At 38.8% G+C, this 72089-nt stretch overlaps 1 long non-coding RNA gene across 3 annotated transcripts; it reads right to left on the reverse strand.

Annotated features, from left to right (window-relative positions):
• Positions 1 to 46660: 46660 nt before the first annotated feature.
• LOC137216919 (uncharacterized) lies at positions 46661 to 55056 on the reverse strand. Of its 3 annotated transcripts, XR_010939890.1 has the most exons (5): positions 54948 to 55056; positions 53920 to 54120; positions 53182 to 53417; positions 49866 to 49897; positions 46661 to 47109 (listed from the first exon to the last, which is right to left on the reverse strand). It is a non-coding gene; the product is annotated as an uncharacterized lncRNA (long non-coding RNA). The 3 variants fall into 3 exon arrangements; XR_010939889.1 differs by lacking the exon at positions 49866 to 49897 and having other exon boundaries at positions 46663 to 47109; XR_010939888.1 differs by lacking the exon at positions 46661 to 47109 and having other exon boundaries at positions 49726 to 49897.
• Positions 55057 to 72089: the final 17033 nt, after the last annotated feature.

Below are 72089 nucleotides of genomic sequence, written 5' to 3' on the forward strand. Positions count from 1 at the left end.
TTCATGGATATTCAGAGGAAAACATTCATGGATAGGAAAACTCAATGCTGTCAAGATGTCAGTTCTTCCCAACTTGGTCTATAGATTCAATGCAACCAAGATGTCCTTTTGTAGGTGAATGGATAAATAAATTGTGATACATCCAGACAATGGAACATTATTCAGCACTAAAAAGAAATGAGCTTTCAAGCCATTAAAACACATGGAGGAAACTTAACTGCATGTTACTAAGTGAAATAAGCCAATCTGAAAAGGTTACATACTGTATGATTCCAACTATATGACATTCTGGAAACGGCAAAACTATGGAGACAGAAGATCAGTGGTTGCCAGGCTTTGGGGTGGGAGAGGAATGATTAGGAGAAGCACAGAGAATTTCTAGGGCAGTGAAAATATTCTACATGATACCATAATGATGGATAGACGTCATTATAGATTTGTCCATACCCATAGAATGTATACCACCACGAGTGAAACATAATGAAAACAGTGTGCTTTGGGTGATTATGATGTGTCAATGTAGGTTCATCAGTGGTAAAAAATTTACCACTCTGGTGGGGGATGTTGATAATGGGGGAGGCTATTCATGTGTGGAGGGGGCAGAGGGTATATGGGAAATCTCGGTACCTTCACTTCAGTTTTGCTGTGAACTTAAAGCTGCTCCAAAAGTACTAATTTAAAAAGATTAAAAATTTTCAAGTCGTTATGCTTATTCACTCAGTGACAGTGCTGTGTTAGGCTTCACCCATCTCCTGGCTCTCCAAGAGCTGCCAACCAACTCTCCCCCAACCCCAGTCAAATTCTGGTGCATCATTCTCTCTTTCTTTCTCTGTCTCTGTCTGTCTCTGTCTGTGTCTCTCTGTGTGAACATGTTTTTGTAGTGGGAGCAGTTGTCTGCTGGCTATCAGGAATACCTTTCCTTTTTCTCTGTTGCTTAAGAACCTTGCACAGTCATAAACACCACCAAATCATCTGTAAATGCTGTCAATGCCCTTGCAGTCATGCCAAGGAAGGAGGCAGCAGAATGTTGAACTCATTTTGAAGGACCAAGTTATTTCTGATGTAACCAGTAAAATATTCCTCAAAATGTAATCCTCACTCATCTATAGTAGAATCACCTGGGGCTCTGTTTAAAATGGCAGAAGTGGGACTTCCCTGGTGGCGCAGAATCCACCTGCCAATGCAGGGGACACAGGTTCAAGCCCTGGTCCAGGAAGATCCCACATGCCGTGGAGCAACTAAGCCCATGAGCCACAACTACTGAACCCATGCACCACAACTACTGAGCCTGTGCTCTAGATCCCACGAGCCACAACTATTGAGCCCATGTGCCACAACTACTGAAGCCTGTGTGCCTAGATCCTGTGCCCTGTAACAAGAGAAGCCACTGCAATGAGAAACCCGTGCACCGCAAGGAAGAATAGGCCCTGCTCACAGCAACTAGAGGAAGCTCACGTGCAGCAACAAAGACCCAACACAGCCAAAAATAAATAAATAAGTAAATAGATAGATAAATAAATAAATAACAAAAACCAATAAAATAAAATAAAATGGCAGAAGTACCAGCTATGGCAGAAGTGGCAGAAGTACCAGCTATGGAGCACAGGAATCTACATTTTAACCAGATCCTCTGGAAATTCTAATGCACATGAACTTTTTAATTTAATTAATTAATTAATTTTTGGCTGGGTTGGGTTATCATTGCTGCGCATGGGCTTTCTCTAGTTGCAGCGAGTGGGGGTTACTCTTCATTGCAGTGTGTGGACTTCTCATTGTAGTGGCTTCTCCTGTTGCGGAGCATGGGCTCTAAGTGTATGGGCTTCAGTAGTTGTGGCACACGGGCTCAGTAGTTGTGGCTCTCGGGGTCTAGAGTGCAGGCTCAGTAGTTGTGGTGTATGGGCTCAGTTGCTCCGCGACAAGTGGGATCTTCCCGTATCAGGGCTCGAACCCGTGTACCCTGCATTGGCAGGCAGATTCTTAACCATCGCACCACTAGGGAAGTCCCACATGAACTTTTAAAAATTGCTAATCTCAAAGGTTAGTATGTTGCTCATATTCAATTCCCAACAGCATGTGTTGTCCTAAGAAATATATCTTTAGTATTTCAAACTTAATATGTGGTGATATTATTCCTTGAGCACTAATTATATGCTTTAGAAATGGATAATAAACTAATGTGTTGAGTCTTTTAGATAAACAATGAAAAGTAGGTAAGTTAATAGTCTTTTAAACAAACTTAATACAAAATGCATTGTATCTTCCTAGGGGCTGAATTGTGTCCCCCAAAATTCATATGTTGAGGCCCTCCCCTCAGTGTGATAGTATTTGGAGATAGGGCCACTGGGATGTAATTAGGATTAGGTAGGGTCATGAAGGTGGGACCCTCATGATGGGATTAGTGCCCTTATAAGAAGAGACACCAGAGAGTTTGTTCTCTTTCTTTCTCTGCCATGTGAGGACAAGCCAGCAAGCCAAGCAAGAAGACAGCCATCTACAAGCCAGTTAGAAGGCCCTTACCAGAACCTGAGCATGCTGACACCTTGATCTTGGATTTCCAGGCTCCAGAACTGTGAGAAAATAAATTTCTGTTGTTTAAGCTACTCAATCCACGTGTTTTTTTTTGTATTTTTTTTTGTGGTACACGGGCCTCTCACTGTTGTGGCCTCCCCCATTGCGGAGCACAGGCTCCGGATGCACAGGCTCAGCGGCCATGGCTCACGGGCCCAGCCGCTCCACGGCATGTGGGATCTTCCCGGACCGGGGCACGAACCCGTGTCCCCTGCATCGGCAGGCAGACTCTCAACCACTGCACCACCAGGGAAGCCCAATCCATGGTATTTTATTGTGACAACCTGAGCAGACTAAAACACCTCTTCAACAACAGGTTTGAGTTTCCTTGACTTCTGAGTCTCTCACTATGTTTTCCATTCCCTGAATTCCTTAACTTAAGGAGATTGTACCACACCACACACCCTAGATCATTTCCTGGTTGTCTGTGACTATTTACCATACTCTGAAGTTCTGTCCAAAAAACCCAGATTTATTATATTTTATTTCATCCATTCATCTTGTTATTCACTAATTTTTAAACAATTTATTGAAGACTTGCTATGGACTTGGCCCCATGTTAAGTGGTAGTAAACAGAGGTGAATCAAATTTATGTGCTTCCTGCCTTTATGGAGCTCTCAGTCTCATTGGGAGCTAGTAAATTAGTAAACAGACATGTAATCGTAAATCATGAAGTAGGAAAAAGGAAGCCAGGAAGGCCTCACTGAGACACTGATGTTTTAGCTGATTTCTGAAGGATGGGGATGAATCATCTATGCAAATAGCCAATGGGAAGCACAACAGCTGGAAGGACAAGTACATAAAAATTTCTGAAGGGAAAAAGACCTTAAACTGGAAGACAGTGTGGTGGAACACTGTCATGTGCTACCTAGATCCCCCTTCATTGAAGTACTTATTGTCCCAGCTGCTGGGAGTGCTAAGGGCAAACAACTTTCAGTAGTGTCTTCAGGTGCCATGCCACTAAGGTCACATCTTTTCCAAGATGGGCTACATCCAGTTATCAATGCATGTAGGGAGTATAAGCCTTGGCCATCTCATTTCAAAAGGGTACAACCCCGAAAGACCATTTCTAGCCCCAGGACTCCATGTAGGATCAGTCTAGTCCGTCACATGCAGCTCAGTTTCTTCACATGCCCACTCCCCTTTCTTCCTTTCCTTCCATAGGGGTTGGTCTCAAAGGAGCTCCATAATAAACAGCTTGCACACTAAACTTCATCTCAGAGTCTGCTTCCTGAGGAATTCAAACTACAATAACCACTGTGGCCAGACCAAAGTGACTTAAGGTGAATCAAGAACAAATTTAAGGGTCAGACGATGCCAAATTGGGGTACGTGTTTGATTTTATTCTTAGTGTACTGGAGAGTTTTGAAAGTTCTAAAATAAAGGCATACCAAAATGCCTCATTCCAATCATTAAAAAACATCAGAAAAACCTACATCAGGAGACATTTGACAAAATAACTGATTAATACTCTTCAAAAGTGTCAAGGTCATGAAAGTTAAGGAAAAAGTGAAGAACTTTTATAGATGGAGGAGATGAAGCAGAAACAATGACTAAATGCAATGTGATCCTGGAAATAGGATCCTGGAAGAGAAAAATGACAGTGGGGAAACCATTGAAGTTAGAATAAAGCATGTAATTTAGTTAATAGTATTGTACTGGAGTGAATTTCCTGGGTTTAGTAAGTGTACTATGGTTATATAAGATACTAATATTAGGGAAACTTGAATGAGGGGAATAAGGGAATACTCTTGTACTATTTCTGCAACTTTTCTATAAGCTGAAAATTAGTTTAAATTAAAAAAAATTAAAACAAATATTATTGATGCTGCTGTGTGGAGAATGGGCTGTAGAGCTAAAGTGAAAAAAGGTAGACGTATCATAATAGTACTGATGACTGCAGTGGATTTGACTCTAGCAGTTAGTGGAGGGGGATTTAAGGGGAAAAAAAGAAGTCAACCATATCAACCACACCTCACCTTTTCTACTGCAGACTTCTTGTCAGAAGAAGGCTTAAACTGGGAGAGAAATACAGTTTAATGTTAAATCAAGTTTGGAGTTTTGACTCAGACTAGACTAGACAATCTGATTTCTGAATGGAGGCTATCATATAAAGTATACTGAGGTCTGTTCAGTCATGGTCAAGAGGCTTGGGCTGCTGGAAGTTTTCATGCCTAGGAAGTATAGACAAGACCATTAAAGGAACTACATAAAATTTTTAATGGAATGTGTTATATATATAAAGGAGTATATGTAATGTACATATATACTTAAAAGATAATTACAAAATAAACTTGTGTTTACACAGTACCTATCTTAAGAGTTAACCTTGGTTCTTAAACCTTGGTGTCTATCAGAATTCTCTGGAGATCTAATAGAGAACATAGAGGCCCAAGCCCCTGGAAATAAGATAGAACTCAGGTTTTTTGTTTTGTTTTGTTTTGTTTTACCAAATTCCCCACGTGGTTCTGACAGAGATCAAAGTTTGAGAATTGCTGAACTGAAACATTACTTATACTTTTGAAAGTTTCTGTATACCTCTCCCCAGTCATACCCCATTCCTTCTTCCAGAATCAACTATTGTCTTCAATTTTGTTAATCATTCCCTTATTGTTCTTTATAGTTTTTCATTTATACCCATTTAGGTATCCCTAAAAAAATATTTTGCTTAGTTTTGCCTGTTTTCAAGCTTTATATGATTAGAAACACAGTATATGTTTTCTTTTCTGTAACTTGCTTTTTATTAGTCACATTACTTTCTTGAGATTCATCCATATTGATGCATATAGCTATCATACATTTGTGGCCATTGGTGGATAGTATTCCATTTTATGAAGTCACCATTAATTATCTACCTTCTTTGTGTTGAATATTTAAGTTGTCTTAAGTAACTACATATTGAGAACTTCCCTGGTTGCTTGGGAAATGTTAGGACCTGATGAAAGGTAACATCTCTGCCTTCCACTGCTCCCCTGCTGTCTTCTCCTCATCTGCAATTTTGGCTTCCTGCCCTCACTAAGGAGTAACAAGGAGCCACTTCCACTCAGGGATCAATGGAAGTTCAATGGAAAACCTGGACTATCACCCTTACCCAGAATAATGAGGTGATACTCTTTCACCCATTGGAATGGTATCAGAAAATAAATGTTTATTTTCATCTGAGAACTTCTCACTGATACTTGATTATGTATTTATCTGTTTTATCTGTCCCCAACACTAAAATGTAAGCTCTATGAAGGTAAGAACTCTATATTGTTCATTGCTGAATTTTTAGATCTTACAACTTGCCTGGCAGAAAGTAACCCTCAATCCATACTGAATGAATGAATGCATGAATGAATGAGATGGTATTATTTTTTATTGGGTGTTCATAAGTCATTCATTATGCATTAAATATTATTTAAAAGTTCTTTAGATGCAAACGTAAGTTTTGCAAGTTATAGAATTGGCTGGATTTGGTACAATACAAACAGGAAACAGCTTTATTCTACTTTATTCTTTATTCTACTGACCAGTGGCTCCTCTAAGGAAGGAATGGAGAAAAGAGAGCTTGGAGTTATTGTTGTTTGTGTTTCTCTTGACTGTTGAATGCCCTCTTATCTTGGTAGGCATCCAAACCCTAAGTCTTTCATGAGGTGCATTGCTGGAAGCTACTTCACTGTACCTTCCTTCAGATATGGGTAATAAGGTTTCTGACAGACTTCTCTTATAATACGCCCTCATCTCCTGCTTCCAGAGAACTCCCCACAATCTCTATTCTTGTGGGACCCTTTCACCCCAGCAGGAGCCTTTTTGGGTAGGGTCCTTTCAAAGATCCCCTTCATGATAAGGACTTGACCTTGCTCACTATAAGATGGTAGTGTGGCTTGATCTAGTGCTGACCCTTCTCTCCATGCCATGCCATCATGAGCTACTCTACCAGCATAATTACTCATGTGCATCCCAATCTCCAGGGGAGGCATGTATGGTGTATCAGTTATCTATTATTGCATGCAAACTTAGTAGATTAAAACAACTACCACTTTCATAGATGGAAACTAAACTTTTGGTGGTGAGATGCTGCAGCATATACAGAAGTTGAAATATAATGTACACATGAAACCTATATAAAGTTATAAAACAATGTTACCTCAATTAAATAAAAACACTTTATTTGCTCAAAATTATGTGGGTGAGCAATTTGGGATGGGCTCAGATGGGTGGTTTTTCTGCTGTTGTGGCCTGTGGTAACGCATACAGCTGCAGTCAGCCAGTGGCTTCACTGGGCTGGATGGTCTAAGATGACCTTACTCACATATATTTGGCAGTTGGTGTTGGGAGTTGGCTGGGCCACATATCTCCAAGTGATCATTCATCCTCCAGCAGACTATCCCAGCCTTCTTTACATGGTGAAGCATTCCAAGAAGGAAAGCTCCAAACACAGCACAGGTACTTTCTAAACCTCTGCTTGTGTCATGCTTGCTGATTTCCCATGACTGAAAACAAGTCACATGATCAAGCCCAGAGCTAATTTTGAAGGAGTCTACAAAAAGGCATGGGCTGGAGCCCATTACTGTAAGAACATGGAATTTACCTAAAATCAGTGGTGTTTGGAGCTGCAAGATGATTGTACACATCTCTTCACAACGTCAGTTGTGACGTCACATCAGTGATTTCAGGCTTGTAGCTTGAAATTGGCCATGATGGAAATATTTACACCACAGAAATCAGCAAGTGCTACAAATCAGGGCTTCCCCCACCCTCACTCCCTTTCTGGAGAACAGGTTGTTAAACATTTACTAGCACCCCACTGCCTAAAAAATTTGAGAAACAGCATTAGGCATGTTTTTAGGAAGCAGTCCCTCACCAAATACTTTTCTTGAGACTCCAGAATTGACTGGGCAAAAGAAAACCCCTATCCTTCCCCACAGGAGGAGGGGAAAATGCCACGTCTCTCTTCTTCTCTGTAAATTCCTTTCAAAGATCACACTAGCAACTATCTAGCCTTCTCATATATATTCTGGAGATTAGTGATAGGGTGGATAATTGAAGGACCAGTTGGTCTACATCTTAGCAAATCTTGAGGGGCTGTGCTTAGTGGCGGACTTGTCCTCTGTTTTGAACAAAATCATTCCATATCTTCTTATGCATCTTGTTACAGAAATTTTCCTGAGCTACATACATATATAAGATTTACATCTGTATAAATAATCCATACTGAAGGACATGCAGTCCTTTCAGCCTAGAGATCCTAAATCTTATCCTTGATACATGCCAGAGCATCAGAGAGTCATAAATCTACACGTTGGCACTACGTCATTGGCCTATACAGATGCATACATTATTAAAACAAAGAGTTTAGCATTCTATTTCCTCTCAGAACATGTTGAAGAATATTGCTTACTGCTTCACCTTGAGCCTCTTGCATGGTTATCCACAGGAAATGATGCCCCTGGTGCTCAATGCTACTTGCTTCTGCTGAGCGCTGGGAAGGTTTTATCTCACAAACACTGTAAGACTTGTAACAGATCATTTTTCAGTTTGTTCTGGTTATTAAAAAGCACAGAAATACTTTCCCTCCTCTAGCAGTTATTCAGGGAACAATTATTTGCATTTCCTATGTCAACTGATCCTCCAGACTTATGCTCTTTTCCTTTCCTACTTTTCCCCCCTTAACCTCAATTTCTTCCTTTATTTTATTTTTTAATCTTGTTTTATTGCCCATAGCTTTATAAATGGCAACGATTTTTTTTCTTGGAAAAAAGGATGTAAATAAATAAGTCATAAAAGAGCCTTTATTAAGTGTTATATTTACTAAGACTCTTCTCGGACGTGGTCCATGGATCATCAGCACGAGCATCACCTGGGAGCAGGTTAGAAATGCAGAATCTCAGGCCTCCCTCCAGATCTACTGAATTAGAATCTACATTTAACACGATCCCCAGGTGATTCATGTGCACATTAAAGTTTGAGAAGTGCTGTGCTAGTGCACTTCCTCTATTTGGTACCTTGGAATCCTCAAGATTAGACTGCAGCATCTTCACATCTCTGGGTGCATGTTTCATACCCATGAATTTCTGAATTTCTTCATTTTCAGGGTTCTCTATCCTCTAAGAGTAAGGATTCTGCCAAGTCCTTAGGACCACATTCTTAAGAGTCCCGAACAAAATGCTGAGAATGTTCTACAGTCTGTTGGGTAAATGGCACAAGTCGCTTTGCTACCAAGAGTGTGCTGCTCTGGCCATAAAACTTTTTTCTTAATACCTTTCAAGTAGACTGTCCCTCAAACCACAGACTTAATAACAGAGGACAAGAGAAATTACAAAGCACAGACACAGGGCAAATGATTAATTTTAAAATGGGAAGCAGTGAGGTTGAATGATGCTGTTCCGGATAAGAGAGACTTGTAAAATAGAAAGTTGGCACAGTAGGAATTTGATGAGAATCGACATTAAATTCACTCCTGAATCCCCACTCCATAAATTACAATTTCTATGTGATGTATCAGAATGATATGATGCTGTTTTTAAAGAAAAGTGGTGGAAAAAAAAAAGAAAAGTGGTGGAAATACTAATCCTATGACTTTCTTAAGATCCAACTTTGGGGGTTAGGAGACAAGAGTGAATCCCTTATCACCAATCACCACTGGTTTCATGATTTCTAAGGTCATTCTACCTTTAAAAATGCAGGCTCAACATCAATTTCAATGTTAGCTTTCTTTGAATCCCTACAGTCTCTGTTCTTGTCTTATGCCGGCACATTGCTTCTTCTCATCTTTGGAACCACATTAAATACCTGTAGAATGGAAGAATGAATAAAATCCTCCTACCCTCTTATAGGTTTTAGGCAGAGAGCTCTAGTATACCCACCTGCTGTGAAGCACACTTCTGGCCAAATCACTGGAGGAACGATCCTGGGACTCAGAATTTTGTCCCTGTGAGCAGCATCTTGGCGTACCGAAGTTGAAGGAGTCATACATTCATAAAGCCAACAAATTACCCCAGAATATAAAATTAAAAGCTGATCTCAGCTTCCAGGTTTAAATTTACCTCTTTTTCCTTGCATTCCATAAATATTTATTGAGCATCTATTATGTACCAGGTACTGCATTAAGTGCTGAGGACAAAGATAGTCTCTGGCCAAATATTTAGAATCTCAACTACTATTTTATTTTAAGAGATTCCTTATAATGGAAAACAAAAGACCAAATGACATTTTCTGGGAGTGAATGAATTTTTGAATGAAGCCCTTCATTCCAAATTAGGATTCAGCTTTTCCCTAGTGCTTTGAGGAAGAGTCTGAAGCTTAAGGAAAAGGTCTTTGTCACCATGATGACATGCTCAGTTAGCAGGCCACCCATGCCTGCCCAACCAGATGGAAGCATAACAGTGAGAACAACATCTAGAGTAAGAGAACAATATTAGAAACATGTGGCAAAAGAATATTACATGCAAATAGTATTGATTTTAGCAACCCATTACACACGGGAAGTCCTATCCTAAAGTTCTAGTTTAAGAAGCCTGAAATACAAACCTGTTTTATTGACCTAAACCACAGTTAGTAGAGGTAGTGTCACAGAGCCCTGTATTATGAGTCAATGTGCAGGTGGAAAGTGAATTGTGAAACCAATTATGTGCCTCATCCTTTGAGAAGAAACTACATACGTAGGGAGCCGGGGGCTGACCTGAGGACAATTCACTGAAGATTTCCACTTGAGGCCAAAGGGGGCCTAAAGAAGAATGGATTAGAGAGGTAGAGCCATGCAGGACTGCAGGGATTCAAAATCAAATCATGGGAGTTGTGGTATAGTGCAAGCAGTCAGAGCAGTAACATGGGGCCTAAGGATGAGGATCTAGGATGATGATCAGAAGTAGCTGTTGGGGTCGTGGCTGGCTGCTACGATATGCAGGGGTCAGGAATTATAGGGTCAGGAACATAATTAGATTGGATGCTTATTGGGAAATGTGATCCTGCTATGGATGAATTGTGCCCCCCACAAATTCATGTGTTGCTGTTCGTTAACCCCCAATATGACTGTATTTAGAATAAGGAAGGAATTAAAGTTAAATGAGTTCACAAGGGTGAGGCTCTGATCTGATAGGATTAGTGTCCTTACGAGAAGAGACACCAGAGAGCTCAGACTCTCTCAGCCATGTGAGGACACAGCAAGATGGCAGCCATCTGCAAGTCAGGAAGAGAACCTCATTGGGAACTGAGTTTAATCTTAGCCCTCCCAGCCTCCAGAACCAAGAGAAATAAGTGACTGTTGTTTAAACCACCCAGTCTGTCACATTTTGTCATAGCAGCCCAAGCTGACTAATACAGACCCTATTACAAACACAATAAAAATGCCTATTTATAAGCAACAGTAATGTAAATAATGTGGTAGTAGAGGAAGATCAGATACTGATCAATGGAATAGAATGGAAAATCCAGAAATAGATAAGATGGCAGATAACAAAAAGGAAGCATTCAAAATATTGCAGTTCAGATAAGTGGCGGCAATTCAGGAAAAGAATAACTTAGAAGAATTTCACAGAATTCACCAAAATAAATTATAAATATATTAACAAGTTAAGACATAAAGTTGAATATTTTTAGGTATCTGGAGTAGAGATAACTTTAAAAACTTTAAAGCATTAGGAGAAAGCACAAAAGAAAACATAGATTCAACCATATAAGCATCAAAAGCATCATTTTGACAAACAAAATTAAACAGCAAGCTACATACCGAGGAGAATGTTTCAGGTAATAATTTTCAGGGATATTAGCTTTAAAACAAAAAAGTGGAAATTGGCCAAAACACAAAACATGAAGATATCAATAGAAGTTGGGAAAAAGACAGAACATTGACACAAAAATTAACTATTTTAGTAAATACACATAAGATGAAATGTTTAACCTTGATTACAATTGAAGATATGCAGATAAAGATCAAATAAAATGTCTACACAAAAACCTGCACACTGATGTTTATAGGAGCCTCATTCATAATTGCCAAAACTTGGAGGCAACCAAGATGTCCTTCAGCAGGTGAATGGGTAAACAAACTGTGGTGCATACAGGCAATGGGATATTACTCAGTGCTAAAAAGAAATGAGCTATCAAGCCATGAAAAGACACGTAGGAATCTTAAATGTATATTAGTAAGTGAAAGAAGCCAGCCTGAACAGACTACATACAGTATGATTGCAACCATATGACATTCTGGAAAAGGCAAAGCTATGGAGACAGTAAGAAGCTCAGTGGTTTTCAGGGATTGAGAAGGGTGTGGGATGAACAGACAGAGCACAGAGGACTTTTAGGGTAGTGAAACTACTCTGTATGATACTCTAATGGTGGATAGATGTCATTATACATTTGTCCAAACCCTTAGAATGTACAACACTAAGAGAGGACCCTAATGTAAACGATGGACTCTGGGTGATAATGATGTCTCAATATAGGTTTATCAATTGTAACAAATATAGCAATCTATGAGGGATGTTGATAATGGGTGAGGCTATGCATGTGTGGGGGCAGAGGGTACATGGAAAAATGTTCTCTTCATTTTGCTGTGAACATACAACTGCTCTAAAAAAATAAAGCCTTTAAGTTAAAAAAAAGTCAAATAGGAGATACCATAGGAAACTAAATGATATGATGTTTTATCTACTAAATGAGCCCCAAAGCACTAGGATTGAAATAATCAAGTAATGAACGAGTGCTGAGGAGAATGTGGTAGTTCTGGCACACACTTGATGTGGAAAGGTCATCATTTGATTACAGTACTTTGAGAAAGCAATTTGACAAGAAAGGTCAATTGCCATAAAAGTGCTCATATCTCATAGGATTTTGTCTTAAGGAAATAATCCAAAAAGAAGGTAAATGCTCTACAGGTAAAGATATTTTTTATACAAGTTGCCTAATGCTGAAAAATAGGGAAAAATATAGCTATTTAATTGTAGAGGCACACAAAGAAATTATGGTATGGTCACTTGATTGAATATCTCTGGCACTAAGAATTATAATACTGAAATTTTGACATCTACATAGTAAGATATTTAGAAGGTGAGTAAAACCCCCCAATGGCACATATGCTTTTATTGCAACTATGTAAAAACGTGTAACTATGAACAAAGAGTGGAAGGCAGTACACAGAATTGGAAAGCATTATTGTCATAGGATTGTAAGATTTTTAGATGCTCCCCCCCCGCATCATTTTGCCAAATCTTCTGCAATGCTTTTATATTGTCTTTAAGTAAAAAGGAGAAAATATGACACAATCTGCCTTATCAATATAATATGGTTAAGTATTCTAGTCTATAAGAAAAAGAAACCGTCAGGAAATGAAGAATAAAAAAATCGTTACAGTAAGGAATTCTTGTTGACAAAAATAACCAAGGGGAACATGAATACTTAGATGCCACAGAATATGTGTGAAAATGTATTGGAATGTATAGGTCTAGAATTTGTATTCAGGGAACAAAATGGTACTGACATTATTCTTTTCTAAAAAAAAAAATTGCTTTACTGTTTTCTTATTTTTTTCCTCTGAGTTTGGAATAAGCTAAACTCTGGATGAAATGAAATAGTGCAATGCCTAGCACATAGTAGGCAGTCAATAAATATCAATTTTCTTCCTTCCTATGAAACATAAGGTAACTCTGAAATAAAAGTAGCTCTATGGCCTTAAAGAAACAGTAGTTCAGGAATCAAAGCCAACCTCAGCTCACATTCCCTATTAAACTCTTTTAGTTTTAATATTTCAAAAAGAAAAAAAAAGGAACAAACTCTAATCATTGAACTGGTTTTCCTGAACTTCAGTTTTAAGAGAAAGAGATATATTACAATTTTTAAGAGACTATCAGGTATTTTAGTAATGATCCTGAGAGATTGCACGTTCAATCCAATATTACACCTTCTCTCCACTGGGTACATCATCTAAGAACCAGCGTAATTTAGTGTTACTATTTTATTTCTCTTAGTGGAAATAGTGGGGATTCAACCTATCTGGAATTTTTAATAGACATTACAGGAAACCTGGGGCTTTCTGGGCAATCATTATGAATTTTAAGGGGACAGAAATAATCCATATTTCTGGGAAACACTCACTTATGTAGAATGGACTCTTCTTAATGAGGTGGCTGCAAAGGCCTGATGCTGCTGGCTCAAGTGAGAAGGGCTGTAGCTTCCTGGCACCCATGGCCTCCTTTAATCAGGAGAATGGTCCTGCCGGCCGCCTTACTCGTTCTTCCCTCCCTCCCTCTCCATTTGGGGACTAACCTCTCTGTGTGTAGACACTGTATACACCACAGCCTGGCATATGCACTAGACTCCTCTCTGCTCCGGGGACCAATCAACCCAAGCTGGGGTGTAGCTTCTTACCTGGTCTTAGCATTTATTATTCTGCATCTAAAACACCATACATTCGTTTTACACAATTAAATTACTTGTGATTTTTAATGACAAAAACTAGAGACATTTCGATTTTGCGAACCATGTGTCATTAAAGGATCAATTTGGTTATTTGGGACTGGACCATTTTGTCTTCTAATCACCCTGAATCCTATACCAGGGTTAGTATTTGAACACAGAGAGCGGCGCTTCCATCTGGTCTGCTCTCAAATGTTGCACATACTGAAAAGGTGGATTTTGGGGGTAACTTTTTTTTTGCTAACTTTTTACTTTAATTTCAAATTGCAAAAATAGTGTAACGATCTCTCCTACATCATTTACTCAGATTCACTAATTGTTCATGTTTTGCTCACCTGTCTTATTTGTTCACCTCTCTTATTTTTTCCCTCTTTCTGTGTGCATGTGCATAATTTTTTGAACTAAATACTCTCAAATGAAGGTAAATTGGCAACATCAAGTCCCTTTACCAAATACTTTAGTGTACATTTCCTAAGATCAAGGACATTCTCTTAATTAACCACAGTACAACAATCAAAATCAGGAAATTCAACATTGATACAATGCTGTTATTTAATCCACACTTCAAATTCACAATTGCTTCAATAATGACCTTTATAGCTATTTTGTTTTTTCCTAATCCAGTAGTCAATTCAGGATCATGCACTGCATTTGATTGCCATGCCTTTCCCATCTCCTTCAATCGGAACATCTCCTTAACATTTGTTGTTGTTGCTGTTGTTGTTTATCACCACACAGAGCACAGGCCAGTTATTTTGTAGACTGATCCTCAATTTGGGTTTGCCTGATTTTTCCTCATGATTGGCTTCAGGTCAGAATTTTTGGCAGCAATGCTATTTATTTATTTATTTTTAACAGCTTTATTGGAGTATAATTGCTTTACAATGGTGTGTTAGTTTCTGCTTTTTAACAGCAATACTATTAAAATAACGTTGTACCCTTTCTAGTATCTCATATATATCAGGAGCATGTAACAATGTTTGCCTTAATTTTGGTCGTGTTGAACTTTCATCATTTGGTGAAGCTGGTATCCTCCAGGTTTGTCAACTGTAAAGTCACTATTTTTCCCATTGGAATAAGTATGTAATTTATGGAGAGATGCTTTGAAACTATGTAAATGGTTTGTTCCTCATCAAAGTTTCAAGAAATTGGGATATTTAAGTGGCCATTACATGGAAGAAAACTAAATGTCCATCGACAGAGGAATGGATAAAGATGTGGTCCATATATACAATGGAATATTACTCAGCCATAAAAAAGAATGAAATAATGCCATTTGCAGCAACATGGATGGACCTAGAGATTATCCTACTAAGTGAAGAAAGTCAGACAGAAAAAGGCAAATATCCTATGATATCACTCATATGTGAAATCTAATTTCTAAAAATGATACAAATGAACTTATTTACAAAACAGAAATAAAATCACAGACTTCTAAAACAAACTTATGGTTACCAAAGGGGAAACGTGGTGGGGAGGGAAAGACTAGGAGCTTGGGATTAACATACACACACTACTATATATAAAATAGATAACCAGAAAGGACCTACTATAAGCACAGGAAATTCTACTCAGTATTCTATAATAGCCTATATGGGTAAAGAATCTGAAAAAGAATGAACACATGTATATGTATAACTGAATCACTTTGCTGTATACCTGAAACTAACACAACATTGTAAATCAACTATACTCCAATAAAATTTTTTTAAAAAGTGGTCATTCAAAATTGGGGCCCAATTTTGAAAAGTAAGGATGACTACTTCTATACTCCCTCTATAACTTCATAACTCCTCATACTTTGCTTCACTCTTCCCTTTTCCCTTCCTGCATCCAACCTGTCAACCTATACCCTCAACTCTTTTCCTTCCATTCACTACCTCTAACTTTTTTGTATGAACCATCAGTCTTGCCTCCCACTCCCAACATCTAGCACATGTCAGGCACAGTGCTTTGTACATACTTAGTGCCCATTTTTTACTGTAAAAACTGTAAGCACAGAGAGGAGTTGAGAGAATGATTCAATGAACATCCATATACCCTCCCTCCAGACTCAATAAATGCAAATATTTCACCATATTTGTTTCATCTCTTTCTTTTGTTTGCCATTATGACACTTCAACCCTAAATTCTGCACACATCTCCTTAGAATGACAATCTTCTAAGTTATCACACCTAAGAAAATTAATAATTTTAACATATCTTTTAGTGTTCAGCCCATATTTATAGTTGTTTTAAAAATATATCTACAAATTCTTTGATCCTGCTTGTTTTAAGAGGCAGAGCTTAATTACCCTCCCCATAAGTGTGAGCTGGACTTAGTGACTCATTTCTAATGAATAGAATAAAGCAAAAGTGACTGTATGTAACTTCAGACACTAAGTCTTTCTGTGCTCATTTTCTTTCTTAGATCACTCTCTCTTATATCATTCATTCTGGGGCAAGTTAGCTTCCATGCTGTGGGGACACTCAAGCAGCTTATAAAAAGGCTCACCTGTTGAGGAACTGAGGCTTGCAGCCAAGAGCCATGGGAGTAAACTGAGAAGCAGATCTTCCACTCCTGGTCAAGTCTTCAAACGAGTGCAGCCCCTGCTGAAATACTGAGCCAGAACTGCCCAGCTAAGACCACAGAAATTGTGAGATAATAAATATTTGTTGTTTTAAGCCACTAAATGGTAGTAATAGACAACTAATACAATGTTCAAATTACCCCACTGTCACAATAACGTCTTATTTAGCTATTGCTTTAGAACCAAGAAAACAACCTAGGTTTGCACATATGGTTGTTAACGTTTCTTTAGTTTCTTTTAGATTAGAGCAGTCTCCCTTCTCCAGCACTTATTTCATGATATTGACTTATTGAAGAGTCCAGGACAATTGTTTTATTCTGCATCTTAGATTTGTCTGATTATTTCCTCTTGAGCTCATTTAATTTGTTCCTCTTTCCACTGTTTTCCTTGTAGACTGTAAGTTAGGTTAAGGGTTGATTAGAATCGACTTCAACAGAATTGAAAAGAATACTTCATAAGCATTCATAGATAATTCTGTGTACTTCATATTACATCACATAATGGGGCAGATAATGTCAGGTTGGCCCTCTACTAGTTACGCAAAGTTTGATCACTTAGTTAAGGTGGTTTGCTACGGGGTCTTTCCGTTGGAAAATCACATTTTTCTTTTCGCAATTAGTAAGAAATCTGTAGGGGATACTTTGGCATTGTGAGGATATCCTATTCCCTAGCAAATTTTCACTTAATGACATTTTAGCATCTATTGATGATCTTTGCCTGAATCAATTATTACTGGAGAACATGTAAAATGTGGACTTTTAAATTATGTCATTTCTTCTGCACTTTATTAGCTGATATTCTTCTGCATAGAAGAGCTTTCTTCCCTTCCTCCCTCTCTCTCTCTCTCTGTGTCCCTCCCTCCCTCCCTCTCTTTGAATATCACTATGGGCTTATACATTAAAAAAAATTTCTTGTTACAATAAAATAAGGCAATTTTCTCATTCATGATCAAATCGCCAAATTACTTCATTCTAAACTATATTCAAATGAAACTGATAGTATTAACAGTAAACTGACTGAGTAAAGTTTAAAACATTTTTCTGCAGCTCTTTTCATCTTTAGAATATATGCTACTAAATATATAGAGTATTGGCGGCAGAAATGTGTTCAAAAGTCCCTTGAAATAATTTGTAATTCTTTTTTCTCTGTGTGGTTATGTTATCAATTTGACTTATAGCAAAATTCATCTGTTTCTTATGGTCAATATTAGGGTTTTCTTTTTCTACTTTTTTGATGTAATTTTATTTTTGAATATGTAAAATATTAATATATTGCAAAAGTGAGAACTACACAGAATGGTATCCTCAGAGAAGTATCCATTCTGTCTTGCTACCCTCCTCCCATTTATTTATATATCCATAGTAGCAATTTTTATTAGTTTCTGATTGTCCATCCTGTGGTTTTATTGCAAATATAAACATATATATAGTTACATATTATTTTGTGTATATCTTGTATATTGTTATATATGTATACTATATATACAATGTAAATAATGTGTGTATACATACACACACACACACTGTTTTATATATGTGCATGTGTGTGGGGGTTATTTCTCCCTTCCTCCATACACAAAATGTCACAGACCATATAGACTGTTCTACACCTTGATTTTTTTTACTTGATACATCTTACAAATTACTCCATATCAACTCATAGAGTTTGTTCTAAATTCTTCATCACTGTATAGTACTCCATTATGTGGCTAGTTTATTCAATCAGTCCATATTAACAGACATACATTGTTTTCAACCTTTTGTTGTTACAAATAATACATGACTAATACACATGTATATATCATTTAGTGTTGCAGAGGTATATCTTCAGTACTGCTTAGTAAAAGAGTATGTACATATTTAATTTCATTAGATATTGCCAAATTCCCCACGAAAGGGCTTTTGCCATTTTGTACTTCCCACTATCATGAACGCACGTGTTTCTGCACAGCCTTGAACAGGGTGTTTTGTCAAGTATTTCACTTTTGCCAACTTAATAAACATAAAATATGTTTGAGCAGTAGTAATTTGTATTTCTATTTGTAATTTGTATTTGTATTTCTGAGTGATTTTAAGCATATTTCCATACGTTTAAGGGCCATTTCACTTTCTTTTCCTGCAATTTCTCTGTCACTTTTCTCATTTTCTATTGGGCTTTTGGTATTTTTCCTCTCAATTTAAAAAAATACATATTTATTTTTCAATTTTTATTTTATTGTGGTAAGAGCATTTACATAAAATCTAATCTCTTAAATTTTGAAGTGTACATTATGTTATTGTTGACTCTAGGTATGATGTACAGCAGATCTTTAGAGCTTATTTATCTTGCTTAACTGAAATATTATGTCAATTGATTAGTAATTCCTCATTTCAACATTTCCCCAGCCCCTGGCAATCAACATTCCATTCTTTGATTCTATGAACTGACTATTTTAGATACCTCAAATAAGTGGAATCACGTAGTATTTGTCTTTCTGTGCCTGGCTTATTTTGTTTGGTATAATGAACCTCAAGGTTCATCGTGTTGTCACATACTGCAGAATTTCCTTCTTTTTAAAGGCTGAATAGTATTCCATTGTATGTATAGACCATATTTTTTACTCATTCATCTGTTGATTGACATTTGTGTCCACATCTTGGCTATTATAAACAATGCTTCAATAAACATAGAAGTGCTGGATCTTGCAGTGAATAGCAGAGAAAAATCCCCTTGTGCTTCTGGGAGGAAGAGAGGAAAAGGAGCCATTGTCGAAATTACTGGATCTTATGGTAGTTCTACTTTCAATTTTTTGAGGAACCTCCACACCATTTTCCAAAGAGGCTGCACTATTTTGTGTTCCCACCAACAGTGTGCAAGAGTTCTAATTTCTCCACATACTTTCCAACATTTGTTGTCTTTTGTTGTTTTGATAATAGCCATCCTGACAGTTGCGAGATGATATCTTATTGTGGTTTTGATTTACATTCCCCTGATGATTAGTGATGCTGAGCAATTTTTCATATACCTGTTGGCCATTTGCATGTCTTCTTTGAGGAAATGTCTATTCAAGTCCTTTAGCCTATTTTTTTAATTTGGGTTATTTGCTTTTTACAACTGAGTTGAAGTTCCTTATATATTTTGGATGTTAACTCCTTATTAGATATATGGTTTGTAAATATTTTCTCCCTTTCTGTACGTTGCCTTTTCATTCTGTTAATTGTTTCCCTTGCTATGAAGAAGGTTTTTAGTTTGATGTAATCTCACTTGTTTATTATATTTCTTTATTTATTTTGCCTGTGCTGTTGGTGTCATACCCATGAAATTGTTGCCAAGACTAATGTCATGAAGATTTCCACCTATGTTTTCTTCTAGAGGTTTTACAGTTTTGAGTCTTACATTTAAATCTCTAATTCATTTTCAGTTGATTTTTGTGTATGGTGTAAGATAAAGGGTAAATTTCATTCTTTTTCATGTGGTTATCCAATTTTCCCAGCACCATTTGTTGAAGAGATTATCCTTTCTCCATTGTGTATTCTTGGTGCCCTTGTCAAAGATCACTTGACTGTGTATGTGCGGATTTATTTCTGGGCTCTTTATTCTGTTCCTTTTGTTGATATGTCTGTCTTTATGCCTGTACCATACATTCTGTTTTGGTTACTACAGCTTCGTAATATATTTTGAAATCAGGAAGCATGATGCCTCCAGCTTTGTTCTTCTTTCTCAAGATTGATTTGGCTATTCATGGTCTTTTGTGGTTCCATATGAATTCTAAATAGTTTTTTCTATTTCTGTAAAAAAAAATGCCATTGGGGGCTTCCCTGGTGGCGCAGTGGTTGAGAGTCCGCCTGCCGATGCAGGGGACATGGGTTCGTGCCCCGGTCCAGGAAGATCCCACATGCCGTGGAGCGGCTGGGCCTGTGAGCCATGGCCACTGAGCCTGCACGTCCGGAGCCTGTGCTCCGCAATGGGAGAGGCCACAACAGTGAGAGGCCTGCGTACTGCAAAAAAAAAAAAAAAAAAAAATGCCATTGGAATTTTGGTAAGGATTGCATTAAATCTGTAGATCACTTTGGGTAGTATGGACATTTTAACAATACTAATTCTTCCATGCCATGAACATGGGATGTCTTTTCATTTGTTTGTGACTTAATTGCTTTCATCAATATTTTGTAGTTTCTAATATACAAGTCTTTTATCTCCTTAGTTAAGTTTATTTCTAAGTACTTTATTCTTTTTGATTCTATTGTAAATGGATTGTTTCCTAATTTCCTTTTCTGATAGTTCATTGTTGGTGTATAAAGATGCAACTGATTTTTGTATGTTGATTTGTATCCTTCAACTTTACTGAATTCATTTACTAGGTATAACAGTTTTTATGGAGTCTCTAGGGTTTTCAGTATATAAGATCATGCCGTCTACCAACAGAGGCAATTTTATTTCTTCCTTTCTGATTTGGATGCCTTTTATTTCTTTTTCTTGCCTAATTGCTCTGGCTAGGACTTCCAATACTATGTCGAATAGAAGTGGCAAGAGTGTGCATCCTTGTTGTCCTTTCAATTTTTAATGGCTCTTTATATGTCAGGAAGATTAGCCATTTGTCTGTGATATAAGACACAAATATTTTTAATTTCATTTTGTCTTTTTTTACTTATGTTGCTTTTTTCAAGAAAATTTTATTTTCAGTTTTATGTAGTGGAATTTATCAATATTTTATTTTCATTTCTTCTTGATTTTAAGTCATAGTTAGAAAAGCTTTTTCCATGTCTAAGTTATGAAGTAATTCACCCATACTTTATTTTAGTACTTTAGTTGTTGTTCATGTATTTTTGTTTACATGTTAAATTACATTTTCAAATTTATTCTCAAAGTTTCTGTCTAAATGAACTTCCCTTTATTAGTTATCTGGTTCCCTGTCTTAAGTTGTGCTCCCCAGAAGCAGACCTAAGTTAAGGATTCATGTGTGTGGTTTATTTTTAAAGTGCTCCCAGAAGAAACTAGGAAAGAAGTGAGGGAAGCAGGACAGAGAAGGGGAAGAAGCAAAACCAGGGTGCAATTTTAGGCAAGATCTCATGGAGGACAGATTCAGCTTGAACTCTCAGGGGAACTCTCGCATGTAAATTATGCCTCCAAACTGTCTTGGCATGAGGTAAGCAGGCTGAGCTTTCATATTGCCACATCCATTAGTCACTGGCTAAAGGCTGTCCCAGGCAAAGAAAGCAGTCATCAGAATTGTCTGAATTGTAACCTTTAGAGGTAAAGCACACCAAACCCAGCATAGGGGTGCATAGAAACAGTAAGAAAGACCTGAAGGGATTTGAGTGAGTACTGATGAAGCTTTTACCACAACTTTACAAACCTAAAAAGCAGAAGGCCATGGGAGGGGCACTGCTGGTGGCAGGAGGGAAAGAGACATAAAAACTAAAGAAAGAATCACGTTTTGTCTCTACAAACGTGAGCTCTACATTCCCAGAGCTCAGATAGCAGATCCTTGATTAATTATCTCTGTTTACACTGAAGTTGTGGTTTTGGAAAAAGTTTGAATCAGAAGGAAATTTCCAGCATCTCATTAATTATGTGGAGAAGAGAATACATTAAATAAGCCATTCCCAAGTCTTCTTCCCAATAAAAAGTTTTTCCGAACCCGAACCTCTCTTCATATTTCTCCCCAGAAACCCATGTAGATTGATTGTTTAAATATAATAAGAATTAGGGCCATATGTAAAAAGCTATGAATCTGCCCCTCCAACCAAGGGGACAGGTGTCTCCCTAGATCTGACCTCTCTGCCACCACACTCTCTCATTCCTTCTTTGAGGGCACAAAATACCCCCTGCCCACATTCCATCTGAAATTCTGAAGACACTGCTGACCCTGACTTTTTAGATACATAACTTTAGACAAGTTTCTAAGTGCCCTCAATCTCAATTTATTCATATGAAAAAGAGAGATAATACCTACTTTGTAGAATTAGTGTAATTATTAAATAAGATAAACACATAAAGTCCTTGGCATGGTACCTGACAATATGTTATTATTATTATTCCTTATTCTTATTGCACCTGGATGTTTCTCACACTGCTGATTTCCCTCCAACCATTTCCTCAGAGACCCTTATTCTGTTCTAAATAACCTCCTTTATATTCTCAACCTCTTAACAGAGCACTATCTCCTGCTCTCCCCAGAGCACAACACCTCTTCTGAAACTTCTTCTATGGAGAAGCCTGATTCTTCTACATTCACATATCACGAGCTGTGGCTTGATTATGTCTCCTAACATCCCAATAAAACTGGCAGAGTATTACTCCTCCAACCTGGGGCAAGAAACCTCCCCTTGTTAAGGTTTGTGTCAACTGTATATACTTCCTCCTATCCCTCTTTGAAACTTTCACCTGTTCCCTTTGTTCATTAAGGGCCTGAACACCAGCTTGCTATTTTCTTCTCTTCGTCATGTCCTGTCTTCATGCTGGATAGGTTCTATATCCATGTGAACCCATCCAGCATCCTGGCCTCATGGCTGTTCCTTAAAATATCCTAAACACCAGCAGTCATCACCTGTCACTACTTCAGTGACCCAACTCTGATCGTCATACCCTAGACCCTAATATCCAGCTCCACCTCTGAACTCTTATATTCTAATGTACCATTCTGGATCTTATCCTCCTGTCCGTTCAGTCTTTTCTCTCCCTTACTTCAGTTCTTTAACCTCACACAGAGAGACCACAGAGCCATCTTATTGCCAGTGCTTTAACCCTGTTTGGCTTCACTTCCTCACCTATCCAACCTTGACCCTGTTGCACTCAACCACTGTACCCTTGCACTCAAAATCAAGTCCATTTTCTTTCTACCACATCCTTCTTACAGTTTTCAACTTTAGATCAATCTTACCATCTTCCTTTTCTGCTCCCACATCTGGGCTGCTGAATGTTAGTGCTGAACATCACATCCTTGAATGAATTAAGGTTACCACATATTTAGGGTATCCAACCTCAGCACCCTCAGCACTCCTTATTAATTTGCTACCTTATTTCTGACTAGCTTCTCCTCCTATTTCTCTGAATGGATGCTCTACTAACCTCAAGTACTTCATCTCTTTAGTGCAGGTGAATTTACCTCCTATTTCATCTAGAATATCAAGGCTATCAGGTATTGAACTTCCATAATCCCCCCCCATACCTATGAGTCATTTTTATCTGCATTTAGCTTCAAGTTTGATCATTCATTTTAAAGAAGGAGAGTAGGCTGTGGAAACTGTTCTTCCTCCTGCTCAAGGCAACTTCTTCCATATCCCCCTTATCTTCTACATATCCAAGACCTTATTCCAATCATTACTTCCTTTTTCTTCTCTATTTTCAACTTCTCTCCTCTTTGAGGTACTTTACTGTGGCCTCTAAACCTTCCAATAACATTGTATCCTCCTCTTGCACTATCTCTATCTTTCTCCTTCATTTAACAGCCAAGATATTAAAAAAAATATTCCAGACTTCTGGTTGCCCCCTCTTTCTCTCTTCCTGTATATGCACCAACATACCCTAGCCAGGTTTCAGCCTCCACAGTCCACACAGACTGACATGCCTGAGGTCACCAATGGCCTCATGACTGTCGAATCAATTTACTGCTTTTCAGACTTATAAATTCTCTGCAACATGAGACACTGCTTGTATTAAATCTGTCTCCTCTCTTGGTTTCTACTGTAACACTCTTTTCTTGTTCACTTACCTTCTCCATTAACCCTCTATTATAAAATTATTTTCACAGGCTCTTCTTCCCTTACACTTTCTTAATATTGGCCAATCCAAGGATTTTCCTTTCTTCTCCCTCTATATACTCTTCCCAAAAGATCTCATCAATAGCCATGGCTTCATTCATACTCATATCCCAAATATGCATCTCCACTCCTACCTCTCTCTTAAGCTCTAGAACATATACCTGATTCCTTATACATAAGTATCTTGAATTTCCCACAAGTGCCCAAAACTCATTGTGCTCAAAACCAAACTCATGCTTTACCTTAAAACCTGCTTCTCTATGCAATCCCTATCAAAATTCTAGTGGCATTTTTTTGTAGAAATGAAAAAGCCAACTCTCAAATTTATATGATATTGCAAGGGGCTCCAATAGCCAAAATAATTTAGAAAAAGAAGAAAAAATTGGAAGACTCACACTTCCCAATTTCAAACCTAACTACAGAGCTATAGTAATCAAAACAGAGTGATATGTATAGATTAATGGAATAGAATTGAGAGATAAATAGAAAACCATACATCTATGGCCAATTGATTTTCAACAAGGGTGTCAAAACCATTCAATGGAAAAATAATTGTCTCTTTAACTGATGATACTGGGACAACTGCATATCCACATGCAAAAGAATTAAGTTGGACCCCTGGTCTCACACCATACAAAAGTTAACCCAAAATGTGTGAAAGACCTGAATATAAGAGATAAAACCATAAAACTCTTGGAAGACAATATAGGAGTAAGTATTTATGACCTTGGATTTGCACAGTGGATAATTAGATATGATAGCAAAAACATGAGCAATAAAATAAAAAAAATATTGGACTTCTTCGAAATTGAAAACTTTTCTGCACCAAAGGATATTACCAAGAGAGTGAAAAGACAACCCACAGAATGGGAGAAAACATGTGCAAATCATATATCTGATTAGGGTGTAGTATTCAGAATATGTAAAGAACTCTTGCAACTCAAGAACAATAGGACAGACAACCCAATTAAAAAATGAGCAAATGACTTAAATAGACATTTCTCAAAAGAAGATATACAACTTGCCAATAAACACATGAAAAAATGCTCAATGTCACTAGCCATTAGGAACATTAAAAACCACAATGAGTTATCACTTTATACCCATTAGGATGGCCACAACAACAAAAAATTGGAAATAATAAGTGTTGGTGAAGATGTGGAGAAATTGGAACCCTCACACATTGCTGGTGGGAATGTAAAATAGTACAGTTACTATGTAAAATATTTTGTCAGTTCCTTAAAAAGTTAAACATAGAATTAGCAAATGACCCAGCAATTCTTCTCTTAGGTGTATACTCAAAAAACTGAAAACAGGTACTCAAATACATGTACACACAAGTTCATAACATCACTATTCACAATAGTCAAAAGGTGAAAACAGATGTCCATTACTGGATGAATGAATAAACAAATTGTCATATATACATGCAATGGAATATTACTCAGCCTTTAAAAGGAATGAAATACTGATACATCCTACAGTGTGGATGAATCTCAAAAGTATTATGTTAAGTGAAAAAAGTCAGACGTAAAAGTTCATGTATTGTATGATTCCATTTATATGAAATATCCAGAACAGGCAAATCCATAGAGACAGAGGACAAATTGTTGGTTTCCAGGGGCTGGCGGAGGAGAGAATGGAGAGAAACTGCTTACTGGGAACAGGATTTTATTTTGGAGTGATGGAAATGTTTTAGAGCTAGATAGAGGTGGTGGTTGTACAACACTGTGAATGTACTAAAAGTCACTGCATTGTTCACTTTTAAATGGTTAAATTTGTTACATCAGTTTCACATCAATAAATTTTTAAAAAGCTTCTTCTCCTATACTGCTAAAGCTTAATTAATGGCATCACTATCTACTCATTCAACCAACTGTTCTTTACAGTTTAAAAGCCTCTTGTCCTTATCCTAAGACACTACAGGGTTTGGCCCCTGTGCATCTCTCCAACTTTAACGTTCCTTATCACCCATCCTTACCCTATCCATAGTAATAGACAACTTTAGCATCTTCTGTTCCACAAAGCTATATCCTTTGGGGTTCTTTTTATCTCTAGAAGTTCAATTTATATCTTGGTTTTATTTTCCATTCTCAACATGTTCAATTTGTTTTCTAGCTTCTTGAATATATGTTAACAAGTTAAATGTCTTTGTCTACTAATCTATATCATTTCTGGGCTTCTCTTGATTGATTGATTATTCTTCTCACTATGAGTGGTATTTTTCTGTTTCTTTGCATACTTGGTAATTTTTTATTGGAATAAGGACATCCACAGTGGCTGGAAAGAGGGTAGAATATCTATTAGCTATGCCACAGTAATGTTGTATAACAAATATTCCAAACTCGGTGGCTTAAAATAGCCAGCATCTGGGTCTTCCCTGGTGGTGCAGTGGTTATGAACCTGCCTGCCAATTCAGGGGACACGGGTTCAATCCCTGGTCCATGAAGATCCCACATGCCACGGAGCAACTAAGCCCGTGAACCACAACTACTGAGCCCATGTGACACAACTACTGAAGCCTGCACGCCTAGAGCCCATGCTCTGCAACAAGAGAAGCGACCACAATGAGAAGCCCACGCACCGCAATGAAGAGTAGCCCCCACTTGCTGCAACTAGAGAAGCCTGTGCACAGCAATGAAGACCCAAAAAATAAATAAAAATTAAATAATAATAAAAATAGCCAGCATCTATCGTCATGGATCTGTGGATCAGTTAAGTTGGTTCTGCTGAGGTAGCCTGGGCTCCACTTGATTGTTTTGCTTCATGCTCTCATGGCTAGGGCATCTCTGCTTTTAACTGCAAGTCTGTAGGTCAACAGGGATGACTCTGCTCCACATGCATACATTCTGGGGCCCAGGCTAAAGGGGCAGCAGTTACTAGAGGAAGCCCTTCTTATGTTAATAACCATGGTCCATGAGGGCAAGTCTAAACTGAGAGGTCAGGCTCCTGGCCAAAAATCCACATGTGATCTTTTGGGCCTGAGCACTCTGGCAATTACAAAGGCTCTACCTGGCAGGTCTCATTAGGGAAAGCTACTCTCCCCACACCAGATTTGGAGCACAGTGAATTGTAGTCTCTAAAGGGAGTTGCAGTCAAGGACCCAAGCCCCAAGGCCAGCCATCCTCTTATGCATTACTGCATTGCTGGCCAAGGCACCTCCATTCAGAGGCCTCCTTATTGGAAGCCTTTAGCCAATGCCTCTCTTAGATACCCCTACTGATAATATTTTATCAGGGAGCCTTGAAGATGTTTTTCTCCACTCTGACTCAGTATTCAGTACTTTTCCACTTTTAAACTTTTCTCCTCTTCTTTCCTCAAACCCCCAGGTCCATAAAACAGCAGGAGTCTTTTGTTTGGGGTTCCCTCAGCAGTGAGATGATTGCTCCTATCTGCTGACACACCTGACCTTCACCTGGTACTCTTGCATGGTGAAAATGGAACATTGGGGCAGCTTCCACTTTCTCTTGTTTAGTCTCTTGCTTATATTACCACAGTAAGTGATTAAATGGTTGACTGTTATTTCATTTTGGCTTGTTATCTTAATAGACTACCTGGAAGCTCAAGTCTTTCCAGTTCAGCTCAGCTCTTGACAGAAATGTGCAAAGCCTCTTAAAGCCTAGGCTCAGAATTGACCCAGAATCATTTCTGCCCATGTAGGCCAAAGCAAGACATGACTGAGTCTAAAATTAAAGGCCACAGAAAGGGTGAGGATAGGAAGGGTGAAGAACTGGTGTCACTGATTCAGTCTACCGTAGGTGAGGTAAGGGTAAGTTTCCTGCCCAAAGGAAGTTAGACAACCTCTTGACTCAGCCCAGCATCCTCAATCCAGGTGGCTGTTGATGCTTCTGATGAGTTGTTATTCTAGAGAGCTGCCTTTGAGTGGCAGAATGCAGATTACCAAGCTCATATTAGGTTACTTACCCAAACACTCAACAAGTATTTATTGAGTACCTACTATGTGCCAGAAACTCAGTCACTGAGGATGACACAAAAACCATGAGAAATATAGTTACTGCCCTGATGGAGCGCAAGGAAAATTTAAGTACAAGAAAATAGACACGATAATTTCAGGTGCTATAAAGGGAACAAATAATATGCTGATACAAAGACTAATGAGGGGGCTTCATTAGATAAGGTGGTTGAGAGCAGCACAATCTCAGGCGAGTTATTAAGCACAGCCAGAACTCCTCCAGAGAGGCTGATGTGGGGACAAGCTATATGCTGCAGGTTGGTATTTGCATGTTCTAAGATAGATACCAATAACAGATTATCTATCATGGGAAGAAGCAGATCTTTGAGCAGGATGCAAGGATTTACTTTGTTTTAAGGGAAGATTTCACCTTTTACTTATTTATTCGGCTGCATTAGAGTTGTTTATCCTAATATATATAGAAGGTCCCTTTTCTCTAGAAGGAAAATCTCTAGGGGGATACCAAACAATTAATTATGTTTCTGGAGAAGAATGATTCTTGTCCTTGAGTAAAGGAGATTCAACTTTTTTAAATTAATGAAAATTTGGGCTTCATATTTGCTGAGAAATCAAAGTTCTTCTCAATAACCATCAAGGGCAACCACGTTGAAAAGAAAAGAGTAGGGAATATGGGAAGGGATAAAGGAGGTGTAGATAGGATGTGAGAAAGTCTTAGAAGAGCGTGAGAAGATGATCCTGAGCAGGGAGAGAGGTTAGAGAGTGGGTCCACTGCCTGGGAGATGCAGAAAGAGATGGCTGGAAGGATGACATCCCAGGATCCATTTTGGACCTGAGACTCTGCCATCTAACAGCCTAGGTTTTGAGAGAGAAAAATATTGTACACACAACTCCTGGACTTCCCAGATTTGTAGCTGAAACAACGGTACCATCTAAATACTATGCCTGGCACAGATCAGGCTAAGAAATCCCAAATTCATATTCATCTACTAGTTTGTAAACATCCATTGAAAATCTAGATCAATTACCTCAATCCTGTTAATAATATCTTGATTCAGTTTCTGCTATATGTCAAGCAGCAGAGCCCTTTCTGTAGAAATCACACATGGAGGTTTGGTTGTCTGCTTCTCAAAGCTCTAAGGTTTAAAAAATCACTTCTACAAGACTGCACTGGGCCATTGTTTCCTCATTTGCAAAATGAATGGGGCAGTAAGGGTGTGTGTCAAGGGTTGTGTTGTCCATACTTTGAGTGGGGTGGACAGAATGACCATCAAACCCAATGTCTTATATTCTTTTTTGAAAAATAAATTTATTTATTTTTATTTATTTTTGACTGCGTTGGGTCTTAGTTGCTGTGCGCAGGCTTTCTCTAGTTGCTTTGAGCGGGGGCTACTCTTCGTTGCGGTGCACGGGCTTCTCACTGTGGTGGCTTCTCTTGTTGCAGAGCACGGGCTCTAGGCACGTGGGCTTCAGTAGTTGTGGCACGTGGGCTCAGTAGTTGTGGCACACGGGTTTAGTTGCTCTGCGGCATGTGTGATCTTCCTGTGCTCCCTGCATTGGCAGGTGGATTCTTAACCACTGCGCAACCAGGGAAGCCCCAATGTCCTATATTCTAACAAGGTTGCTCCAGTTCAAATGGAAGCAAGTTGTGTAGCTTCTGTTTCCATCAGGATTAGTATAGATAAAACTAGATTTTTTAATGAATTATATTATTGTGCTTTCCTCCTCTTTAAGCACAAGGTTATCATTTTTTAAACCCAAGTCAATGGTGAAGTATCCCCTGTTCTCTTCCCATCTATATCAAGCTCCATTTGTCCAGGCTGCCCCAGTTTCTCAGCTCAGCTGAATGGTTCCCTCTTTTTTTCTGTTCTCCATTCCTTTTGTCTATAATCAAAGCAGGCATTCTTCCATCCTCCAGCTTGATCTTTGCTGCTGTTCTTCATATTACATGCTCATTATTTCAGCTGTATTTTCAATGCTCCCTCATTACCCCTCTTATGTGTCCACCCACATCTCCACCTACAGTGTATATAATGTGCTTTCTATCTACTGTAGCTTAATAAAAGGGAAATTATGCTAATTTTATTCAAATTTTTAAAAGGTAAAACCTGTATCATTATTATTCTGCCCCTCTTTCCCTTTTATTTATTCATTTCAAAAGAAAAAGTGTCTAATCATCTGAGAAAATTATACTTGCACAATGTTAACCACTTACCTATTTTTCCTTCTAATTAAGCAGATTTTTTTCCCAGTCGAGTTTGGATGGAATAGGAAAGCTGGCCTTCTGAGTAGATCACATTCTGATGGAATTAGGGGCTGGGTCCAAGGAAACTTCATTGTCAGCTAACAATTTTTGTGCCTAGGAGATAGCCTGGAAGGTCTGCTGAACGTGCTGTATTGGGGCATAATTCCTGCAGGCATGAGTTGAAGGCTTTGTACATAATTAAGATCTTAGAGCCAAAAAGCCTACTTCCACATTAAATACAGTCTTCAACAAGCAAGGGAACTTTGCTTGCAAATGCCTAGATGTGGAAAATTTGATGTTAGTGTCTAGAAGAATTTCTTTGTAGGCACAGCCCAGCTTTGTTGAGAAGATACTTGGATAAGGATACGAAGAGGGAGGAGAGAGTCTCCAAGGACCAGAGTCATCCAAGGAGGAGGAGCTAACCAAGCACTCTTTGGGGCAAAGTTTGGGGAAAGAGAGAGAGCCAGTGGCTAAAACCTCAAAGAAGAGACTTAGAGGAGAGGTGGTTCTGTTTGGGAGTATTCACACAAGATACTGCATGTTATCCAACCTGATTCTTCCCCACGGCCCCACAAAATCTTCCATAAAACCTAGGAAATATTTTGTATGATTGGCTTTCTTGTAGAGGTTGGTTAAGAGGCCAAGATTGCGTCAAGTTTAGCTCAGAGTAAAAACACACTCAAAGCTTATGGATGAGAGCTGCATCTGGCATCTGGATTATACAAAGATTTATTTTTCCTTCCTAAGAGGTGAATTTTATCATTGTCAAGAAGGACTTTTAAGAGTCTCAATGTGTGGATAATATTATGTTGTGGGCTGCATAATTGAGTCAGATTAACATAGATTGTGTGTACATGTTACTAGAACAAACAGGTGATTGTGTTCCACTCTGAGAAAAAATTAACCACATCAGCTACCTAATTTATCACATAATTGAAAACATACGTATTTTACTGAAATTTTTACATTTTCACAAGTTACATAAAATGTTTACGTCCTGCTCCATCAATCACCTTTGTTCTTCTAAACACATTTAGATCTGAGACTATTTAGTCCAAATCTTTCATTTTCTGGATGAAAAATAAATAAATATTGAGAGAGTTGCCCAGAAACAAGCAGTTTGCTATTGGTGAAGCATGGTTAGACTTTGAGATCCTTTGATTCAGATCTCCTCTTAATTTCTGTAAATATATGCAGTTGGTATTGGGTAGGAAACAAATTCACAAATGGGATTTAAATGAATTGAAACCCACAAGCCAGGAGAAAAAAAAGAGAGGGACAGGTAAAGGGCACAGGGGAGGAAGAAAGATTTCAAAGATTTTGCATGTTTCTACCCCCATTCCAGTCAAAAAGAGTAAGCCATGGCGTAAGCATGATATGTGGGGTTAGAAATTTTTTCTCTCTGCCTGTCTCAGATACTGCTTACCTCTCATCATGGAAGCATCTTAGCCCACTGAATATGATTATACCTTTAAAGTTATATATATATATATATATATATATATATATATATATATATATATATATATATATATATATATATATATAAAACAGGATCACTAAAAGCAAAGCAACTACCTCATTTGATTTTAAAATTAAAAAACAATAACATACTCTAATTGTTGGAGGAAAAGCTGTCTGTGTTGTTAGGCTTAGTGAGTCAGTCCCATTGTAGCGTCTTTCTAGGGAATGAATAACATTTATAGGCACAAGCTGTTAAATACTCAGAAGGGTTCAGAAAACAGTACAACATACATCTAGATACCGACCACTCAGAACTTAGATTTAAAAGTTATTTTGCCATATTGGCTACAGAACTTTTTTATTAAGATGAAGTTAAGAATACTGTTAGAGTTTCATTACTAAACATTTCCTCCTAGCTCCCTCACTCTCTACAGGTAATTACTATCCTTGAATTGGTATATAACATTTCTGTAATGTTCTAGACATTCACTACCTACCTGCATATCCATAAACTATCCTTTATATGTATATTTGATACATATGGTTATGGATTGAATTGTGTTCCCCCCAAATTCATATGTTGAAGTTCTAATCCCTAATACCTCAGAGTGTGACCTTATTTGGAAATAGCTTTGTTGACGATATAATTAGGTAAGATGAGGTCACATTGAAGGAGGATGAGTCCCTAATTCAACGTCACTGGTATCCTTATAAAAAATGGAAATTTGGGCACAGATACATATTCTCCAGTTTTATTGAGACACAATAGACATATAACATTGCGTAAATTTAAGGTGCACAATATGAGGATTTCATACACCTATATATTGCAAAACATTTACCAAAATAAGTATAGTTAACACATTCTTCACCTCACATAATTACCATTTTGTTGTTGTTGTTATGGAAAGAACGTTTAAATATACTCTCTTAGCAACTTTCAAATATATGATACAGTACTGTTGACTATAGTTACCATACTGTACATTAGATCCCCAGAACTTATGCCTTTTATAACTGGAAGTTTGTACCCTTTGACCAACACCTCTTCATTTTCCCCACTCTGCCTCCTCCCAGCTGTCGGCAAACACCATTCTACTCTCTGGTTCCATGTGTTCGGCTTTTTTAGATTTCACATATAAGTGAGATCTTACAGTACTTGTCCTTCTCTAACTTATTTCATGTAGCATAATGCCCACAAGGTCCATCTATGCTGTTGCAAATGGTGAGGTTCCTTTCTTTTTTATGGTTGAATAATATTCCATTGTGTGTGTGTTTGTGTGTATGTACATACATACCATATAGTTTTTTCCATTCATCCACTGACTGACACAGGTTATTTTATATCTTGGCTATTGTGAATAATGCTACAATGAACATAGGAGTGCAGATGTCTCTGTGAGATCCTGATTTCCATTCCTTTGGATATATACCCAGAAGTGGAATTGCTGGATGATATGGTAATTCTATTACTGATTTTTTTTGAGACACTTCCATACTATTTTACATAATGGCTGTGCCAATTTACATTCCTACAGTGTATAAGGGTTCCCTTTTCTCCACACCCTTGCCAACACTTCTTATCTCTTGTCTTTTTGATAATAGTCATCCTGACAGGCATGAGGTGATATCTAATTGCGGTCTTGATTTGCATTTCCCCAATAATTAATGATGTAGAGCACCGTTTCATACATTTGTTGGTCATTTGTATATCTACTTTGGAAAAATGTCTGTTGGATCCTTTGCCCATTTTTAAATCAGATTTTTGGGGATTTTTGCTCCTGAGTTGTATGAGTTCCTCATATTTTGGGTATTAACCCCTTAGTATATAGACAGTTTGCAAATATTTTTTCCCTTTATATAGGTTGCCTTTTCACTCTGTTGATTGTTTCTTTTGCTATGCAAAAGCTTTTTAGTTTGATGTAGTCCTACTTTATTTTTGCTTTTGTTGCTTGTGCTTTTGGTGTTATATCCAAAAGATCATTGCCAAGATCAGTGTCAAGGGGCTTTTTGCCTATGTTTTCTGTAGGAGTTTTATAGTTTCAGGTCTTATGTTTAAGTATTCAACCCATTTTGAATAGATTTTTGTATATGGTGTAAGGGTCCAATTTCATTATTTTATATGTGAATATCCAGTTTTCCCAACACCATTTGTTGAAGAGCCTGTCTTTTCCCCATTGTGTATTTTGGCACCCTTGTCAAAGATTAGTTGACCATATATGTGTTGGTTTATTTCTGGGCTTGCTATTCTATTGCATTGGTCTAGTCTATTTTTATACCAGTACCATACATGCTGTTTTGGCTACTGTAGCTTTGTAATATAACTTGAAATCAAGAAGTGTGATGCCTCCAAACATGAAAGGCAACAAAAACATTCTATGTTTCCAGTTATGTATTTTATTTATATGACCTTTTGGAAAAGACAAAACTGTAGGCACAGAAAATAGATCTGTGGTTGCCAGGGACTAGGAATGTGGACAAGTGATTGATTGTAAATGAGTATGGGAAAACTTATTGGAGCAATGGAAATATTTTATATTCTGTTTTTGGTGTGGTTATTACACAACTCTGTACAATTATTAAAGTCATTGATATATATGTTAAAATGTGCACTAAATTAAAAAAGGAATATGCATACAGTTACCAAGTGGATAGATATTCGAGATTTTATAACATGGTCTGGAAATAAAGTCTATACAAAACTTAAAAAAAAAGAAGTATGATGTCTCCAGCTTTATTCTTCTTTCTCAAGATTACTTTGGCTATTTAAGGTCTTTTGTGGTTTCATACGAATTTTAGGATTGTTTTTTCTATTTCTGTGGAAAATGCCATTGGAACTTTGGTAGAGATTGCTTTGAATCTGTAGACCACTTTGGGTAGTATGGGCATTTTAACAATATTAATTTTTCCAATTCATAAACATGGGGTATATTTCCATTTATTTGTGCTTTCCTCAATTTCTTTCATCAGAGTCCTATAGTTTTCAGTATAGAGATCTTTCACTTCCTTGGTTAAATTTATTCCCAAGTATTTTATTGTTTTCAATGAAATTGTAAATGAGGTTGTTTTCTTAATTTCTTTTACAGATAGCTCATTGTTAGCGTATAGGAACACAACTGATATTCATATGTTGATTATGTATCCTGCAACTTTACTGAATTACTGACTTCATTTATTAGTTCTAACAGGGTTTTTTTGTGTGTGTAGTCTAAAGCGTTTTCTTTATATAACATCATATCATCTACAATTTTAACTTCTTCCTTTCTGATTTGGATGCCTTTTATTATTTTTTTTCTTGCCTAATTACTCTGGCTAGGACTTTCAGCACTATGTTCAATAGAAGTGGTGAGCATGGACATCCTTATCTTGTTTCTGATTTTAGAAGAAAAGCTTTTCACGGGCTTCCCTGGTGGCACAGTGGTTGACAGTCCGCCTGCCGATGCAGGGGACATGGGTTCGTGCCCCGTTCTGGGAAGATCCCACATGTCATGGAGTGGCTGGGCCCATGAGCCATGGCCACTGAGCCTGCGCATCCGGAGCCTGTGCTCCGCAACTGGAGAGGCCACAGGCCCGCGTACCGCAAAAAAAAAAAAAGAAAGAAAAAAAGCTTTTCACCATTGAGTATGATACTAGCTGTGGGCTTGTCATATATGGCCTTTATTTTGTTGAAGATCTCATCTTTAGGGGCCTCCTAGGACTTGAGTCTAGTTATAGGTCAAGAAATAAAGAGAGGTTTTGGGAGAGGCTACTGAGGAGACTCAACAGTGTCTTGTGAAGCAGGTGCCTCAGTAAAGGGCATATCAGTTCCTTAGACAATGCAAGGTTAATCTCCTTAGATGGAGGTGGAAAGGCTACTTCCTTTGGCAAAGAAGGCTCATTCAAATTTAGAGATTCAGCGTCTCCGGCTTCATCAGGTCCTCCCATACATCCCCATTCCAATTTTCAGGACCTCATTCCTTCCCAATCAATGTCCCCACTTTAACAGTAGACACTCTGGGAAGTTGTGAATTAAATACATGTTGTAATTCTGCAACTAACAAGGTAGGCTGGCAAGCTGGAGACTCAGGGAGGAGTTACAGCTGGAGCCCATATGCAGTCTGCTGACAGAATTCCTTGCTCAGGAGAAGTCAGTCTTTGTTCTATTAAGGCCTCAACTGACTAGATGAGGCCCAATTATGGAGAGTAATCTGCTTTACTCAAAGTCCACTGGTTAACTGTTAAGCTCATCCAAAAAATACTTTCACAGAAACAGCCAGAATAAAGTTTGACCAAATGTCTGAGCACAACGGTCCAGACAAGTTGACACATATAATTAACTATCACATTGGTCTATTTAGTTTCCAACAGAGTTGGGTTAGTTTTGGTTTATCTGTGTTCTCTTGTAGCTCTCTGAGCATCTTTAGAAAAGTTATTTTGAATATTTTTGTCAGGCAATTCCTTGATCTCCAATTTTTGAGATCAGTTACTGGAAGTTTACTATGTTGCTTTGTTAGTGTCATGTTTCCCTGATTCTTTGTGATCCCTATAGCTTTGTGTAGGTGTCTGCATATTTGAAGAAGCAGTCACCTCCTCCAGACTTTATGGACTAACTTCATTGCAGGAAGACTGTCACCTGTATGTAGGGCATGTTGGAGCATGCTGGGACCCCAGGCCTAGTGGTACTGGGCCCAAGTGCAGGGGCATGTGACAGCACTGGGTCTAGGGTGACATGATGGCTCATCAGCTCAGACTTTTGGAGTCCACAGCATTGACAACTGCATGGTCCTTGGCAAGCCCCGCAAGGATCTGTAGAGGTTGCAAGGACTATTGGGGTCCTTATCAGTGCCTCCAGGTCCAGCAGCTAGGGACCAGGGCAAGCAGCAGAAGTAGCTAGAACTTGTGCTATGCATGGGCTTGGCTGCAAGTGCCAGCTGTAAGTGCCTGTGAGTGGCAAGTGCCGGTTGCAAACACAGGTAGTGATGAGCACCAGGGTAGGCAGCACTGGTAGCTGCAGGGGCCCTGGTTGTTGGTGTGCACTACCATGGCTGCTGGGTCTTGTCATGGGTGCACAGCAGTGTAGGCTGGTTGTGGGGTTTGTGTCAGTGGCATGCAGGTGTACAGCTGGAGGGATTAGCTACCGGTAACACAGTGTTGCAGGTCAGTGATAAAAGATAGGGCCTGATCCCAGCCCACAAGCTGCTGTGGGGACCCTGGCTGTTGGCATGCTCTGCCATGGCTGCAGGTCTCCCTCTAGGTGTGCAGTACAGCAGTGGAGGCCAGTGATGGGTGTCAGGCTGGGGGGCATGTGGGTGCAGAGCTAGAGGGTCTAGCCTCGAGTAGGTGCACAGCAGTGTGGGTCAGCCACAAGGATCTAGGCTGGTGTCTTGCTCTAGCACAGCTGCAGAGACCTTGGCCAGCTACTAATGCAGTTTCTGGACTCTGGAGGATGCAGGGGGCAGGAAGAAGGAGTGGGGAGGGACTCAGGCAGCAGGCATCAGGGAATGCAAAAAGCTGTGCGGCAAAGCCAGTGTAATCAATAGGTGGTCTTTTGCAGCTGCGCTGGCTGTTAGTGTTTTCAGTGGCAAAAGCTGCTGGGTTTGTCTACAGAGCAGGTCACTGGAGCCACAACTGCTCCCACTGCATGAGGGCTACTGGTATCCCTTGCTTTTAGTTCTTGTTCCTTGCTGTCTCTATGCACCTCTGCTTTGTCAGCCCCTGGGTTGGGTGAAACTGAAGCAGAACCTTTGTGCAGTGCCCTGAAGGGCTAGGGAAGCTGGTCACTCATACCACTCTTCCTTTCCCTGTGAGAACTCTTTTTAGCTGGGAATCTCCTCTTGGTGCTGAACAGTGCCAGTGGCTTGTGGGATGGGATGATGCAGGCGAAATGAAGCTGTCTTCCTTCCCTTTTTGTGTGGTTATTCTCAAGTTTTTTATTCCACTCTGTTGTTGAAGTGTCTTTAGTAGACTCCAGAGCACTCCCAGAGCTGCTTTTTGTTGTTTTGTTTTGGTTCATGGGTAGCTAATAATTGATCTGGGTGAACAGATAGAGGTTGGGGTCTCCTACTCCACCATCTTGATGGTGTCACCCAATTTTTGCTTTTATCTTTACTAGTTTTTTTTTAACATCTTTATCAGAGTATAATTGCTTTACAGTGGTGTGTTAGTTTCTGCTTTATAACAAAGTGAATCAGCTATACATATACATATATCCCCGTATCTCCTCCCTCTTGTGTCTCCCTCCCTCCCACCCTCCCTATCCCACCCCTCTAGGTGGTCATAAGGCACAAGGCTGATCTCTCTGTGCTATGTGGCTGCTTCTCACTAGCTATCTATTTTACATTTGGTTCTTCACTAGTTTTTATTCTGCTTTGGGTTACTCTGATATTTTTTAAAGTCTTTGATTTGGATGTAGTTATTTTCTTTTAAAAATATATTTTATTATTGTGAAATTGTTATACATTTTGATTTCTTTTAGTAAGTACTGTGAAGTAAAGCATACATATAGAAAAGTACATGAAATGTATACAGCTTGACAAATAATTGTAAAACACTATCCAGGTCAAGAAATTGAATATTGCCAGTTCTTTAGCAGCACTCTACCTTGTTCTTCTCAATCAAAACTCCCTCCTATTTCCCAACATTACTCGTTTCCTTGACTTTTGTCATAATTTGATTTCTTTATAATTTTACCACTTATGTATGCATCTATAAACAATATAGTTTATTTTTTCCTGTTTGAGTCTCAAAAAGTGGAATTATGGTGTGTGAATTCTTTTGTGACATATTTCTTTCTTTCAGCTTTATGTATGTAAGAAGAAATACGTAATTTTGCATAGCTGTAATTTGTTGATTTTTAAATTACTTAATAAGATTCCATTGTATGAACATACTACAAAAATTCTTTACATTGATAAATCACATTTTTTTCAAGTTGTGCTATTACAAAGATTGCATGAATATTCTTGAACATATAGCCTGGTACACAAGTGTCTGAGATTAAGGTATATATTTTCAACTTTATTAGAGAGTGTCAAACACTTCGGCAAAGTAATTATACAAATTTACACTCCCATCAGTGGTATATGAAACTTCCCATTTTAGCACAACCTCGCCAATGCTTGATGTTGTCAGATTTCATAAATTTTGCAACTGTAGAGTTTCTACATTGGTATTCCATTATGGTTTTCCCTGATTACTAATGATACACTCCTTTCACTATGTTATTTGGCCATCTGTATTTGCTCTTTTGCAATGAAAATAATAAACATTTTCTTGGTGGTTTGATTTTTATTCATTTGCAAGAGTATTCATATGTTCTGAATATGAATCTTTTTATTATATCCTTTTCTTGCCTTATTGTACTGGCTAGGACTTCCAGTACTATATCAAATATAAATGGTGACAGTAGCCACCCTTATCTGGTTCCTGATCTTAAGGATATATTATTCAATCTTTTACTCTTTAGTATGAGATTACCTGTGTTTTGTAGATGCTCCTTAGCAACCTGAGGATGTTCCTCCCTAGTCTTAGTTTGCTAAGTACTGTGGTCTGAATGTTTGTGTCTCTCCAAAATTCCTATGTTAAAATCTTAATCCCCAAAGATGATGTTATTAAGACGTGGGCCTTTGGGAGTTGCTTAAATCATGAGGTAGAGCCCTTGTGAGTGGGATTAGTGCCTTGTAAAAGAGACCCCACAGAGATCCCTTGCCCCTTCCACCATGTGAGAACACAATGAGAAAACACCAGCTATGAAACAGCATGAAAGCCCTCCTCCCCCAGTCATGCTGGTGCCTTGATCTTGGGCTTCCTAACCTCCAGAACTGTGAGAAATAAATTTCTGTTGGTTATAAGCCACCCAGTCTATAGTATTTTGTTATAGCAGCCAGAACGGACCACAACACTAAGATTTATTTTTTTTTAAAGCATGAATGGGTGTTGAATTTTGCTCAGCAACCATCCTGCATCAATTGATATGATCATGTGATTTTTCTTCTTTAGCCTGTTGGTATAGTGCAGCGGTCCCCAACCTTTTCAGCACCAGGGACCGGTTTTGTGGAAGACAGTTTTTCCATGGACGGAGGTGGGGTGGGGGGATGTTTCAGGTGGTAATGCAAGCAATGGGGAGTGATGGGGGGCGGCAGATGAAGCTTCACTCGTTTGCCCACCACTCAGCTCCTGCTGCGTGGTCCAGTTCCTAGCAGGCCACGGGCCAGTCCTGTCCTCGGCCCGGTGGTTGGGGAGCCCTGATGTAGTGGATTACAATGATTGCCATACATGGGATAAATCCTACTTGGGAGTTAAGGTAGGAAGAATAATGGGCCCCAAAGATGTCCACATCCTAATCCCCATTAAGCTGTGAATATGTTACTTACATGGCAAAAGGGAATTTGCAGACGAGATTAAGGCTAAGGATCATGAGATGAGATTATCTCTGATAGTTAGTGTGGGCCCAATCTTATCACCTGAATTCTTTAAAGCAGAGAACCTTTCCCAGATGTGATCAGAAACAGATTTGATTACCAAGAATGGTTAGAGAGATGCAATGTTGCCGGCTTTGAAGATGAAGGAAGGGGCCATGATCCAAGGAATGTGGGCCACACCTGGAAGCTGAAACAGACAAGGAAACAGCATATACCCTAAAGCTTCCAAAAAGTCACACAGCCAATGCCTTGATTTTAGCACAGTGAGACCCATGTTGGATTTCTAACCTACAGAACTATAAAATAATATGTATTGTTTTAAACCAGTAAGTTTGTGGTAATTTGTTACAGCAGCAATAAAAAACTATAATAATATAGCTATGATGTAACAATTCTTTTTAGACTTTGCTGGATTCTATCTAAAAATATTTTCTTGAATATTTTTGTGTCTAAGTTCATGAGAGATATTGGTCTGTAGTTTCTTTTTCGGACTGATTTGTCTGGTTTTAATATCAAGGTAATATTCGTCTCATTAAATGTATTATGAGGTATTCCTTCCTCTTCTATTTCTGGAAGAGCTTACATGAAATTGGTGTTAATTCTTTAAATGTTTGGTAGAATTCTTCAGTGAAAACATTTGAACCAAGAAATTTCTTTTGGGGGGAGTTTTTAAATTACAAATTCAATTTCTTTAATGTTTATAGGGCTACTCAGATGATCCATTTCATATTGGTTGAGTTTGGATAATTTGTTGTTTTTGAGGAATTGGTCTATTTCATAGAAGTTGTTGAACTTATGTGTATAAAGTTGTTCCTAATATTCTCTTATCCTTATTAATGGCTGCAGGTGATATCCGATTTTATTTTTGGTGTTGGCGATTGGGTCTTTTCTCTTTTTGTTTTTGTAACTCTTTTCTTTTTTTTTTTTGCAGTACACGGGCCTCTCACTGTTGTAGCCTCTCCCGTTGCGGAGCACAGGCTCCGGACATGCAGGCTCAGCGGCCATGGCTCAGGGGCCATGGCTCAGGGGCCTAGCCACTCCGTGGCATGTGGGATCTTCCCGGACCGGGGCACGACCCTGTGTCCTCTGCATTGGCAGGCAGACTCTCAACCACTGCGCCACCAGGGAAGCCCTATTTTTGTAACTCTTGATAGAGGTTTGTTGATTTTATTGATCTTTCAAAGAAACAGCTTTTGTTTCATTGATTTTCTCATTTGTTTTCTTGTATTTCACTGAGTTCTTCTATGTGTTTTATTTTCTTCCTTCCACTTGTTTTGCTTTATTTTGTCTTCTTTTTCTAGTTTCCTGAGGTACAAACTTAAATTATTGATTTGAGACTTTTCCTCTTTCTAATGTAAGTATTTAGTGCTATAAATGTCCCTTTCAGCACTGCTTTAGTTGCATTATACATATTTTGATATGTTGTATTTTCATTTAATTAAATTTCATTTGAGAATTCCTCTTTAACCCATGAGTTATTGGAACGCGTTTTGTTTAATTTCGAAGTGTTTAGAGATTTTCCTGATATCTGTTATTGATTTTTAGTGTGATTCCATTATGGTCAGAGAACATACAGTGTATAATTTCAACTTAAAATTTTGTTGAGGTTTGTTTTATGACTCAGAATATGGTTTATCTTGATGAATATTTCATAGGCACTTGAAAATAATGTGTTTTACTGTTGTGGGGTGGAGTATTCTATAAATGTGAATTAGGTCCTGTTGGTTGATGGTATTATTGAGTTGTATATCCTTGCTGATTTTCATCTAGCTGTTTTATCAGTTGTTACAAGAGGGTTTTTGAAGTCTCTAGCTGTAATTGTGGTTTTGTCTATTTATCTATTCAGTTCTACCAATGCTTGCTTCATACATCATAGTAAATATCTTTTGTTTATTCTTAGGATTGGTTATTTGTTCCTTATCCCTTTGATTTCTTACACAGTGTCATCAGAGGTCTATACATTTTATTTGTCATTTCAAAGGAGCATCTTTTGGTTTTGTCGATCTCTATATTTTTTCTATTTCATTAATATTTTTCTTATTTAAAATTTTTCCTCTTTCATAATTTACTTTTGTTTATTTTACTGAGATAAGTTTCAGACTTCTGTCTTAATATATGCATTTAAAGGTCTAAATTTTACTTTATATATCACTTTACTGCATCTCATAACTTTTGCTATACAAAATTTCAGTTATTATTCAGTTTTAAATATTTTCTAATTTCTATTATGATTTCTTCATTGACCAATAGTTACTATGAGCTATATTTCTTCATTTCCAAAAATCTTTTTAAAAATCATGTGTAGTTATCTTTCTGTAAATGATTCCTAAGTCAATTGCATTACAGTCAGAAAGCTCACATTGCCATGAATTGCTGCTCCTCCACCATCTTCTATCTCTGTTAATGGAGTTACAGTTAACCACCCCTATAATAAATTTTGGATCCATTCAGAATATCACACTCTCACATATACATCCAATCAATCATCAGACATAAATCTCAAATCTGGACCCTACACATCAACCCACCTACACTGACATAGATTAGTTCCTTAGGATCTTACAACACACCTTCTTTTTTCATATCTTGATTTCTCTGGCCTTCCTGGGTCCAGTGTCTTCCCTACTCTGGTTCATGCTGGCTTAACTAAGGCCACTCCTGGGATATAGCCAGAATGCTGACGATCTGGGACCAAAGTTTTTTCAGGCCCAATTGAAGCACAGAGCGATGGACTTAGGGTTCAATGTTCAACATCTTGCTCTGTCACTTATAAGTTGGATAATTTTGAGCAAGTTCCTTAAACTCTAAGCCTGCTTCCTCATCAGCAAAAAGGTAGTACAATAATAATGCTTGCATTATAAGGTTGTTACAAGAACTAAATTATAAGTAAATGTAAGTTAGGTGCCTATCACATAGCAGGCGCTCAATAAATTGTACCCAGTAACAGTAGTAATTGAAATAATAGCAGTACCCAGACTTGCCCAAGTTTTCACCAATTTCCAGCCAGGAGAAGGTAGCAGGATTCACCTGAGGGTAATCTTCTCCCTTCTAAAAGTTGTCTATTTGACAATAAAGACAACAATTCTACCTCTAGGGATACTGAGTCACGTTATTTACCTGGCTCTGCAGCACTAAGTATTTAAAGGAAAGTGGACTTATTTTAGGTAAACATTAATTGCCATATCACTCAACTTCCAAAAGTAAGCCTCCAGGGCTTCCCTGGTGGCACAAGTGGTTGAGAATCCGCCTGCCGATGCAGGGGACGCGGGTTCGTGCCCCGGTCCGGGAAGATCCCACATGCCGCGGAGCGGCTGTGCCCGTGAGCCATGGCCACTGAGCCTGTGCGTCCTGAGCCTGTGCTCCGCAACAGGAGAGGTCACAACAGTGAGAGGCCCGTGTACTGCAAAAAAACAACAACAAAATACAACAACAACAACAACAAAAAGTAAGCCTCCAAGAGGAAAGGGTAACTTATAAAGAAAGTAGGAGGTAAACAACTGCTTGAACATGAAATACTTTTTAGAACACCATATCTTTATTAATTAAGTGCAAATGGATTAAAAATATCACATTTGTTGTGAATCTAAAGTGGTATGCAGTATTTGCATTCTCTAAAACACATCAATCTCACCCAATATTAATCTAGCCCTTTGGAAAGTGTTAAATCTTTGTGTCTTTCTCCCCCAAATGTTGAAAGAAAAAGTTACCAAAACACAAAAGTAAGCAAGGAAATAAGTATATTTGATAAAAATGCTTTGAAATTCCAATTCAAAAAGATTAATTTTTACTAATATCTCACACTAAGGCTATTAAGCACTTGCTGTGTGGCAGCTCTCATGCTAAGCAATTTAAATGCATATTTCAATTAATCCTCACAACACCCTTGAGAAACAAGTGTTATACTTATCTCTGCTTTTAAGATGTAGAAATTGAGGCTCCAAGAGATTAGGCAAAATTGTAAAAGCCAGGTCTTGAACCCAGATCAGCAAAATGTCAGCTCTTAATCACTAGAGCCTCTACTAGATGTGATTGTTTTAATTGGATGGAACAGTTATTTTGTACCAACTTCCAGGTAGAAAGGCCAAGTGAGGCTAGTTCTCATCTGTCTATGAAAATTCCCTTGGCCACAGGCTAGTGTTCTTGATTAAACCATGCAGTTGGGGACATCTGCCTTGGTGCCTCCCATACCTCCCCAAGTTCTCTGACCCCTCCCTTTCCCCCTAGGTCAAGTCAGTGAATAAGAAATTTTCCAAATTATTTAAAAATCTGATTCATTTAACCATTTACAACAGTTATAGCAGTTCAAATTGGCTGGGATGGTTGTAGCAGCTTTTGGAGATTTTTGTGCAGTTTAGGTTACTGATATAAAGATATCATTGAATCTAGTTTTAGTTTTTCTGCAGCTGTTTTGCCCCTCCCTTTCATCATGGATAGCTAGAGTTTAATGAATTCTAGATTTTTCAATACTTTGTATATATGACCTTTTAAATTGAGAATTACTTGTGTATTTCAAATTACAACCGTTGCTCATATCTCAAATACCAAGGATTTCAGAACCAAGGTAGAGGGATTTGCTCATCCAACGTATTTTAAATTCAGGTCCTAGTATTTTGTAATTATTTTAATTCAGACTTTTTAAACTAGCTTGATAAAAACGAATATTTTGTATGTGTTTTGGGCAGTGCCAAGAGCTAGGAAGTGTCTGAGATTTCACTCCACTCGTAATCTAAAAACTTAGTCTGACACAGTTTCATGGGTGCCAGTATAAGACACAAGATTCCTAGGTCAGAAGTGAAGTGCAATTTATTACTCAAAGAAACAGCGGCAGCTAGATTATCAGCATTTTTGAGCAGGTTCCTGGAGCCCCAATTCCCACAAGGTGATGGGTAGAGGGCCAGGTGATACCCACACACAGGCAGTGGGTTGTATTACAGGAGAAGAATTCTGAGCTTAGGAACCCAAATCTTTTGAAATGGAAAGTAAACATTCTTGCCCTTTGCTTAGGAGGGAAACACCGTTCACTATACAAATAACCTTGAAAAGACAGTCCAGAACAAAGACAGTCTTGTCTTACAAGATGGTTATCTTGCTTACAAGATGTACAGAAACATGAGAGAGCCTTGGAAAACTGTCTCCCAATAAGCAGATGAAAAGTGCTCAATTTCTGAAATGTGAATCGCCCAAGAAAATGAGGTTCAACTGAGTTAGACTGACAAATCTACTGTAAAATGTCTGTGGTAAAACGGCTGCAGCAAATTAAAAGTGAAACCCAAGCTAAACTATATTAACTGAAATTAAACTTTAGAAAACCTTCAGTGGCTGGTGAACTGTCTCATTCGACACAGATTGCTACAAATTTTATACTAGTAAACAGAAATATTTTTTTGGTGAATCAATTATACTGCAGTTGGCAATTTGTCGTGTTGGCCATTCTACAAGTTGAATTGATTTTTGGCAAATAGATCTTTGTTTGAATTGGCCTGCTTCCTAGGCCTACATTCAAGGTCCTATTCCCTATTGGATCTTAATCACAACCAGCTATAACCTAAGGTGCTAACCAAAAAGAATATAGTTTTTTCCTTTCTTAATAATGTCTGCATTTTAACTGAGAAATTGGCAAGTTTGGCAAATTGACAAAATGACTCTGGCAACTCCCAGAGTAACTAATCTATATGGTCAACTTTTTTAGCTCTTGACGTATGCTGCAGTAGATATTTGGACACATGCTGGCTTCCCAAAATCTCACAAATCAGAGCACATGTGTTAATTTTTTTCAACCTGATTGGAATCTCTAATTCATTGACTTTTCCATCTCGTTCCAAAGGCTCCATTCTTTTATTCACTCTTTGTTCAGTTTAGCCCCCTCAGTTCATAATTATATAAATTCTTTTGCAAATTCTCTGATCTCCTTTACTTCTCTCTCCCTTACTCCAAGTGGCCAGTGCTATAAAATCCCAAACACTTGCCTGCTTTGTGCCATGTCCATGCAGCTGAGCTTTACTAGAGAATTACAGCACTGGTTAGTATGCCTATAAATTGGTGAATACCAACCCCAAGTGCACATGTAATAACACCCAGCAGTCTTACCAAAACTCTAAAGCTGTTTTTCTTTTCCCTAAAGCTGTTTTCCCACTGCCCACAAGGATGTTACACACTTTACCCACTTTTCACATTTCCTACACCTCCTTCTCCTCCCTAAAACGACTGTATTATGATTTTTGTGACCCGTAGACACTTTTGCCTTCATGAGACTCTTCCTCTATTAAAAAAATAAACCTAAAAATTATGTTTTACCACTGAGTTGGAATAAAGACAAATATAATCCCAGGTTGATTCATTATTATATATTCATTGTTGCCATAGTCATTTGTTTCCTTCTGATTTCAAAAGAAATTAAAATTAAAACATTTTCGTGGGCCCCTAAAAGTATTGTGGGCCCAGGCAGGCACTGTGACCGCCTCCTATATCTAATGGAGAGGTTAGTCAGTTCTGCTCCCCTGCACCTCTTTATCTGACGGCCTTGCTTTTAACTTTATTTAGAAAATAAGTCAAAGATTCCTCATCTTGCCATGTAGAGCTTGCGAGTGAAAACTGGGTAGGAGATCTGGAATGGGAGTTGTCTCTATACAGCAGGGTTTGTCAACCTTGGCACTGGTGAGAATTTCTGCTGGATGATTCTTTGTTGTGGGGGACTGTAGGATATTTAACAGCATCCATTGTCTCTATCCTCTAAATACCGGTAGCTTCTCCCCAATTATAGCAACAAAAATTTCTTCAGACATTGCCAGAAGTCCCCTGAAAAGCAAAATAGCCCCTAGTTGAGAACCACTACTGTACAGGTAAAAGTTGAAGCCATGGTAGTGGATGAGTTCTCCTTGGAGAAGTGTTTAGAATAAGAAGAGGATAATAGTGAATCCTAACATGTGAAGGACTAGCAAAAGAAAAGGAACCACCAGAAAATACTGCCCTGCTCCTAACCTGAGATAGATCTGGTGGATTTAGTTAGAAATTTTCAAATGTCTACAACCTTTTAGTGAACTAGCTGAGCAAGAGATTTGTAGAACCACTTACCTGGGCCTTTTCAAAGATGGGAAAGTCCCCCACCATCAGGATGATTCAATGCATCCCTGTCTAAAGATGAAGAATTGAGATGGACAACCTCTGAGAATTTGCCTCAGCCCCTGAGGTTCTGTGAAATAGTCCTCCTTGTTGTAAACAGGGGCCAGATACTAGAAAGCCATAGAGATTCTTGATTTTTTTTAACTGAAGGTCAGATCTGTGACCTCCGTGGGCCATATGGAGTTGTGGCAGATGCAACATTCCTTTCTAAATCCTGTTTCCTCGTGGATATTACTCCCCAGTAAACCTTTTGCCCTCCTAACTTTGTTTCAGCATCTGCTTCTCAGAGAATCCAAACTAACACAGGAGTATAGTTTATTTCTTCTTTCCACAAGGTGGAAAATATATAGCGTGTATATTATCCTCAGTTCCCACATTAGTTTTGGTCCATAATCCTGTTTGTGTACATGAACACATGCTAAAGAGAATGCATACAGGCTACAGCATTTGAATTTAAGAACTGTAGCGAAGTATGCTTTCAAAAGAGAAACTGTAGCCCTTCATTTCCATATTTTACTACTTACCATATTATTTTTTTCTCACCTGAAGGGTGTTTAACCTCACTTCTGTTTGATTCTCCTCATGAGATGACTAAACTCACTGCTGACATTCAAGGAAGACTGTGCTCACAGTGGCTGAACCAGACCCTGTGGTCCCTCGAGGGTCTCCATGCCTATTCACTTGAGTAGGGGTAATTCATCCGTGGTGCCACAGACACGATTGCCTGTGCTTGCTATACTTATATAAGACCCTGTACACCGTGGACAGGGTGGACTCATGAAGCTCGTCTGTGGTCAAAGCCGAAAACTGGCTAAGGCCACAGCAGGGCAATGTACTCTGCTAGGTTTTGCATAGCCAAAAGAGTCTTTCAACAGGTTACCTTTAAATCCTTGAAATACCTGGGAGTCTTGTGGTTACTAATCTTATAGTTAAATACCAACAAATATATGAATCAAACGCACTGCCTCTGGTAAACTGTCTGCCTTGGATTTCATTGACGTTTGTTTAAATTGTGTTTCAAATGGTGGGCAAGACAATTCTTATGATGTTCAGATGGCCCCATGTTCACACTCTGTATAATCACCTCCCTTTGAGTGCAGGCAGAACTGGTGACTTGCTTCTAACCCACAGAATATTGCAAAGATAATGAGCTCTCTTTCCTGTGATTACTTTCCAATTTATATAGAAGCCTCTGAGCAGACTAGCTCTTCACTCTCCTTTCTTTTGCTTGAAAAAGAAAGCTGCCATGAGTTCTGCAGTCACAAGGAAATAACTGCTTCCAACAACCTAAGGGAACCTGGAAGGATGTCCTTCCGCAGTCAAGCCTCTAATGACAACACAGCCTGGCTGACACCTTGATTGTAGCCTTGTGAGACCCTGAGCGGAGGACTCAGATGAGTAGTGACCAGACTCCTGACTTATGGAAGCTGTAAGATAATAAATGCATATTGTTTTAAATTTCTAAATCTGTGGTGGTTTGTTCCACAGCAATAGAAAACTAATACAAGCTTTATTTTAAATTATTCTTGCTTTTTTTTCTTTCTTACTTCTGTCAGTGCTTATTGGAGGTTGTAAATCTCAATTTTTCTTTGTTTCAGAGTAAGCATTTAACATTCTTATGGAAGGGAATAATATTTTAATACTTTTTTTCCCTCAAACTAGTAACAAAGACTGCAAAATATTCAAACCCTTTCTATCATGAAACTCTGTGTTTTAGTCAAGTCCAGAAGCTGATTAATCAGAATAAAGTTGACCTTATTCATATTTCACATTGACATTCAGTTTGGCCTCAATCTCTTAAATGTTTCATTTGCATTCTATGATGAAATACAAAACAAAAAAGAACGCGACCCCTCAAAAATCTAAACAATATAAAACAAGCTTTGCCTAAAGGCTGATTTTAGTTCAAGCCATCAAACATTTGGGTAGTATATTTTCACTGAATTGCCTATTAAATTATATTTCTTAAAGGAAGAGAGGACAATTTAAATGCTTCAAACATTTAAAATGACTATACTAGTGATTATTATGTAAGTAGCTGAGTTTGGTATTTTAGTGATACAGAGAAGAAAATTAACTATGGAGAGAGATGTTTTTGTGCTAGCTTCATGGTTTATATCCCTCAGGGAAGGCTAGTATAAGTTATTTGATACACAAAATCATTTTCTAGAGTGACATTTTGGTATATTTATTTTATTATTCCGGATAATGTATAATAAACACATTTCAGTATTTCTTTACCTAATGTAAAGCCCTTTTTGTCATTTTAAAGGAAAATTATTATCGAAATTTCATTTGAAAGAGTGAGTATGATCTTCCAACAAGTAACAGAAAGGGACATGATGGATGATGTAGGTCAAATTAAAGAGGTTTGATATGAATTATAAATGGTTTGCAGCATCTTCATAAGTCTATAAGAGTGAATATCTTACCTCCTTGGTCTGCCTTTTTTCTTTCTTTTTTTCTAAAATAGAAAGTAGATGGTTTACTACATTCACTTAGAGAAAGTATCTCAACATGCCTGTAATTGTAAAATTCCTGGGGAGTGAGTTAGTGTATGTGAGTTAACATCATCTTTTTATAGCTCTTGAGATGTATTGTTCCTTATAAAGGAAGCATATATACTTTAGAAAGCACTTTTTAAATGAAAGAAAATTGCAAAGAAAATATTCTGTCAAAGAATGGCTTAGAATACAAACTATCTTAGAAAAACTCTACGGTGGTACAGTGGGGCAAGCTGTGAAGAGGAGGAAATGCTGAGAGGTTTGAAGATTTTGGAGAGAATTCAGAAGAGAGAAGATATTAAAGCAAGAGAAGATAGTGCATATGACTTTTTAAAAACAATTTTTTATTGGAGTATAGTTGATATACAATGTTGTGTTAGTTTCAGGTGTACAGCAAAGTAAATCAGTTATACATATACATATATCCCCTCTTTTGTAGATTCTTTTCCCAGGTAGGCTTTTTTAAAGCTAAAAGAATAAGGATCCCTCCCCTCTCCGAGAAGAAATGAACACATTGTTCCTTGCATGTAGGTCAATCAACTGTATTATCCCTTTCATACGGTCTAGGAATTCCTTCAAAGACCATTTTGGATTTAAAGATACTTTAATAAACACATGTCATAATTTGTGGCCATCCAGAACATTTGAACATCTAAATTTGGGGAATGGCTCACCTTATGAGTCTGGTTTTCCAAACCTAGAATCCAGAAACTCACTCGCCCAGCCTTCCTGGAAGCTAGGGCATAAACACTTCAGCCAATGAATAGACTCAGCCAGTGAAGTGCACTTAATGAGATTTCAGTTTAAAAGAGACAAACATGAGGAAGCAGACACGGTGGAGACCGTTCTCTGAAGGTGATGGCAGAGGCAATGGCTTTCAGGGACAACGATGACAGCAGTTCAGCTTCCATTGCCCAGGATCAATGGGGCAATCTGTGGTTTCTGCGCCCAGTGACAGCAATGATGGATCCCTTTCTGGATCCCCATCCTGAAATGCCATTTGAGTGTTGTTCCTGCCCACATATCTTCAAGCCTGGGTCTCTAATCCTCTCCGAGGGTCTATTGAGCCTTCTCAAATCTGTTAGATATGTTTTCTGCTGAACCAGCTATGGTGAGTTCTAATGTTTGTAACCAAGACATCTGAACAGAACAACTCTGAAACCCTGTGTACAAGGGGGCTCATCCACAGAGAGCTTTTCTAAAATGGTTGCAATTTTACTGAATCCAGAGTCAGAAGAAATAGCACCCTAAAGAAGTTCTATGCAACTCAGTAATATACTAAAAAATTGGGAAATTGAAACACCTATAAATGAGCACACTAGGACAAGATAACTAGAATGCTAAATTTTGTTTTATTAGATGGAGGAAAATCTATTTTAAAAAATAATCACATATAATCCAGTGGGAGTAAGAAATGATGGAGGTATAAATAAAACTAAAACCATAGAATGTTGATAATTGCTGAATCGGGGTGGTGGGTATTCTGTTTATGTGCTTGAGATTTTTCTTAATTAAAAATGTAAAAATAAAAAAATTATAAACTAGTGAGTTAACATTAGTTGGAAAAATACATGCCTCCCTATTTATCTTTAAAATAAAGAAGAGAAGCAAGACTAAATATTGTTTAGAAATTTGTATATCGGTGTTTGCCAAGCAATAGAACTAAGTGAGAAAATTTCATAAAAATAAGAGATAAGGACAGACTTATAGTTGATGTGTCTGCTTTTTAGGCCATTTTTGTCCTTGATTTCCCAGGAATAGCTCATTCAGTCAATCCACAAATATGTTTATTAGCATCTGCTACATGTTGGCGTTGCTCTAGGTACTTGGGATATATCAAGAAATAAAATAAAGATCCTTACCCTTACCTAAACATTTTCCATTATGTATTACACAAAATCTCAATCAAAGCTTTTTATACGTATCTCCAGCCTATAAGCCTAATTACTTAATTTTTAAATTCTAAAACTGTCTCCTATTTCTACAGTTTAGAACCATAAGGTTTTTATAGTTGAAAAGGAGCTTAGATTGCATAAAGTGCTACTGCTCATTTTATTATAATTGATATAATACTATGTAGAGTCTTTTATAAGTTACAACATGCCTTCCTGAGACCCAGAGAAGGCAAGGTACTTGCCAAGTCTATACTGCCTGTTGGTAGCAGGACAAAGACCTCCCGATAGACATGTTGGTACTTTTTCTGCTATATCAAAATTTGCCTGCTTAAATTGCAATGGCTGTGGTTGACTGAAGAGATTTTAACCTAAAAATCCTACTATTTATACATCCTAAGCCTGTCTCTTCGTCTTGACTCCATTGCTCTCTGTCCCCCTTCTTCCTCCTCCCTCATAGGCTCTAACCCAAAGCTGCAAGTGACTAAGATACACCTTTCTCTTTGGCACTGACATCCTCATATGCTGCCATTCCTTAACCATTGTTCAGCTAGGCTCCCCTAATTTAGAACCTTTAATCTTCTTTGATAACATCATCTCTTCATTACTCGAAATAACCTGTCTGGACATTTTTGTCCATTTCCAGTTATTTACACATTTTAGATGTCTAGGTACTCAATAATGAACAAAGAAAGTGGGCCCCAAGGGCTGACAATTCTACTGTTGCATTGAATGACTTTCAGGTTCTCTCCTACTTCATAGCTCCATAGAGTATGTCCCCAACTGATGCAGCCCCTAAGGCCATTCTGTTTCTGTCTTCACTTGCATGTTCATCACATCACTAGTGTCTAAGTTCCCTTAGAAAATATTGGAGGTTCAGGCCTTATCAAAAGTGCTTCCAACAACCTATATAACTGAATCACATTGCTGTACACCTGAAACTAACAAAACATTCTAAATTAGCTATACTTCAATTTTAAAAACTTTAAAAAATCTGAAAAGTGAAAAAGAAAAAAATAAAATAGAGATTATGAGATTTGCTCATAGACACTATCTGGGGTGAGAAAAAAAGAAGGGAGTCAGGTTAGTGCAATTGCATTTCATGTTCAACTTTCTCTCTCTCTCTCTCTCTCTCTCTCTCTCTCTCTCAATCTCTCTCTCTCAATCTATCTCTCTCAATCTGAAGTGTTTGGGTTATATCTATTGCTGTGTAACAAACTACACTAAAATATAGTAGTTTAAAAAATTATTATTATCTCTCATGGTCCTATAGGTTGACTGAGCTCAGTTAGGTGATGTTGAATTCTCTCAGGTGGTTACAGTCAGATGGATGGAGTCATCAGAAGCCTCACCTCAGCTGGATGTCCAAGATGGCTTCCTTAGTCACATGTCTGGCTTCAGCTGAGATGCCTGAAACAGCTAGGGGCTTATCAGGCATTTCTCTCTCCACACAGCCTCTTCAGGTGGCAGCTTGAGCTTCCTCAAAGCAAAGTGATCTCAGGGTAGTCAGGCTTCTTACGTGATAGCTGTCTTCTCCCAGAGTGAGTGTTCCAGGAGACCCAAGTGGAAGCTGCAAGGCTTTCTTTGGCTTTAAAAGGAAGGGGCCACACAAAGGTGTGAATACCAGGAGGTGCAGTTCATTTCAGGGGGGCATCTTTGGTAACTAGTTACCACATGAAGGGAAGTGAGATCTGCAGGTAAAAGTCAATTTTGCTGTTAGTCCTCCTGGCTCGCAGGACTCTATTTTTTTAAACAAATAGAATTGCCTAAAATACAGCCCTCATTTTTTGGTTAAGCAGCAGACTCAGAGTTCCTCTTAATTAAACAAAAGAGAAAAAAAAACTTTGAACTTAGATGACATATCTTTCTAAACTATAACCTCCTATTTTTGGAGCATGTGATAATAGCTCAGACTTTGTTCTATCGATGGCTGAAGGCTGACTTGCCACCATCCTAGAGCTGACAAGCCAAAACAGGTGAGTCTATCTTGCATGATTCACCTTGGTAGGAGCAATTACTACCCAGTTCTGGGCTGGCAGACTACCTGCTCCCTTTCATACACACAGGTTCACCCACAGCCTGAAGCATACCTTGTATCCTTTCAGAAATGGCGCATCGAACACGTGCAGAGAGACATCCAAACGCTTTTCTTTCCAATAAGAGAGACATTTTGTGAAGTCTTTGGCAGCATGCTGGCTGGCAAAGTCATCTGGCTGGCACACTTCTCCTGCATCAAGTTATGGCACTGCCACCTCTACTCTGGAGAGTTTCGAAATTTCAATTTGCACACCCTGTAAGATGTGAGTCATTGAGCTTGCAAAGGAGGAGGGGGAGGCAGACATCTGCTAGTCATGAGCAGATGACAAACACCCTGCACTGCGAATTTCCATCCTCATTGCACAATATTTAAGTAAACACATTTTGTAACCATTTTTTTCAGAGTTCCTTAGTGCTTAAAATGGAATTTTTTTTGGTAAACAATATATAAAAGCCACCTTCTCTCCTCTAAACAATTATATTACCAAAGTGACATCGAAGCCAACCACTGCAGAGTGCTGTCTGTTGAATGACCAGAGCAAAAAGAATACACATCTGAATCGAATAGTTAAGTCTTCTATCATTTCAGACCCACTCAGCTAAGTTTCCTAGTCTGTGAGCTCCATCACGCACAGCTCCATGGTGACCTCTACTGTCTGACTGCAAGAATCCCATCGCAAATAGTTTCCAGATAACATCTATCTCCCATTTCTGTATACTATGTTATGGGGAGGAAGGAAATTGAAGAAGGAAACGATAGATGTTCTTCCCTTAAATTATAAGAGACAGATTACATCCGTAAAATAACTGGGAACTGATGCAAGATCTAATTTTGTATTAGCTTCAAGCTGTGCAACATGGCTCAAAGTGGGACTTCATTTCTTCCCCACTTTTATCTGAAGAAGCTAACAATACCAGGAAAAAAATAGTAAAATGGAAATAGAAAATTCAGATTAGGGTGAAAAGTGAGTGCAAATGTGCTAAACATAAAGGTCAATGTCTAAAGGAGTCTCACATTTGGCTCTGAGAATCCTAAAAGCTAAAAGAAAAAAAAAAGTAAGATGGATCGCCTAGACCTTACTATCATGATGAAGAAAGGCTATCATGTCTCAAGTGGAATCATTTTTCTTGGTGTTAAATTCTGAATGAAATTCCCATGGGGGTTTTGTGGCATATCCCAGGTGGGGCAAGGGCTGGCATGCTCCTTAGAATTTGTACTGCTGCTGCAGGAGCAGATTTAGTAGGGTTGTTTCTTTTAGCTTTTGTGAGAAAGAAAGGGTGTGTCATTGAGAAAATGAAATACATCCTGCTGACAAGCAGAGAAAGTGAGAAACGGACCTGCTGGCAGCCAGGTCTCAACTCGTATAAACAGTGCTGGGACAAGGCCACCCCATGATCATATTTGGAACAAGATAAAGATAAAACCACTTGGTAATCACAAAAAATGTCTAAACATCCTCCTTCTCTGACTAACATGAGTGACTGCTGTTCCTTTACCAGTGACAATTCCAGCCTTGCTTATCCTATATGAAAACAATACTTTCAGGGATCATTTCTATAGTTTGTTTGTCCTGTATGAAAACTATTAAGATGCCAAAACATTGAATTGCTCCCGCTCTTGAAATTGTCCAATCTAGAATGTCCCCTTCTTCCCTAATTTCTCTTGGAAATCACTTGGAGTAAACCCAAATTCAGTCAGTGGTCCCTGGCCGCTCCCCCTTTCCAAGACATTCCACGATTCCTCTGGTACATGTTTTTTGGGTTTTTTTTTTTCTGCAATGAGCTCAACAATGACTAGTGTGTTCCTGGAGCTCTTTGGTTGGTGGGCTTTACAAGCATTGACCTACTACACAGTGAAGGTGGTTCTATGAGGGCCTAAGCTAATATAACCGAGTCAGTATTTCTTTTCTCTGCCCTGTATGAGGACAGAGAACGAAGTACCTAATGGAGGAGAGGAATGGTGGTTCCCTTACACAACCTCCTCTAAATGTTCCTTTGCTTGTTGTAGCTTTCAGTATTAGATCACTTGCAGATAGTTGGACATCATACTCTCTCTCTAGACGTCTGGGAGAATGAGCTGGTATTCCATTCCTGGTTGAGAGCAGATCCTTATACTTTGGGTAATCTCTGATGAATCCCTGACCAATGAGGATATTTTCCCATTGTAGCAGATACTCTCACTTTCCTGCCCAAGAGCCCTCTTATCCCTTCTACTTTTCCTATGAACGCCTCTCCCAGCTTCAGTGTCCTTTGGCTTCTAACAGCCCATACCAAACCTGAAGCCACCCTTCAGACACAGAGAACTGGAAACGCCTGGGAGTTTACATTCACTGCCATCCTCTACCCCAAGGCCCTTGGCCAATGACTGGCTGGAACAGGAAAGCCCAACTCCCTTCAAGTTGCGTCAACTCTTTGGTATAATTTACTCTCCAGAACTCCCTGCAGTCAGAATGACACTGGGCTTTGCCTTGCTTAGTTTCTTTCCCATCCCTCTCTTGCTTCACCACTCCCTTACTGGTCTCCCTGGGGGCACTGCCTTAATAAATTACATGCATAGAATCCTCATCTCAGGCTCTGTTTCTGCAGAATTCAACCTATGACACTCATCTAGCCCTCACTATATCCCTCCAAAGTAGAAATTATAACATAATTCTTCAGATGAAGAAAGAAAGGCTTGAGACTAGCCCAAGGTTACACAGGCGGTTAAAAGCGGGCTAGACCTAAAATTCTCATCTCTATGACCTACACGGTTAGGTCTTTCTGTTACTAAGCCTAGTTGCTTCTCCTTTGGGGCCCTGTACCTGGCTTTACATCCTGTTTATGGACATGCAGAGGGAAGGTTCTGTTGCCTGGGGTAGGAAGCAAAGACTCAAATTTCCTCTGCTGAGGATCTGATGTGTAATTGAATATTTATGCTACCATCTGGGGCATGGTTTTCCTGTCCACTGTATGTGGACAGTCCTCCTCCATGACCTCTGAACAGATCACCTCCTGCTGCTTATGGTTGGTAATCCTCCCTCCCCCACAATTCTCCATTCCTCCCAGCTTTTATGAGACAAACATTACAGTTACAGCCTCAGGAGAATGCACGATTTCTGTCCACTCCATCACACAGAAAGGTCACTACTGAGTCCTGGGTGTACCTTCCCACCTGTCACCCAGAAAAATGAGAGTCATCCTTAAGAATACCCCCATGCAGTGACTTTCATCGTGAGGATATCTTTTCAAATCAGGGTTTACATGTGCAAGGAATACTCCTTACTACTCCCAAACTACTCACTGCGGAGGTGGCTCTTCATCCTAGACTTCCTCTCACAGAAAGTACTGAAAGGAAGGGGTGAGGGATCGTAGCATCTGCGTCCCACATGCCATTGCCAAAATCACCCAGGAGGGCCAGTTGTTGAAGGAAGGTGGGAGGGAGAAAAGTTCACAGAATCTCAGGGCTAGAGGGAACTCTAAACCACAACTAAGTCTTATTCAGGTATCCCCTCAGCGGCAGACCAGCCATGGGGCTGCGTGGCTGTGACCAAACATTTTTCATTGCCAGTGAGTTTCACCAGGAAATTTTCCTCCCCCTGTGCTAAGAAGTCCCCCTCGCTGACTGCTGGGTCAAGTCTAAGGAAGCAGGAAGGTAAGAGAACAGAGTGTGTATGTGTGTGTGTGTTCACACATACCAGGACAGGATGGGTTGGAAAACATAAATGAGGGTGTGATGCATTTCCACTTTCCTGAGCCTTAATCTTAACCACCACACTTCACCACCTCTCCAGGATTTTCATCAAAAGAGCTTATGTGTCTGTTTACATAAAGATTCTGGGTTGGTCTTATTGTTGGGGGTGGGGGGGCAGAAGAGTGAGCATTCTGGGTAGTGTAATTTGAGAGCCGTCATGGTCTGCACACCAGTGCCTGAAATCTCATCATTAGGTTCAATCTTTCAGGTGAAGGTTTTGCTTCCAGAAAGCTCTGATTAATATGAAGGGGGCAACATACAAACCTACAATCACTGACACCTCAGAGCCTTATGAGAATTTGTTTACCAGGTCAGCAAACAACACAAAGCCAGATCTAGAGAAACAGCAGTTATTCGAGTTTGGGGGTAGAAGGAGATTTGTACTGGGGGGAAGGTCCTTGTCAGAAAGTGTGGGAGGAGAGCATGAGAGGTCAAGGTCTAGATGGAGGGGCAGAAGACAACAACATTAGACTTGGTGACAAGTCTACATGGTGACATCCTTATAGCACCTCCTCTCCAGGCAGCAACTGCATAGCTGTGGAAAGTTTAAGAAAACGTCCCATGGCCAAAAATATAAAACCTGACTTGTAATCATGTGCAAGGGAACACCAGCTGCCTTCCTAGAAACTACAGGAACACCCACCCCCCCCCCACCTACTTAAGCCTCTTTTCCCCCACATCCAGGAGTTCTTGGCTGGATCTCAAGGCCTGAGCCCCAGGCAGAGCTTTCCATGCAGCACAAGGCCAAGCCCAGCCTATCCAGTCACTCTCCAACCAGCCCTATCCAGACTCATCAGACGTCAAGTCTCTTCTCTTTAGCTGTAAAAGTAAAAGGCCACCCTCTGTGTTTAACCTAAATTCATTGCATAAAACATTAGATCTGAGGTCCATATTTTAGGCTCAGCCTTGACAGACAATGTTCATGGATACAGCGGTCTTTAGTCCTATCTGTTGCCTTTTTCATGCTCTCTGAAAATTGGAAATAGGAGATGATCTGGCTTTCAGTCCTGGAAGCAAGCTTTAGTGAGCCCCCAAAGCATTAAATGTGAGTTGGAGAGGTAAAGGGAGAAGGAAGAAGCAGTCTGCAGAAGGTTACTTCATCACTCTAAGAATCATGCAGAGAAAATGAGTCTCTGCTAATGTAGATAGAAAGAAATTCAAGAGCTTGGGTTAGATAACACAGGATTAGGGAGCCCAAGGGAAAGGGAGTGTGTGTGTGTATGTGAGTGTGTGTGCATGCGTGTGTGCTTGTGCATGTGCAGACATGGTTCAAACAGTATTACAATGTTAGTCAAAAATCTATCATCACTGGTCATATCTATGTAGACTTGACCTGGTCATTTCATCTCTCTGGCCTCATTTTCCATATTCTTAACAAGGAGATTATACCTGCCCCATCAACCTCAAAATTAAATGGAATAACTCACTTGAAGGCTTGAAACATATTTATGTTTCCATAAATGAATGTAAGGCAGTATTACCAGGAAGTCCCTGAAAATAAGTGGCTAATTGGCAAAATGAAAAGAAACTCCAAAAGATTAAAAGCGATTTAATTCAATGGCAACAGGTAGTAAAGTGAACAACAATATTTGCTGAGCACTTACTTTGTACCAGGCATTTTGCTAAGTGTTGTACAAACATTACCTTATTTAATAATCACAACAAACCAATGAGGTAAAGACTATTATCATCTCCACATTAAATATTAAGAATCGGAGGCATAGAGAGATTAAGGAACGTGGACAATATCTCACAGCTAACAAGTAGTAGAACCAGGATTTGAACTGACGCTTCCTGTGCAGGAACTGTTTCTTCACAGATCTTTAAGCCATCTGCAAGCATTATAGGAGTAAACCACTAGCTAATAACAACCATAAAAACAATTGTTATCCTTACATGGTATTATATAGTGCTAGGCACTTCATTCATTTTCTTATTAACATGCTAGCAAAGAGGTTAGTACAGCAAGGTGCACAATTCTGGGGCATTTGCATCTGGCTCTGAACTTACTAAGTGTGGGATCTTGGGCAAGGTAATTAACCTGTGCTGCTATTTCCTAATCTGCAGAATGAAGATAATATTGGTACCTACTTCCTATGGTTATAATGAATTAAGTGAGATAATACTTGTAAAGCCCTTAAGATAGTGCCTGGAATGTAGTCAATGCTATGTATGTTTGTTAAATAAACAAACAAATGCTCAAAACATAAGCGCGAATTACATGTGTGGTCAGCTCATATCCATACATTACTTTCTACATTCTCTAAGAAGAAGGAGTGGATGTGGAAGCTGATTAGAGGCAGCCCTACAGGTCATGGGTTGGCGAGAAGATCGTCTCCACCACCCCCACCTTTTCTCTCCCCACAGACTGCGCAGTGGCCGCAGCTCATTTGTCCCCTTCAGGGCCATGTACCAGAGACAGCTGTCCTCCTCCCTCCTGTTCTCCAGACTGTATGAAACCAGCCAGTGTCAGCTCAACTTTCATCTCAAAGGCTGCCGGTCCCCCGCCAGCATCCACCTCTGCTCTGAATCAGAAGCTGTAAAAGCCCCATTTATAGGTCCCCTCAGGGATAAGCCTGTGGCAGATTGGACAGGTAGCAGAGCGGGTGTGTTGAAAATGACTGCAGCAGTGTCTTCAATCAGCTAGGGCTCAGGAAAGGGCAAAATAAAAATAAACCACAAAGGATGCCACCACCAGACAGGGGCAGCAGGACGATGGTCAGGGAAATGAGAAACCCAGGGAGACAAGGATGGACCAGAGGAAAACCATTCCCAAATGTTGCCCAGACCCCCTCCCTCACGTGTATATGCCTCGCTCCTTCATATAGAGGTCTCTGTTAAGTCACCAAATCCCCCTGGAACAGATGAAACACCCAGATTCCTTGGAGAATCATCAGTTGTGGCCATGTCTACGTCAGAGCTTGCCAAGAACATTCCCACAAAGCGCAGCTCTCAAAAGGCTCTTGCAGTATAAGTTCCCCAACACACCCACCATGGAGGTAATGGAAGGGAAAGTAAAGACTCCAACAAAATATCCTTTAAAAGAAATTTTTACCTACACACACACACACACACACACACACACACACACGCACACATGCACACATACACCCTGTCATCACCAAAACTCAACTGAAAGCACAGATGGGAGCCTTTAAAAAGATGCTTCTCCAGGGAGTTCCCTGGCAGTCCAGTGGTTAGGACTTGATGCTTTGACTGCCGTGGCCCTCGTTGGGGAACTAAGATCCCTCAAGCTGCGTGGGGTGACCAAAAAAAACCCAAAAAAGATGCTTCTCCAGATGCTCACCATCACTGCTGCCCCCTCAGATGAGCTCTAGTGAATTTAACTTCCATCTTCCTACTCAGGACTTCTTTCTTGAGCTTTATACCCCACTGCTCAGGGGGAGCCTTCTTGCTATCCAGGGGCTGCCCTCCACCCTGGAACTGCCTCCACCCTGGAACTGCTTTCACTGAACTGTTTCTGTTCTGCCCCAGGACTTTCCATCAGACCCAGCCTCAGTGATGTGCCCTGGTCTATTCTACCTCGCCCCATTCTAGCTCAACCAGTCCCTTCTTGCTCCATAGGATGATGGCTAATTACTAAATGAAATAATTCAAGGAAAATCTGATATGACCTGCTGGGTTTCCCTTCCAGAGGCCCTGCGTGGAATACTGGAGCCTCTCGAGACGCCATCCCTTGATCTCAAGGGATAGCTCAAGGGACAACTGGGATGGATTTCTGTTATCCCTGTTCTATTGCTGGTGCCCAAGTTTCAGGCCCTATTCACATACAAATCCCTGTTTGTTCCCTGAGAACAGGGATTAGGTCCAGCTTTGTTAACTTTTGTGATTTGCTTTCTTCTGGTTTCTCCTAAGGCTGGACTTACAGAGAGTATCTTCCTTCTTGATACTCTAGGGTATAGTGAATAGCATGAATTTGTTTGTTTGTTGGTTGTCTTTCATATAAAGATAGCAGTTGCATTTCATATTTTCAGAGAATATACTGGGTACTCTTTTAATTCCAGCTATTATAGCTGATGGTAATAGAGGGGGTTCTTTCCATCCTACTCAGTTTTGGATCTTGTCTTGAACACTAACTATCTAAGTGACTTCACTTCTATAAACTTCAGTTTCCTATTCATAAAATGGGAATTTGAAATATCCACATGATTGGATGAATGAGGATTAAATAGCTACCTGCTACACAGTAGGTGTTCAGTAAAAAATTGTCATATCCTCAACATTTAATGTCATGCTGGTTGACATTTCATAAGGAATCTAGAGATGGTTATGAAGGTTTATTGGAAACTCACCAAACTCATGCCATGTGAGCAGTATGCCAGCCTGCTCCTAACAGAGAATGTGTCTACATGTTCTTGCCCTCAAGAACATGGCTATTGCTCTGTTCCCCAATGGGCCATTGTCCAGAGCCAGAGATAGGAACCAGAGTGTTTCTCTGCTCTGATTTCCAGGAAAGGTGAACAACATCAGGACTAATTAGCTGGAGCTAAGGAAGAGGTCTTTGGGATCCACCTGCAAAAGAGTCATCTTGAAAAAGAAATACCTGTTTCTGTAATATCTTCTGCTTTATAAATGCCTTTTCAAATGCCTACCATTTGACTGAGGAAAACCTTTCAGCTTTCATTTTTTTTTCTTCAGGCTTCTGACCTCTCACCTACTTTGAATGATTCACTCAGGCTATTCATTGCCCAGGAATGTTGGCCTTGGCGAAGAACCGCAAGTCTCTTAAAATAAACACAACTGGGCTTTCATCTCACAGCAATCGCTGCTGGCTGCATATTTCACACACTGTACAGCAGGATATGTTAAATTAAAATCATAATCTCCCAAGTGAAATCCAGGGCCTGGTTAAGCCACGCGAGAATTACTCATGCATTTACTTCCAGTGAAGTGTGTAAGAGCTTCAGCCATTAAGTCTCGCAGGTAATGGTCTCATACCATCCCATTTATCCTAACCCACAGTAAATTAAACCCATCCAGAAGAATGTCATTTGGAAAGCAAGAAGTCAGTGCCAACACCCTTTAAATATGGAGGTCCTGGAGAGGTGAGTTTAAATTACCTTGTTCTTTCAAGCACATCTCAAATTTTAACTTAAATCTTACTAAGTCAATATACCCAATCCATATGGATTAACAATATCTTCAGCATTAAGTTCAATGTTTTGAGTAGTTCAAAGAAGTATATGACACTTAGCCTTCAGGAGCTTAAAGTCTTCTGGGAGATCAATCAGATTAACACGTGCAAAAAATAGTAACAGAGGCCAGGTGCAGACAGTAGTAAAGTGGATGAAGCAAAGGCCTTTCTCCGAGTGAGGTCTGGGGCCTGACTTCCTCCAGATGCGTGATTGCAGGGTAAACCCCTAACTTACATAGTATTTTGGTTTCCTCACCTATAAAATGAGGGATATTATACTAACCTTATTGACCTCAGAGAGTGGTTGTAATGATTAAAGAAGATAAAACTGCAATATACAATACCACTTATTATGGCCTGTGGTAAAACAAGTGAAACAACTTAAGAAATAAGTCCAAAAAGGTTATTTATCTTCCGGGGTTGCCTTTAAATGGAAGTGAACAGATAAGCCACCAAGCTGTAAACTTCTTGAGAACCAAGACCATTCCTCTTTTACTTTAAATGTAGTTTATACATTTCTTAGTGTCTGGCACATAGTAAGCTCTTAATATATTTCTGTTGAATGAATGAATTCTCATGTACAGTTAGATTAAATTTATTTATAATATAGTAACAAGAAGTCCTACCTTCCAGGCTTCCCAAAGTTTCCTTCTCAATTAAATTACTTAGAGAATTAAAAAGTGGTAAAATTCTGATGCCTTTACCTTTTCCCTGTCAGCTTTCTTGAGATATTACTAACAGCATATCCTTGGACACCATTAACATGGGCTTTTCTGGGCTATCTAGAACATAGTCACAGAAAAGAGTTTTCTTTAACCCCCAAAAACTCCAGTGGGAATAGATTTATGAAAGGCCCTTTGTGCTTCAGTTTAGCACATTGGCTAAAACAGGACTGGAAATGTATCAGGCTTCAAGCAGCTGAAGATGTTCATCCCACAGTATACAGAATGGATGAGAAAGTAGTCTCAGTCTACAAAGACACTCATCACCCAGCTCATGTGCACGTGCCCAGGCAAGCCGTAGAGAGAGGGGCATTTGCCCATCATGCATGAGAGTCACTACCTTAAGAAAACAACAACATCAAAATACTTATAGGGTTAAAACTGCTATTTTTCCTTCTCCTAAACAGAATGTGCTTTTATTTCCTCTGGGCTATTATAAAAGGAAACAGATACACACTTTAGGAAATGACCGACTTTAGAGAAACCGGAAAACATAAAATACCTTAGAACTGAATGATTTTCCCATAAGGAAGCATTACCTTCACCAAATGAAACACAAAGCAACAGGACCTCTCTCCAGTGACTGGCAAGCTAAAATGTAGGTTCCCCTGGGGTAACATCATGTTATGATCATCTTGCCAGATGAGAGAGTTCACAGCACAAGCAGGCATTGGTGAGGCACACTCTGGTAGGAACAGAGGTTCAGAGATGTATGTTTATCTCCCCCACTTCCCTACTTATGTGTATCTTGCACCTGTCTCTATACATATGGAGTTGATATTGCTCTTATTTATTGGGTTTTGAGACTTGTGTCCCCGTGTGTGTGTCTGTGTTTTTCACATTTCTGCAATGAGCCTGTAAGATCAGAGGTTCTGTTCTCCTTCCTCTAAATTTCCACAATACTGTTCTACAGCTAATAATATTCACAAAAAGACTGTAAGACAGACCTAGAGGAACCATCATATGAGTCATGATCCCAACAGGAAATAGAATCCAACTCATAAGATTCAAATGAAGAGACTTTAATGAAGGGACCACCTACTGGGTTATGAGAATAAATAAGAGGTGTTGAGGCACCCAGAGATTAGCATGGCGGGAAGCCCTTACCATCTGTATGGCTGAGAAGAATATAGGAAAGAAATAGAACCCTGTTGGAGCTGACACCTGGAGGAGGGAAGGGCTATCCAGTGGGAGCTGTGGTCATGACAGATCTCAGCCACTGTCAGAGAAGTGCCGGTGCAGGAGGAATACCTCTGCATGTTCTCCTTCTGTTGTCCTATCTCATGCCTGTGCCTTCCATTGACCCAACCCAACCAGAGCCTGGGGTAAAGGAGTCCAGCGATTCAGTCCATGGGGAGTCTCCTCCCAGATCAAAAAGCAGGGCAGAGAAGATTAGAGAATAGAATGGGGCAGGAAAGGGGGGCTGGTAACAGAGAATAACCCTCACACCAGTAAAGACTTCAGTATTTTCTGTGTTCATCCACATCCACCACGGTGTTCTGAATGTAGTAGAGTTCAAGATTTATTCTAGGGCAGTCATCAAACAGAAGCAAGAGAACAGAGTCCATGGAATACTGGCATCTTTGTGTTCTTGGTTGCTGCTTTTAATCTTCTGTGCCAATCTTTGTTTTCCTGACTCTTCCTCATCTAGAACTGTTCTTTGATATTTGTCCTTATTCCTGCCTCCCTCCCTCACTGAGAATGAACCCATAATATGGACAGGTTGGTCAGCCTTCTGGACCACAGTTTTGTCTCTAACAGTGTGGTATGGACTAGATGCCCCCAGGTTTCTTCCAAATGTAAAATAAAGCAAAAAATAAAGATCTACCTGTCCTTGTTTGCTAAGCTCGTTAACAGGAAGGAAAAGGAGAAAATTGGGACGGGGACATGAAAATAAAAGATATTGAAAGGGAAGGAAGACTAAACAAGGATAGCTGAAGTAGTTGCTTGGAAATTGTGGATTTTTACGGAGGTTTAAAATCTCTTCAGGGTGTGTATGTCTGGGTGGGGAGGGAGGAGTGCTCTTAAGCAAACTCAAGCCATTAAATTTCAACTTTAGTTTCCCCGGGAATCCAGAATTTCTCCTAAAGCAGTTAAAACCTTTAAAATTGCATGAGATCAGTTATGGCTTACTGAAGATTATTTATATCAGCCATTGGCCAAAGAAGTAAGGCACCCTTTGCATTTCTGAGAACCTGGATATCTGTTTATTTTACAACTAATAAAGTAAAAGGGAACAAGTACAGCAATTCCTCTCTAGCAGTCTGAAATAGAATAATTGGGGAAGAAGAGATTTAAGCATAATTATCTTAAACTCCTTTAAATCACTCCACTATTTGTAGAACAGCTTGAAGACATATCCAAGCTTGTTTGTATAATGCTGCTAGAGTATTACTGCTCCCTCCTATGAATCCCTGAATTCCTTCAACATCCCATTGCCAGGGAAACTCTCTGGGCATTTATAAGGAGTCATCTTATATAATACCATACTTTTCCTCCCCCACTCCTGCTAGATTAGGTTAAGACACACTTGCTAGAACCTCCAGAGAATCTGATACTTCCCCAGTAATGTATAACAATTAAATAATTGTCAACCCGCTGACATCTCGCATCACACTGTGGGTGGGCTCCCTGAGGGCAAGACTGTATCTGTATTGATCACCATTGTGCATAATGTCTGGCACATAGCACGATAAGTGTTTAAAATATTTTGTGAATAAGCGGGATGAATGAATCATTTTGCCCTCTTTCGCAGAGTATAAGTCCTCTTGAGGTCAAGAAACCAGCTACTCTAAACAGGTTCCCTTTACTAACCTCAGGTCACCAGCTCAAACTTATCAATAAAGAAATGAGTATTTTTGTACAACTAACACAGAAGCGCTCATATACCCATCTACTTGTTTCACAAATATTTATGGAACACCTACTACTATATGCAAGGCTTATGCTAGGTGCTAAAAATAGAATAGTGAGCAAAACTAGACAAGGTCCCTGCCCTCATGGAGCATGCATAGTGTTTTATGAGAGAGGAGTATTAACAAGATAATCATACAAATTTTAAAAATGAGAAATGCAAAGTTGATTATTAAATCGGCAAATTTTAGACAGCTAGATAATGCCAAGTGTTGGTGTGGATGTAAAGATCTAGGAATCCTTATGTCTTAATGGTGGGAGTGTAGATTGGTACAGTCATTCTGGAGAGACCTAGAAGTATATGATCGAAGTAACCGTACTTATGACAGATGGTCCAGCAATTACCATATAAATTGTTGTATGGGGCCATAAGGATATGGATAGATAGACGGATACATATTCATTGCCATATTACTTGCAGTAATGGAGAGCTAGATGCAAACTAGCCTCTAACTAGAAGAAAAGGTAGGGAACACGCAATAAGTATTCTGTGGAGACGCCCAGTAGTTGGAAGCAAAAGACTAGATCAGGGGTCAGCAAACTATGGCCCATGTGCCAAATATGGTCCATCTCCTGGTGTGTCTTTTTTGTAAATAAAATTTTATTGGAACATGGCCGTGTCCATTTATTTATGTATTGTCTATGGCTGTCTTCACATTACAGCAGCAGAGCTGGGTTACAGCAGTGACCATATGATCTGCAAAGCTGAAAATATTTAAAATCTGACCCTTTGCTGAAAATGTTTGCTGATTTCTGAACTAGATGCACATGTAGAGATGTGAACATATCTTTAAAATATACTGCTGGGTTTAAGAAGTAAGAAACAGGGTGATGTGTATCACTGGTTCTCAAGATTGGCTGTACATTGGGATCACCTAGCGTAATTTAAAATTTATTATGCCTGGGTCCTACCCCAATGGATTCTGATTTTTTGTGTGTGGGCTATAAGTTGGGCATCAGATTAAAGCTACACAGGTGATTCCAGTGTACAGCAAGTTTAAGAATCCTTCAGATGTGTATGTATGTGCTTATGTGTGAATATATGAGATACAATAATTTTTGCTTGCACACAAAACATGAACACAAAACAATAATACACATTTTAGGAGAACACTTAATGAACTAAAAGATACATATTAAACACATCAAAATGATTATGGAGGGAGAGGAAGAATGGAAATGGTATTTATATGTAAGCATACATATATACATATATATACATGCATGTATACATACATACATACATACCAGAGAGGGGCTTTGCATGAAGTAATGATGTTAACATGCAGTGGACTGAGAAATATGGTAACTCAACCCTCTTCAACTGAACTCCAAAAATATATACTAACAATATATTTAACGGCCTACTGGACATCTCCTCTTGGGTATCTCAAAGGCAAATTTGACTCAGTTAGCCCCAAATTGACCTCATTGTCTTTCTTCTAAAATCTGCACCTAAAGAAGCACTTCTAGAATGCTTCTAGAGTGTAAAGACCTTTGAAAATCTGCTCATCCATAAAAACAATGGGAATACTTGCAAAAATATCTAAATCAATTAACCCAAGGCTTGCAACAATTCAGGTACAATTTATTTCAGAAAAATGGCTGAATCTCAGTAAGAACAGTGAACTTTATGGTGTTTTAACTTGACTTATACTCATCTCCATCTCTCTAGCTTTGCAGTAGTCTTTGAAAACCAGAGCCTCAAAATCACAGTAGCTGTGAAAAACAGCAGCCTATCAACAACTAGAAGGGGCAAAACAGTTTTGGAGTCCTCCCAAAACATCCATCCCTAGAGAATTATCACTATTTGACCTGTCTGGCAGCTCCCTGGAAAAGCCCCAGAAGACTTACCCTACAAGAAATTCTTAAAGGAGCTCTTCAGGCTGAAATGAAAGGATACTAGACATCAGCTTAAGTTGACAAGAAGAAATAAAGAGCACTGGAAAGACTGATTGCACAGATAAATATAAAAGACAATATTAGGGCTTCCCTGGTGGCACAGTGGTAGGGAGTCTGCCTGCCAATGCAGGAGACACGGGTTCGTGCCCCGGTCCGGGAGGATCCCATATGCCACGGAGCGACTGGGCCCGTGAGCCATGGCCGCTGAGCCTGCGCGTCCGGAGTCTGTGCTCCGCAGCAGGAGAGGCCACAACAGTGAGAGGACCGCGTACCACAAAAAAAAAAAAAAAAAAAAGACAATATTAATGTATTTTTGTTTGCTTCTATTTTCTTCTTAATTTGACTTGAAAAACAACTGCATAAAACAATAATTTTTAAATTGTGCTGATAAGATGTATAAAGATATAATTTGCCTATCAATAATTGCACAAAGAAAGAGGAGGAAATGGAGGTATATTGAACCAATTTTCTGTATATTGTTGAAATTAAGTTGGTATTATTCCAAATTAGATTTTTTTAAAACATCTTTATTGGAGTATAATTGCTTTACATTCTTGTGTTAGTTTCAGCTGTATAACAAGGTGAATCAGCTATACGTATACATATATCCCCATATCCCCACCCTCTTGCATCTCCTGCCCACCCTCCGTATCCCACCCCTCTAGGTGGTCACAAAGCACCGAGCTAATCTCCCTGTGCTATGCAGCTGCTTCCAAATAGCTATCTATTTTTATTTATTAAAAAGTTAATGTAACTATATTCCATATGTTCAAAAAGTTTTGTAGAGACACGAATGACATCAGCCTACATATTCAGCTCAATAAATCTCAAACAAAAGAAATATAAAGAAAACTATACCAAGGCACATCACAATCGAATTGCTCAAGTGACAAAGAGAGAAAATCTTAAAAGCAGCCAGAGGCGTAAAAAAAAAGACATGTTACAAACAGAGAAATAAAAATGACAAAAGGTTTCTCATTTGTAAAAATGTAGTCAGAAGATAGTGGAGCAACATCCTTTTTTTGGGTAAATTCTATAATATTTTTATTTATTTTTTCAAGGGTATCTTTTTTTTTCAAGATCTTTATTGGAGTATAATTGCTTTACAATGGTGTGTTAGTTTCTGCTGTATAACAAAGTGAATCAGTTATACATATACATATATCCTCATATCTCCTCTCTCTTGCTTCTCCCTCACACACTCCCTATCCCAACCCTCCAGGTGGTCACAAAGCACTGAGCTTATCTCCCTGTGCTATGCGGCTGCTTCCCACTAGCTGTCTATTTTACGTTTGGTAGTGTATATATGTCCATGCCACTCTCTCACTTTGTCACAGCTTACCCTTCCCCCTCCCCATGTCCTCAAGTCCATTCTCTAGTAGGTCTGTGTCTTTATTCCTGTCTTACCCCTAGATTCTTCATGATATTTTTTTCTTAAATTCCATATATATGTGTTAGCATACAGTATTTGTCTTTCTCTTTCTGACTTACTTCACTCTGTATGACAGACTCTAGGTCCATCCACCTCATTACAAATAGCTCAATTTTGTTTCTTTTTAGGGCTGAGTAATATTCCATTGTATATATATGCCACATCTTCTTTATACATTCATCTGTTGATGGACATTTAAGTTGCTTCCGTGTCCTGGCTATTGTAAATAGAGCTGCAATGAACATTTTGGTACATGACTCTTTTTGAATTATGGTTTTCTCAGGGTATACACCTAGTAGTGGGATTGCTGGGTCGTATAGTAATTCTATTTTTAGTTTTGTAAGGAACTTCCATACTGTCCTCCATAGTGGCTGTATCAATTTACATTCCCACCAACAGTGCAAGAGTGTTCCCTTTTCTCCACACCCTCTCCAGCATTTATTGTTTCTAGTTTTTTTAATGATGGCCATTCTGACTGGTGTGACATGATATCTCATTGTAGTTTTGATTTGCATTTCTCTAATGATTAGTGACGTTGAGCATCCTTTCAAGTGTTTGTTGGCAATCTGTATATCTTCTTTGGAGAAATGTCTATTTAGGTCTTCTGCCCATTTTGGGATTGGGTTGTTTGTTTTTTTGCTATTAAGCTGCATGTGCTGCTTGTACATTTTTGAGATTAATCCTTTATCAGTTCCTTCATTTGCAGTGTAAGGCCAGAAACTATCAAACTCTTAGAGGAAAACATAGGCAGAATATTCTATGACATAAATCACAGTAAGATCCTTTTTGACCCACCTCTGAGAGAAATGGAAATAAAAACAAAAATAAACAAATGGGACCTAATGAAACTTCAAAGCTTTTGCACAGCAAAGGAAACCATAAACAAGACCAAAAGACAACCCACAGAATGGGAGAAAATATCTGATCTGATCTTTATAACTTTTTTCCTTCTGCTAACTTAGGGGTTTTTTGTTCTTCTTTCTCTAATTGCTTTAGATGTAAGTGTAGGTTGTTTATTTGAGATGTTTCTTGTTTCTTGAGGTAGGTTTTTATTGCTATAAACTTTCCTCTAAAACTGCTTTTGCTGCATCCCATAGGTTTTGGGTCATCGTGTTTTCATTTCATTTGTTTTTACGTATTTTTTGATTTCCCCTTTGATTTCTTCAGTGATCTCTTGGTTATTTAGTAGCATATTGTTTATCCTCCATGTGTTTGTATTTTTTACAGATTTTTTCTTGTAATTGAAATGTAGTCTCATAGCATCATGTTCAGAAAAAGATGCTTGATATGATTTCAATTTTCTTAAATTTACCAAGACTTGGTTTGTGACCCAAGATATGATCTATCCTGGAGAATGTTCCATGAGCACTAGAGAAGAAAGTGTATCCTGTTGTTTTTGGATGGAATGTCCTATAAATATCAATTAAATCTATCTTGTTTAATATGTCATTTAAAGCTTGTTTTTCCTTATTTATTTTCATTTTGGTTGATCTGTCCATTGGTGAAAGTGGGGTGTTAAAGTCCCCTACTATTATTGTGTTACTGTCGATTTCCCCTTTTATGGCTGTTTCATTTGCCTTAGGTATTGAGGTGCTCCTGTGTTGGGTTCATAAATATTTACAATTGTTATATCTTCTTCTTGGATCAATCCCTTGATCATTATGTAGTGTCCTTCTGTGTCTCTTGTAATAGTCTTTATTTAAAGTCTATTTTGTCTGGTATGAGAATTGCTACTCCAGCTTTCTTTTGGTTTCCATTTGCATGGAATATCTTTTTCCATCCCCTCACTTTCAGTCTGTATGTGTCCCTAGGTCTGAAGTGGATCTCTTGTAGACAGCATACATATGGATCTTGTTTTTGTATCTATTCAGCCAGTCTGTGTCTTTTGTTGGGAGCATTTAATCCATTTACATTTAAGGTAATTATCAATATGTATGTTCGTATTCCCATTTTCTTAATTGTTTTGGGTTTGTTATTGTAGGTCTTTTCCTTGTTTTGTGTTTCCTGCCTAGAGAAGTTGCCTTAGCATTTGCTGTAAAGGTGGTTTGGCGGTGCTGAATTCTCTTAGCTTTTGCTTGTCTGTAAATGTTTTAATTTCTCCATCAAATCTGAATGAGATCCTTTCTGGGTACAGTAATCTTGGTTGTAGGTTTTTCTCCTTCATCACTTTAAATATGTCCTGCCAGACCCTTCTGGCTTGCAGAGTTTCTGCTGAAAGATCAGCTGTTAACCTTATGGGGATTCCCTTGTATGTTATTTGTTACTTTTACCTTGCTGATTTTAATATTTTTTCTTTGTATTTAATTTTTGATAGTTTGATTAATATGTGTCAGCGTGTTTCTCCTTGGATTTATCCTGTATGGGACTCT

The sequence above is a fragment of the Pseudorca crassidens genome, chromosome X, assembly GCF_039906515.1.
Source record: "Pseudorca crassidens isolate mPseCra1 chromosome X, mPseCra1.hap1, whole genome shotgun sequence".
Taxonomy (NCBI): Eukaryota; Metazoa; Chordata; class Mammalia; order Artiodactyla; family Delphinidae; genus Pseudorca; species Pseudorca crassidens.